This window comes from Muntiacus reevesi, chromosome 7 (genome assembly GCF_963930625.1).
Source record: "Muntiacus reevesi chromosome 7, mMunRee1.1, whole genome shotgun sequence".
Classification (NCBI taxonomy): Eukaryota; Metazoa; Chordata; class Mammalia; order Artiodactyla; family Cervidae; genus Muntiacus; species Muntiacus reevesi.
In genome coordinates this window covers 79,058,938-79,121,146 of record NC_089255.1, presented here as the reverse complement: position 1 = coordinate 79,121,146, position 62,209 = coordinate 79,058,938, and the positions used below count along the sequence as shown (strand labels likewise).

At 44.8% G+C, this 62,209-nt stretch overlaps 1 protein-coding gene across 1 annotated transcript; it reads right to left on the bottom strand.

Annotated features, from left to right (window-relative positions):
* Positions 1 to 15,337: 15,337 nt before the first annotated feature.
* TTC9 (tetratricopeptide repeat domain 9) lies at positions 15,338 to 47,993 on the bottom strand. The gene is made up of 3 exons (XM_065941049.1): positions 47,415 to 47,993; positions 18,963 to 19,145; positions 15,338 to 16,965 (listed from the first exon to the last, which is right to left on the bottom strand). The coding sequence occupies exons 1-3, from the start codon at positions 47,821 to 47,823 to the stop codon at positions 16,886 to 16,888; spliced, it is 672 nt and encodes a 223-aa protein (XP_065797121.1). The 5' UTR covers positions 47,824 to 47,993; the 3' UTR covers positions 15,338 to 16,885.
* Positions 47,994 to 62,209: the final 14,216 nt, after the last annotated feature.

Sequence of the window (62,209 nt, the reverse complement as noted above, 5' to 3'; positions counted from 1 at the left end):
AGCCTGGGAGGCAGGATAGAAGCTGAGCACTTAGGAGGCAAGCTCAAGCTCTCAGACAGTACTTGACAAATTAGAGAAATAACAGAGTCAATAAACGGAGCTCCAGGAGCTGCAGACTTCAAGTGGCTCCAAGGGAGCAGCTACCTCTAATGGATCTGCCTGGAGAAGCCTTTGGCCCACTTTACCGTGGACTTTGCCTGGCTTGATTGCTTATTTGGGGGCAAGTCTGAAAGCCGTTCTGTTCATGGGGGAGTTGGGCCTGAAGGCCTCATGAACAAAGTCACCACTCCAAAGCCTGCCCCCAGGATTCCTTACTGGGCTCCCCCCTCCCCTCACATTAGCCATCTGCTTAGCCAGGTCTAATGGAGGGAAGGAAATAGTTCTACCTGTTCCCCCAAAGACCCAAGACTTGGTAAAAACAACAACCCCAGGATGTCTCCTCCCCACCCATAATATGGTGCTGCTCTTTTCTACTTGCTATGCATTCTCAACATTTATTTATTTGTTGTTATTGTTGTTCAGTGGCTAAGTCGTATCTGACTCTTTGCGACCCCGTGGACTGCGGCACTCCAGGTTTCCCTGTCCTTCACCATCTCCTGGAGTTTATTCAAACTCATGTCCATTGAGTCAGTGATGCCACCCAACCGTCTCGTCCTCTGTCACCCCCTTCACTTGCTTATTTCGGCTATGCGGGGTCTTCATTGAGCTGCCCAGGCTCTGTGCTACTGCATGTGGGCTTTCTCTAGTGTGTGGCGTCTACTCTCTAATTGCGGTGTTCAGGCCTCTAATTGCAGTGGCTTCTCTTGTTGCGAAGCACAGGCTCTAAAACATGTGGGCTCTAGAGCACACAGAATCAGCAGTTGTGGTGCACACGCTTAGTTGCCCTGAGATCTAGTGGGATCTTAATTCCCAGACCAAACCCGTGTCTGTCCCCTGTATTGGTAGGCAGATTCTTAACCACTGGACCACCTGGGAAGTCCACATTCTCATCATTAACTAACTTCTCCATTTGAGTCTGCCCCGGAGTGATCTCAGTTTTCCTTGGGAAAATACGTTGGGTATGAAAGGAGGACAAGGAGACAGTGTGACCTGGTAGGGACTGCTGTATAGCTGCCCTGCCAGCCTCTGCGAGGAGACAAAATCCGAGTGGTTTGGCAGAAATGCATGAGCTTTGGAGGTTCAGCTTCATCCTTCTGGAGTCACGTGCCATTAGGTAAGTTACTTAACTTCTCTGAGTCAAGGCCCCTTGGTTACAAATAATTGAAAACCATTCAGTTTATCATAATCAGAACAGAGCACTTAGTTGGTAGAGTAAGAGAGAGTCTCAGAAAACCTGGGAACCTGGGAAAAGCCACTGTGGACCATGGTGTGACCTCTTTCTTCCTCCTCTTTCTTCCCCACAGTTGTGCTCTGCCCATCTGATTTTCAGCACATCTGATTCTTACTTCTTTCTTGCTTGGACTTCATGGTACCCATGACCACACCTGACGTTCCAGTCCTCCCTTTAGGAAGGGCCTTACAGTAATGCCACTATATCCACATCTTTATTTCTGGGAAAAAGAAACCGACCCTGCCGGAATGGGGTCAAGTTTCTACCCCGGCCTGGGGAGTGCGTGCATGCTTGGTACCAGCATGTCAGCAAGGACCCACCTCTGTGGGTAGATGGCAGGATCTCAGAGATGAGAAAGAGGTGAGAAATCACTCAGTTGGGTGTTCAGGGCAGTCTCTAAGCTTTGGTTTTCCCATATTAAAATGGGAATGATATTACCTGCCTTGTGAGGATGAAATGAAATACTGTTTGTAAAGTGCTTATCATTGTGGCTGACATAGTAAAGGCTGCCCTTTGAACAACTGCTCTTGACCAAGTTGAAATTCACTGGACTTGGCAGGAAGATCTCTGAGTTGGATGGGCCTGAGTAGGAAAGGAGGATCAGGCTGAAGGACGGAGTATGGGGATATGAGGAATGTGTCTTTATTCACCACGTACTGAGAGAGACAGCGTTGTAAACAGTCAGAGATGGGGATGCTCAAATATTGTTATTCCAGGAGGCCTGACTCCTCATTCCCAGTTGGAAGACAGGTCAGAGATGCCATGTCATGGGCACCCAAACCACCCTTTGTTTCATTCATCCACAGAAACTTTGGTCAGAGACCTGGGAAAGAACTAGTCTATTCCTGAAGAGCCAGGTTCAATTTTTTTTAATTAATTTATTTTAATTGGAGGCTAATTACTTTACAATATTGTAGTGATTTTTGCCATACATTGACATGAATCAGACATGGGTGTACATGTGTTCCCCATCCTGAACCCCCCTCCCACTTCCCTCCCCATTCCATCCCCTCAGGGTGCCCTGAGAACCCTGTCTCATGCATCAAACCTGGGCTGGTGATCTATTTCACATAAGGTAATAAACATGTTTCAATGCTATTAGTCATCTCTGGCTATTCAGCGAAGCTGATCATCTAGTTATCAGTCTTCATGTTTCTGTCCCTCATTAGACACAAGGTTTTCAAGAGCAGAGACCATGCATCTTGCTCACTTCACATCCTTGATGATAAGTATACAATAGTGTGGGTGATCCACTAGCCTTTCGGAAATTAACTGATGTTAACTGAATGCCAACTGTGTGCTAAGTACCATTCTGGTTGCTGGAGAAGCAACAGTGAGTCCTCATGGTATTTGTGGAGAGGAAGACCACAAATAAGATAAATTAACCCTGATGGTGCAGTGGTTGGGACTCCATGCTTTCACTGCAGGGGGCACAAGTTCAGTCTGTGGCGAGGGAACTAAGATCCTGCATGCCATAAGCAAAAAAATTTTTAATAAAAATTGATCAAAGAAAGATAAGTAAAATATGTAATATGTCACTGGCAGGTGCAAAAGAGAAGAAGTAAAATGGGGGAAGAGATATAGGAAATATCGCCTTCTGGGACGAGTGTTAAGATTTTAGAAAAGGATAGTCAGGAAGGGCCTTATTAAGAACGTGTCTTTTGAGTAAAGACCTTGAAAGAAGTAATAGAGCTAGTCATGTTATTGGAGTGAGGGCAGGGAAGCAGGGTGCAGAGAGAATTCTGGAGAGAGGAAACAGTCCATGTAAAAGCCCTGAGGTGGGAACCAGGGATGAGGCATAGGGAGACCCGTGTCGCTGGAGATGCAGACAGGTGATGAAGTCAGAGGCTATACATCCAGATCCTGTCAGATCCTGTTGTTTGTAGTAAGTGGTTCATAGTTCAGCTTTTACTCTGAGTGAGAGGGAAGCCATGGAAGATTTTGAGCAGAGGAGTTACATGATTGGAGTCGAGTTTTAACAGAATCACTCTGGAACACACTGAGGAAGTCAAGCACAGAGGTAATGGATCTAGTTAGTGCTGCTAAGAGGGTAGAGATCATGTCTCAGACCAGAGTGTTACTAGTAGGAGTGGAAAGAGGCAGTCAGATTCTAGATATATTTTGAAAATGAACTGATGGGATTTGTTCAGCTTAAGTACTACTGTGCTCTGTTAGCAGTGACATAAATTCTAATTCCAAGTCAACTGTCACTTGGTGTATGGCTTTTCCTGCCATTCAATCCTTCCCATGCCTGTCTCCATCAAATGCCCAGGGGTCACCCCATTTCCATGGCGACCTAAGACATAGAGAACTGCTAAGACCTCTAAGGTCACAGCCATGGCTCCTGGGGTTGGGAAGCTCTGAAGCTGAGCCCCCTGACGAGGAGGCTTGAGGGATTTTTATTATAGTGGCAGCTCTCTTTCAACTCAGTGGCCTGACAGTGAATCCCCAAAGTCACTTCTTCCCTCTTTTCTTAGGTTTGAGGTACAAATTGAGGGGTTCCAGGATGGAATTCCTACCCTAGGAAACAAGTTGCCAACCTAGAAGTGCATGGAAGGCCCAGGGTCACTAAAAAGTATGGATCTTGGACTCTGAAAGAAATGAATTTGAGTCCCAGTCCTGTCACCATGAGCCTCCCTCTCTTTATAAAGGGTTCAATTAGATGAGCTCCTTTTAAGCTCTAGAGGCCTGTGAAGTTTATGCAATAAAAGCATTTTCTTATCTGAGATAGTTACTTCTCTGCCTATGGCTTCTTCAGAGTCCTCATTCTTTTAAGATTTAGCCTCCTACAAATCAGAACTCAGTGAATTACATTTTTCCAAAATGGCCTGATGACAGAGAGGATGCCCTCAAGCTAGATTGCCAGGCTAAGGCTTGGAAAGCTCATTGTCCTGTCAACGGACCTCGCTCAGCATCCTGAGTGGAAGATGCTCATCTTTCAGACAAGAAAGAGTAAGTCAGCAGAAAGGAGGGATGAGAGAAGGTGACGCTTTCAGAGTTTTGATGTCTTGTTGCCAGTTGTCTTTATCCTCATGTTTCATATGAGTTGTCTTTCAGAAAGCAAATGAAATTCCTCTGTCAGCTCCAGGGCTATAGCAATGACTGGTTTGCTGGTGACTCTGTATGGAGTTATTGGAGGAGGAGTCACAGACCATAGAGTTGGTTTTTCCCAAATGAGATTAAGTGACTCAACTAGTTAATCAAGGCCTTTTGCTTTGGGGGGCAAAGGCTGTAAGACTAGGCAACAACGACGTGGGTGAAATATAACATGAGAGCAGGAGAGGCTGAGGGAAGACCACCTTTCCATTAGAGCAAATTTAGGGCCTAGGTTTTCCTTTGTCTTTTTTTTTTTTTTAAGTTATGTACTATCTCATATTTTAATTAATTAATTAGGCTGTGTAGGGTCTTAGTTGTGGTAGGCAAGATCTTTGTTCCGTCATGTGGAATCTTTCATTGAGGGGCACGGACTCTCTAGTTATAGTCCCCGGGCTCAGTAGTTGTAGCACCTGGGGTTAGTTGCTCCAAGGCATGTGGGATCTTATTTCTTTGACCAGGGATCAAACCTACATCTCCTGCATTTCAAGGCAGATTCTTAACCACTGAATCACCAGGGAAGTCCTTTCCCTTGCCTTAAGTTTTGTGCAGGAGTAGGTGGTGCAGAAGTATTTCTAGCTATTCAACTTTTTTGCTGCCCTTGGTCTTTATTATGAACCCTTTCCCCTGACGAAGGCCAGTGGATCACCCACACTATTATATGCCTATCATCAAGGATGCAAAAGCGAGCAAGACGTGTGGTCTCCTCCCTTGAAGACCTTGTGTCTAATGGGGACAGAAACCTGGAGACTGACAACTAGATGATCAGCTTCACTGAATAACCAGAAATGACTTAAAAAATTCAACCTGGCTGTTTATGGGATAAACTAGTTCTTTTCCAGGTTGTTGCCCAAGTATTCTGTGGATGAGAGTCTTTCTTGGTTTTACTAGTAAGATGTTCTACTGGTTAACATCTCTTATCCCACACTTCACAATATAAAAGCTCAGAATTTTTCTTCTAAATGTCTGTGCCATTCAGCTTGCTCTGTGTTCTTATAAGTAGGCCCTTATCAGCCAAATGTCCCTGGCTCTCAACCCAAGAAACAATCCCCATTGTTTCAGCAGATGAGAAGAAACTGACTGTTTGGATTCTTGTTCCCTGACTCGTATATATGATCCCTTCTTATCCCCAAGTGCCCATTCCTCACACTTCTATCTTCCATTCTGCTGCTGCTAAGTCGCATCAGTCATGTCCGACTCTGTTTGACCCCATGGATGGCAGCCCACCAGGCTCCTCTGTCCCTGGGATTCTCCAGGCAAGAATACTGGAGTGGGTTGCCATTTCCTTCTCTAATGCGCGAAAGTGAAAAGGAAAAGTGAAGTCGCTCAGTTGTGTCCAACTCTTTGTGACCCCATGGACTGTAGTCTACCAGGCTCCTCTGTCCATGGGATTTTCCAGGCAAGAGTACTGGAGTGGGTTGCCATTGTCTTCGCCAATCTTCCATTCTAGTCTGGTCTAATACACTTCCATTCACTGGTGTATGAATCAGCATCAACCAATTGCAGAACCCCCCAGCTGCTTGAAATTTATCCCAAAGCTGCTTTTGCTACTGTCTTCTTGCTTGCTTCTCTCTTAGAAGAGCAGGCACAGGTCTCCATAACTCAGGCAAGCCAAGGGGTTGGAGAGTGAGGGTCAGAGAAATGAACCACACGAAGAGAATGGGCAGAGCTGCCCAATCATGCCCTGGGTTGAACTGTGTTCCTCCCAGCAAAGATCTAGGTTCTGGTTCACCCTGACAAGACTCCAAAGGTCAGAAGCCAGATTCCAAAGGATTTTACCATGCTTCTACAAGGAGAAATTATGGAGAGGCCTGAATAACTAAGGGAGCTAGTGAGAGAGAAAAAAGCAGGCAACTCCAACCTGTTCCATTATAACAAATACCTTTGGTTGAAAGGAAGAGATTTCCTCTTGTTTAAGTGGTACCTGGTGGAATGGTTATTTTTAGTTTAAAAATACTAAATTAAAGGAAAAATCAACCTACCTGGCCAATAGAGAGGGGAAAACAATATGTACGAAGCATATTTTGTCCAACTATCTTGTCTTAGAGTTGGATAAAGGTTCAGGAAAGAAGGCTAGATTTTTTTCGGAGAGATCCCTCTCTGGTCCCAGTGGACTAAACACACCCTTTTCTTCTTTAGCACTTTGTGAACAAACATTTATTGAGTGACTAGGCTATGCAAGCATAGGTCCTCCTGCCTAGAATGCCCTTTCTTCCCCCACTTTCCTCTCCAGCTTGAGCCTAATCAACTGCCATTTATCCTTGAGACCTAAGCTCTCCTAAACTTTTCCCTCTTGATTAAATGGTAAGGCTTAAAATGCAAACTTCCTCAAAAAACTCATACAGGTGGAGACTCTGAGAAATATTTTCAGATCTTCCTCTAAAAGCCACCTTTGATGTGGAGAGAGCAGAGAACAAAGGAATACAGAGGCTCTTGAAGTGAGAGGGAGGAGGGGGCTGTAAGATGGTCCTGTGGCGGCCAGCAGAGAGGGTCAGGAAGAAGAGGCTAGGGATCTCGGACATCAATCTGGCCAACTTCTCTAGTGTTGAAGATGCTCAAAGGTTAAGCCAGACTTTTAACCATCATTGTGATTTTGACTTGCATTTCTCTGATGATTAGCGATGCTGAGTGTCTTTTCATGTGCATGTTGGCCATCTGCATGTCTTTTGTGAAAAAAAAAAAAAAAATCTATCCAAGTCTTCTGCCCATTGAAAAAATTGTTCTTTGTTTTCTTTCTGATATTGAGTTGTATAAGCTACTTATAAATTTTAGATACTACCCCCTTGTCAGTCATACCATTTGCAGCTACTTTCTCCCATTCAGTAGTTTGTCTGTATTTTAACAATATCTCCAGGTGATTCTTGGGCACAGAAAAGCTTGAGAAGTACTGCTGTTTACCTATTTGGTCCCCGACTCTCCACAGGGGATGTGTGAATTGCTGGGATTTTTAAACTCTATGCCAGGATACAATGCCATCAGCTGATGCTAAGAAATATATTACATTCTACATTAAAATTAACTTTATACTTTAGTGGACTCATCTTCGAATAAAGTTCTTGTATAGAGAGATGAGCAGTGAAAGGGAACCACATCACTAATATGCCTTTGCCATATCAAACATTCCTGGCTTTGGCATATAGACACAGTTTAACATCAGTGATATTTAGTATGAGTTTTTAAAAAAAAAAAAAAAAAACCAGACATAATTCTACTATCAGTGGATTCACTAGACATTTCTTAAAGCATACCTTCTATTCATAGTCTTATTCAAAATTTTCTTATTGGTACCTGCCAACAGATGCAGGAAACCAATTGAAACAACTTCCAGCAGTCCTAAAGAGAGATTCTGAGGTCTCTGTGCAGTGAATCCCAGAAAGACTGAAGACCAGGCCAGCAATGTTCTTGCTTTTATCAGAGCTCTGTGCCTCAGTCTCCCAACTGCAAAGTGAGCAACCTGATTGACAAAAAGAGTTTTAGTTTCTCTCAGCTCCCTTTCCTTTTCTGTTTTACAGTTTGTTTTTCTGGATCTTAGAACACGCTTCAATTAAGACCTTGGTTTCTTTTAAATAGAAGCTGGTGCAAACCTGGGCAGGTCTAACATTAGACCTGGGCTAGGAAAAGTAGGGCTTAGTGGCTTAAAGGTAGCTGTGGCTGCAAGTATAAGGAGAATGGAAGAAGTAAAAGAATTCAGCTCTTCTACAAGTTCAGTGATGACTCTGATGGTACCTAAGAGGCCTAAGTAACCTCATGCGTGCTCAAGGTTTCAGTTGGATCTACTGGGGATGAAATGTCAGTACCTTGCTTATACTAAATTATGTTTCCCCAACCAGAGATTGAACCTGGGCCATAGCAATGAAACCCAGAATTCTAACCACTGGGCCACTAGGGAACTCCCCTGGCATACCTTTTTAATCTCTTCATTTCCTTATCATAGAAGTTTCCATCAATTATCAGTCTACCATGAACTTGTAACCATGCCTGATGGTCAGACACTCCATCCCCACTGTCTTTATGTCTATCCCTCCATCTTCTCTAGAGCTCTGAAAAAAAGAGAGCTTTCTCACCTTTGACCAATATGCATATTTATTTACTTATGGCTGTGCTGGGTCTTCATTGCTGCGCGGGTTTTTCCCTAGTTAAGGCAAGCAGGAGCTACTCTCTGGTTGTGGTGTGATGGCTTCTCATTGGGGTAGCTGCTCTTGTTGCAGAGCATGAACCCTAGAGTGCGTGGGCTTCAGTAGTTGCAGCACGCAGGCTCAGTAGAAGTGGCGCACGGGCTTAGCTGCCCTGTGGCATGTGGGATCTTCCCAGACCAGGGATCAAACCGGTGTCTCCTGCATTGGCAGACGAATTCTTTACCACTGAGCTACCAAGGAAGTCCCCAATATGTATCTTGATTCATGCAAATAAATGAAACAAATGCATGGAGCAGAAAGGATTGATTCTGTTCGTGTTAGCTGGCTTTCCTACTACATATTTATAGACTATTAGAACTGTCAGAAACCTTTCAGGGAAGCCCTTTCAATAGGTCAGCAATTCCCAAATATAACTCTATGAACCACTACCAGAATTTTCTTGTTTTTGCTCACTCAGATGTGTCTGACTCTTTGTGACCCCATAGACTGCAGCAAGCCAGGCTCCCCTGTCCTTCATCATCTCCTGGAGTTTGCTCAAACTCATGTCCATTGAGTCAGTGATGCCATCAACCATCTTGTCCTCTGTCATCCCCTTCTCTTGCCAGAATTTCAGCTTCTTAAAAATGCTGTTTCCAGGACCGCACCATCTGTATTTTCTAAATGCTAACTGGGTGATTACAATATCCAGACAGGATTCAGACTTACCTTTATTAACCCATTTATAAATGAAGATAAAGTCATTTTCTCTGTTTATTTTTACTTTTTTAAGGCTGTTAGAAAATTTAAAATTATGCAGGTGGCCCACATTCTATTTCTTATGGACAATGCTGTTTTAGAACAAAGAGGCTGAGATCAGAGGGAAAAAAAAACTATGGAATATATCAAAGGTCTGCATGACACGATGCCTCTGGGACTACATTCATGAAACCTAGTGTAGAATTTTCACCTACTGTGGAAATCACAAGTCTTGAAGAGCTTCTGATTGCGTTCAGAGATAACAGGTGTACCTGTCCCTACTCTGCACAGAGGGGGTTTAATCAGATAAGAGTCTGCAGAGTTTTCTGTGGCTTCTCGGCCTCTGAGCCTATACAGGCAGTAAAGTGACATTACCTGAACTGAGTCATGAAACCCAGAGAAAGGGTAAGGAAAGACAGCTCATAAAGACAGCCCCAAATCTTTTCATATTGTATCCAGCAAAAGGAGTAACAGAGCTTTGCCATTAACCCTGGTCTGAAGTTGACTCCTCTCTCACCACTTCTGCCCCTCCAAGTGGCACTCCCTCGGGAAAATATTCCTTGATCCTCCAGGATTGCTATAAGATGCTTCTTCTCCATGTGCCCTTGGTGTTTCCATAACATTTATTACATCGTTTTGAAGTTGCCTTTTTACTTTTCCCTCTTCCCTATAGACTGTGAGTTTCACAAGTGGAGACAATACTGAGTTACCCACCTATACTAGAGTGATGGCAATGATAAGTACTGAGTGAGGGGATGAATGCATGAGTATTATTTTCCTTCTTTCTTTAGAAGAGAGTAACATCACAGCATTACATTCAAAGAAGAAAGATGCTTTGTATGTTGGTTCAGTGGACAGAATATAAAATTTGTTGTTAGAAAACTGATGTGAGTTCTAGTTCTGGCTTTGTTACTTACTAGCCATGTGACCGTGAAGAAGTCACTTATCATCTCTGGACTTGATCCCTCATCTATAAGATGAGAGGTTGAATTATCGAGCTTTAACATTCTTTCCAGCCCCAAGATTCTGTGAGATGCTGAAGACAGGGCAAATCTGGCTTTCAATTGTTGGCTTTTTTCCAGACAAGCAATTCAACAGAACAGCTGAGATTCCCAACCTTTTGCAGGGGCCTCTACCTTCTCCCCCTCCTCTGTGTCTTAGCAAATATTAATAGCCAAGGGCCTCGCTGAATGTGGTTTTTAATAGAATCCAATTTCAGTCCATTTAGAGGGAGACTTTTCATGCTGACTTGGTAATTTGAACTCTGTCATGCCTGATGGACTGAATGCATTTTCCCGGTCTGTGCTGCCTGCCCTGGGCTGGTGGGGAGAGAAAGTGTAGGCAGTGGGAGTGGGCAGCAGGGGCATCTTAATCTAAGCAGCTGCGAATCAGCTATTTTGGCCTCGCGGCCAGCTTTGTCTTTCCTGTTCTGAGGCATGTGATGTAGATACCAGGCACTGGAAGGAGAGTGGGCAGCGGTTATCCTCCTTCCTGACACTAGCCTTCTCCTTGCAGCCTAGAAGCTGCCAGCCTCTGGGAGCAACGGCAGCAAGAAAACTATGTTGATCTTTGGATGTGACTAGGAAACACTGGATTCTGAAAGCCATCAGAATTACTCCAGCCGATTGCTGTGGAGTCTGATCTGCTCGGAGAAGGCGTGCGATGGAGGATGGGGCTTCCTCTGCTCCCCTAACCCCCAAGTAGCTGTTCTATTTGATCAGAGAGTAACCCAGGGGACTGTTGAAAGTCTCCTTTCTTCTAGAGTGCAGTCTGGGAAAATACCCAAGCTTAACATACAGGTATTAGTAGTCACACTGTAAATGAGGAGGACTTCCCTGGTGGCTCAGACATTGAAGAATCTGCCTACAATGCAGGAGACTTGGGTTTGATCCCTGGGTGGCAAAGATGCCCTGGAGAAGAGTAGCAACCACTCCAGTATTCCTGCCTGGAGAATTTCATGGACATAGGAGTCTGGCGGGCTACTGTCTATGGGATTGCAAAGAGTCAGACAGGACTGGGCATAAAGCTAGGAAGAAAATATAAATGAGGAAGCTGAGGCTGGGGGAGGGGAGGAAATTACTGTTTATTTCATGCTTACTCTGTGCCAAGTACTGACCTAGAAGACAGGTATTTCTTAATCCTCCCAACAGCCTTTCAAAGGATATGACAGTACCCCATGTATAGGTCAGGAAAATGAGGATCAGAAAAGTCAAGCAACAGCCTCAAAGTCACACAGCTAGTAGACACCAAACTGGTACTGAAGCAAAGCTCCATATATCCCTGCCAAAAGACATCCATGCTGAAAGATCACAGGATTTGAAATAGTGGAGCTGGGTGTTCTGATTTTCTGCCGGTCTACTTTGCTCTTGGCTCCTTTACCTGGCTGGTCAGCAGAAACTCTTCAGGATGTTAAAAAAAACTTTTGTATCTTGAGCCATCATCTCCATGATTCAATGGATCTAAGACTGAGATTGAGATGATGTATTTTTAAAAAAGCTGCTTCAAGTGATTCTGATGTTTTGGAAAGCACTGGAACATGTAGTTTCTCTTTTGAACCAAGTCTCTTAAGATTTCTTCAGTTCTCAGAAAGACAGATCCAGTCCAACTCTACACTTACTTCAAGTGATATTTGCCACTGAATCCATCATTTATCCCAAGTTCAATGCCCATTTGTTTACTGATCATTTACTATGTTCCAGGCATTGTACTAGGCATTCTAGCTGTGAAGATGAATAAACCACAGTACCTGCCTTGAGGAACATCCAGGTAGTGGACCAGAGAAACAGAAATAGGAAGTTCTAATTCCTATTTGTAGCAAATGCTGGGCAGAGGTAGGCTCATGTTGTTTTATGAATGCAGACTAAGCAGTCATGGAAGACTTTCAAGCAGTGAGCCCTGACCAGTCCTATAGGAGGTAGTGAGGCAAAGAGTGGGTTGGAGGGGCGAGTCACAGCCAGCCAGGTGGAGGGAAGAGCATGGGAAGACCAACAGACCCTAGAACAACAGGCTCAGGGAATCACAAGAAGCTATGTAGCTATGTAGGAATACAGGGGGTTTGGGGAAGAGGATCAGGAGGTGAGTCTGTGTGAGAAGTCATTTGAAAGACCGTGTGTTTTATGCTGAGTCTGGCCTTTGTCCTAAAAGTGATGAGGAGTCAATAAAGATTTTTAAGTTGAAGTGACACAATTGGATTGTGTCTTGGAAGGATTATTCTGATAGAAATGAGAGAGTGAAGAGTAGGCAGAAGAAGCTGGCAACAGAGGAACAAATTAATTGTAGAATTAAGAATTTATGTATGTCAAAAAGCACCATAAACAAAACTTGAAAGCAAAGCACTTGGAAAGCATATAGGCAATGTTTCTTGCCAAAAACAATAGTCTTAATAAAAGTACATATTGATAATAAAGATAAACATACCAATATCAAGTAAATAGAAACATCACAAATAAAGAAGTACAAATGGCCAATAAGCACGTGAAGATGTTATTCACTAATAAAGGAGTGTGAATTCATGTAACATTGATACACTATTATTTTCCCATCAAATTGGTAAAGATTTGATAAGTGATAATACCCACTAGCAGTGAGGGTGCAGGGAGCAGGGCACTCTCAAGCCTGCAAAAGAAGAGTGCTTTGGTACAAACTTTCTGAAGGGCAGTTGGTAACATATATCAAATATCTTAAAGATAGCCAAATAATTTCCTTCTTGGATTTTACCCTAAGGAAATAGTCCTAGATATGTGCAAAATTTAGCTATGAGAATGTCTGTTGCAACATTATTTACAGTAAAGGTTGGGAACAGATGAAATAATCACTATCACAAGATTGGTTACCAAATGAAGGTCCACTCACCCAATGAGGATGCTGTTGAAAACGCTTGGGAGATGCACAAAACATATTATGTTCATGATATTGTGAATGAAGTACCACAAGGTGCGGAAAGTGTCCAATATGCTAGCAATTGTGACAAAATAGATACAGAACTTTGAAAATGCGTTAACTGTCTCTGCAAGGAGATAGAAGTAGTTGAAGAACTAGAGGCTGGCAGACGGGGTGGGAGGGAGATTTACTTCTGATGTTAGAGCTTTTTGTACTTCTTGAACTTTGTACCTGTGTATCTATTACATATTCTAAAATATAAATACACGTTTTGAAAAGTAAGTTATTAAGGGGTATGTACAGTATGATCCAGTTTCTGTTTAAAAAGGATGTGCATGTGTACATTTATACCAAAAAGAAACATTCAAAAGGATAACAATATCTGTCTCCAGTAGTAGGATTATGGGGCAGAATTTGTCTTTTTTCCCTCTAATATTTCTACCATACACTTCCGAGGCTCTCATAATAATTATAACAAAAGTGTAATTTTTTCCTCCAAAGTCTCTATCACCAAAGTCCCAGCAGGAGATGACAAAGCAGGTCAAATCCAGATTGAGCACTCCAAGTTCAGCTCAGTAGTGACATTTGCAAACAAAGCATGTATTAAATGATAGTCCCTGTTTGCGGGCTGGATGAGAAGGAAGCTGAAGGTTTGGTAAGGTGAACAAACCTCATGTTGCTTACCAGCTGTCTGAAGTCTCTGGACAAATGCACAGAAAATTCAGTCCCACCACCTCAAACATGTCCCCAGGCAGCTTCTTCCTTTGGGATCAGTGAACTTGGGTCACAGTGAATGGAGTTCCTAGCATGCGTATCTACATCACTAGACAAGCAGATGGCCTGGTTACTTGCTCTATGAGGTCCCACAAGGTTGTCCTCACCTAGTTCTGGGAAGGATGGCAACAATCTTAACATCACCTGTCCAGCCCTGCCCCAACTCTCGGTGAGGCAAGACCCTCTCTTGCTCCACATTGAGAATAGCTCCTCTGAGTCCTTCCTCACTGCATGAAGACCAAAGAGAGACCCTGCCAATTTGAACTGGTTCTGCAGGCCACCTCTGACCTCATCTTCATCCTGCAGATCCTAACGAGCAGTCTGCCAACTCACAGACTTTCTGGGATGGAGGCTTGGGAAGGGGAGAGGTTTGCGCATTTGCCTGTACTGTGTGTACATGGTTTTGAGTTGGGGTCATGTGAAACCATTTTGGAGGAAGAGAACAGACAGAAGGATATGGTTGAGGTTGGGGAGAATGTGGCAGCAATAACAGTTTTTTCCCCTGTTTCCCTTCTCCAGAGGGTGAGCTACAGGCAAGCAGCTGCTAGCCCCTGGATATTTCTAGCACCTTCTTGCAGACCCCATTGGAAGTCTTTGAGGAACTGTGTGAATATAACCTGTGTTGCTGGCTTCTGGACCCTGAGCAGTGATTGGATCCTGCAGTGCTGAAGCCTCTGATTAAATAAATAACCCATAATTAACGTTGTGTTTCCTTTCATTCTCTACCTATAATTGTGACTCTTTCCCAAAGCTGGGGATGGAGTGAGGAATGCGTGGTGGATTGTTGGGATACACATTGGCCCATCAGCAAGTAGAATGAACAACACACAGAAATAACTGCTAGGTCTCAGCTGCCTTTTCTACCACTAGGGAGTCAAGTGCTAGGGACCATTTTTCAACTAGGGCTAAATAACAAAAGGTGGCCCATGTACCATCATTGGCATCACCAGGGCTTGTCACACACACTGTCCTGCTAAGATCCCCTGGAGAAGGAAATGGCAACTCACTCCAGTATTCTTGCCTGGGAAATGCCATGGACAGGGGAGCCTGGCAGGTTACAACCCACAGGGTCACAAAAGAATCGAACATGACTTAGTGACTAAACAACAACAACTATCCAATATAATATTGAATTGGTCAAAAATTTCATTCCATAACATCTTATGGAAAATCCCAAATGAAACCTTTGGCCAATCCAGTACTTTTTAGGGCAGCAACTAACTACAGAGTAGTTAACAGCTGAAACTCTAGAGTCAGACGGACTCAGTTCAAATCCTAGCTATGCCACTTAAGGCCATGCAACCTTGGACAAGTTTTCTGTTTCTCAGGTTCCTTATCCATCAAATGGGAATAGTAGGGTAATTACATGAAAGAAATGAGATTATACATGTAAAGATCTGAGGAGAATGCATTTAATAAATGCTCACTATTAACATTATTGCATCTGTATATATTTTAATTTGTACAGTATTGTCTCACTGATCACACAAAAAATACATGAAAGTGCTTCGAAAATCTTAAAGCATCATATAAATTAAAGGTGTCATTGGTAATAATCTCCTATGACTATTTCTCAACTCTTCCATCTCCTTAAAGACCGGGACTACATCCTTCGTCCCAGGGCATATTGCACAATGACAGGCAAACAAGAAGCCCTCAGTAAATGTTTCTTATTTGACTGAAGCTACATGGCATCGCAAAAAGAGCATAGGTATCTGGAGCCTAGGCTGGGATAAAATGAGTTTAAGGCAGGAGAACCAGTCTGCAGTCATCATTCACTCAGTCAACAAATATTTGTTGAACGCATTCTACATGCTAGATATTGAGTCCAGATAATTTCATCAAAAAGGGGCTTACAGGTTCCCACCCAGCCAAGTCCCTGGGCGGGCTCCACAATCCCAGCCTACTCTAAGAGCACAAAGGCGCAGCCAGCATTGTACATCACTGGACAAGTGGCCCATTGCTCTGGGGGAAGCCCCATCCTGCCTGGCTGTAGGCAACTCTGACTGAGGGTTGGGGGAGGGAGTAAAAGTGAGGCAGTGGGCTGCTTCCAACAGAAGTGACAGGGACTGCTGCCTGTTCATTTATTTTTATTCACACTTAACTTCGTCCACAGTTCCGTCTCCCAGTCTACACAATGCTCTGTCCCCTAGACGTCATCTCTCCCTCCCCCCAGTCCTATGTGGTCAGTCCTTGGCCCACTCTACCCTGATTTCTGCAGTCACAGCTGCCTGCTGGGCGGGAGTCTGGGGGAATGGTATGTGTGGTCACCAGCGGGCACTGAGAGTGGGTTTCGATGGCATGTGAATCCTGGCGGAGTCTCAGATCCCCAAGGGGGAGAGGAGAAAGCACAGAACGAGACACGAGGGAGGGAGGGAGGGAGGCAGGGGCTGAGGGTTCTCGGGGGTGGGGAGCGGGCATTGTGTGTGTGTGTGTGCAGAAATCCAGTGTACAAATTCTCGGACTCTGTGGGCTTAACCGATGCTTCTGGTGTCTGTCTGGCTCCTGGATTCATCACAGTTGCCGTGAGATGCTCCAGTCTGTGAAGAAGCTGTGGAGGGGTCCAGCCCGTGGGCTCCATGCCTGACGCCTCTGGGAGGGTCCACCTGCCGGGCTCTGCCTCTCGTCAGGAGCGCTGGCCCAAGTCGAAGCTGTAGTGGCACTCCCAACCTGTGACAGTCCTCTCCGGCTGTTCCCGCCAAAGCCGGGTCTCTTTCAGCGGTTGTCCCTCCTGAAAGGAGGCTGTCTTCCACTGTCGGGGCAGCCCACCAGATTCCAAACCCGCAGGTCTCCTTCCGTGCGCAAAGAGAGTAGATAAGAAGATGAGGGGTAATAGGAGGAGGAAGTGAGGAGAAAGGAACAGAAACCAGGGAGGGTCTCTCCACCACGCGGTGCTTAGATGTCCCGGGCCAGGCGCGGCTCTAGAAAGGTGTTCTGGTTACATGGCTTCCTTCTCTCTCTGGGAGCATCTGCTGAGCTTCATCTCCGTCAGCTGGATATATCGAATCACATTGGTGTCTGTGAGGAGAGAAATACACCTTAGGGAACAGCTGGTGAGGGGACTGGTGGGTCTACAGGGGATCAGACCGAAGCTGCATCTGCAGATCAAGGACAGGCCAGGCTCACTCAACCAAGGTCCAGGGTGACCGAGAAGGCAACCGGAGTGCAGTTCCTCTCGTTCCCTGCCTCCATGGGGACAGGTCCCCGTGACCCAGAGGACAGATGGGAAGGAGAGGACAGGAGCGAGAATTTCTTCCCTTATTTCTGTGCAGTAGCAATCCCAGTGGTCCTCAGTCAGCCCAGTGAGTTGAGACTTTTAGTTCAGAGTTAGCTACTGTTTAACCTCAGGCAACCTACCAGTTTCTTTGAGTATCCTGTCTTGTCTTGCAAGAAACAACCTCCATTTTTGAGTGTCTGCTTTGGGTCATGTTTTTAACTTTCACTGTCTCAATGAGCGCTCATTAGAATCCTGTAAGGTATGTCTCATCATCCTGACTGTGATGAAAATTAAAACCGGAGAGATCAAGTCAGATGCCCAAGGAGATAACACATAGTCACTGCACCTGACTCCAAAGGCTGCTTCTCCCAGGGACTGTAAAACCTTCCTCATAAAACTGCTGAGAGGATCAAAATAGATGTCTAAAAGCACTCAATCCAAATGATCAGTAAATACTGACTGATTGTAATTTTTTTTTAATTGGAGAGTTTAAAAGGACTTGTGATTCATTGTCCGATTTTGCTCTTCTAGGCAACCACCTGACCACAAATAGAAGAATTTCCAATTCCAATCCTTAAGTTAGTGAGTGGGAAAGGACAGAGAATAGCTGTTTAGCCCCCCGCCCCCACACCAGAATATAAGAGTTTCAGGGCTGCCTGAGATGTCTACTTCCAGGAGTAGAAAGGAATGCTGTATAATATTCCAAAATGCCAGGCAGGGCATTCAGAACAGTATTGACATATAGCAGGTACTCAAGAAAATTTTGTTGAATGAGTCTTATTCTTAGTCCTCAAGTTGCTTATAGTGTAGTTGGGGGAACACAAATTATATACAGAAAACAAATCAACAACATATAAAGATATTAGTATTCTTAAAAAAAAAAAAGAAAAAAGTATATTGGGTATTTGTAAATTCATTCTAGCAAGATTCCTTGGAGGGAGAATTGCGTTTTTAAAAAATCAGCCATATGAACAACCATGGCAACAGCAAGTCAAAGTCAAGATTTAAAACATGCCTCCTCAGAGAAGGTGTTCCTGACCACCTGGTCTGCAATAGCACCCACATTAGTCTTTATCCTTTGACTCTGCTTTATTTTCTTTATGGCACTTACTACAATTAAACATTACATTATCAATCTATCTGTTTACTGTCCATCTTCGTCCATTATAACACAAACTCCTTGAAGGCATCATCTTTGAGCATCATTCCCTGCTATTTGCCCAGCACTTGGAAGAGTTCTTGGTCCTCATTCAGTATATATCTGTGACATGAATGAATGGTGGGGCTGGTGGCCATGATTTAAGTGAATGGTACAGATAATGCATGCTCTGTTATCTGGGATCTGCCTGGAGGAGCATTCTTCCTGGAAGAATGTTGGGCTTACCCTCCAAATTATCCATTTGTATTCTGTCTCATCAACCAGAAGGTGAACTCCTCACGTATAGGGACTGCATCTTCTTATCTATATCCCTGGCAGCCAGCACAAATCTTGGCACATAGTAAGAATGAAATATGGATTCAATGAATAAGTAAAGAGGGCTGGATTCTGGGTTAGAAAAATGAAGAAATCCATACCCTATCTAAACAGAAGAGGTGCCCAAGCTCCCTGGAGCTCAGATCCCAAAGGCACGGACTCTATGTGCTCTGCTTCTTCCAAGACCTAGCACTCATCTGGCCCCTCACTTGCCATTTATACCCCTGCCTGGCCCTGCCAGCCAGAAAAAGCTGACCTTGGAGGTGAGATGGTCTGGGAGCTGCCCCTGGGGGCTGTTGGTGAAAAGAGCAATTGCCGCCTTACCTGTTGGCTGTCGGGTTCTTGCCTCTTTCAGGTAGTAGAGTGCTTTGTCGTAGTCTCCAAGGTGGTAGAAGGCCACACCGGATCGGTAAAGGGCCTTGAAATTCTCCCCTTCTTTCTTCAGGACTTTGAGGCAGTACTCCTTGACTCGCTCATAGTTCACCAGCTCAGCCTGGAGCAGGCAGGCTGCAGAGGACGGGGGCAAAAAGCAAAGGTGCCATCAACACAACAGCGGCAGACTCTGAATGTCTCTCTTTGGTTCTTCCCCTCGGACCAGTAAAGGTATATATACTACAGGTGCCCGGGCTTTACAGTGGGCTCTATGCCATGGAATTTGTCGTCAAATGATCCTGGGTTCCAGGATGCAGTTTCACCATCAACAAGCTGTGTATCCTTCAATGAGCAAGTTACCTGGCCTTGTATTATGGGTTGAGTTGTGCTTCCCACTGAGGCTGGCCAGTGCCTATGTGGGGCCCCTTCAGTCATCTCTGAGTAAACCGTCTCCCCTGGAAGCTTTCTCTCACCAGCCATCAGTCACAGCGCCAGGCTCAGGGTGAGGAAGCCTGCGCCTGGAGACTGAGTGCCTCCTTATATATCGTGCCCCGGGTGCGGGGGTGCTCATCTGCCTCACCCTAATCCCAGCCCTTCTGAGCTTCCTTGGCCTCCGTTCTACCACTCAAGCATTTAGCAAGCATTGACAGAAGACAAAAAGATGTGTTATACATACTGCAGGAATGTTTCAAAAGGGTGGCGTGGGGAGCAGGGCACCTTCTTCAAAGCAAATAAAAGCAGAGACTTGGGAGGTCAAACCTGCTTCCTGCCAAGACCTGGCTGGTGGGATGGGGGAGGCTGCCGATGCCCTGGTCCTTTGCACTAAGGTTTCTCCCACAGTGGCAGAACCATCCTCTGGATAGAGGCAAGTCACAGATTTTAATCTTTAGGGGGTCTAACTAGAGCTGTTTTGATTCTTGAAATAACTTCCCAGGGATCTGAACTGCTGATTAAGAGGCCAGATCTTTCGTCAAGCAGTTTGGACAAAAAAAAAAAAAAAAAAAAACCCAAATGAGAAACATCCTCTTTTGCAGACTGAGTGGAAGGTGTGAGAACCAGGAAATGGAAGAGAAGCAATCCAGATCTGGAAACTGCCCCACCAGGTTCCACCAGCCACAAGGCAGAAAGTCAGACTTGTTGACGGAAGCAGCAGGCTGCTCATCCCGTGGGCGTGGGTGGGTCCATCGTGCCAAGCTGATGCCACCGGCACACTCCCCTCTCCTTCCTCAGCCGTGGAGTCAAGGCCCCTCTGCCCACTGCCCTGCCACCATGCTGCTGGAGTCTGCCCTGAGCTCACACAGCTCTGCGGATGGAGCTCTGTCAAGGCCCTTGAACCTCACTGGCTGCTTGCTACCTGTGTGGGACTTGGCTCCAAGCACTGCCCCCAGGGCTAAAGGGGTGCCTATCCGAAACGTCTCTGTGTCCCAACTTATGTCCTCTGTTCTCTGCTGAGAGTCTTCTTCCTGTCCAGCCCTCCATTCTCAAACAGACACTTCTGTCTGCTGACCCTAGCAGTCAAGGCAGGGGACCTTTGTTTCTTCTAAAAACAGGTTTTGAATGTCTAAAACTGGGGGGGAAGCAAAAAGGCCTGAAAACGGGAAGTCCTTCCCCTCCCCAACCTTGAGCAAAAGAATGATAGCAATCAATTTCCAGGTCTCATTCGGTGAAAATGTCTGGAATTCCCCTGCTGATCGGGTGTGGGCTGTGAGACCTGGCTGCGGACCAGGGTCCAGGCCGTGTGGGAGGTGGGGCCAGGCAGGTTACAGCGGGTGCAGGCCCTACCAGCACGAGAGGCAGAGCCCAGGACGATGGAGGAAGCCGGGGTGAGCTCTAATTCAAACGGGCTGCTTTTCCAAACGTCTGGATGGAGATGGGGAATGCAGGTAAGAAAGGGTAGCAGGCCAGAGCTCTTAAGAAGACCGAGGGTGGAGGAGGTAAGACAGTCTGGACTGCACTAAGCCCTTCCTACAGGTGATTTTTAGGCACCTCTCTTGTTTGGGTGGGGAGTTATCTGGGGTGCATATAACAAGCCCATGGGATAAGTAAGATGAGATGTTGGTAGGCACATTTTAGAGTTGAAGAAGTTAAGAAAGACAGGTTGACTAGCAGTCTCTTGATGTCCCATCCACATTCCTCTGCCCACTACCCAGGGCCTGGGGGCTACAGGAGACCCTTAGAATAGGTCTAAGGGTCTATTGTCCCACTGCTTTTACTTTCTCTCAATTATTAATCCCTTACCCTATGTCAGAGGTGGTACTCATCTTTTCATCTTCACATCAACTCTAGGAGACAGGTTCTATGTTATGCATCTTTTACTGTTGATGAAATCCAGTTCCAGAGAAATTAAGTAACCTGCTGGAGGTGGCAGAATTGTGATATCCTCCCACTTCCACCTGGCTCCCAAGACCGTGCTCTTGTCTCAGGTATCTGTGGGTCTGCGTGTGAAGCCCTTAGAAACCATGTCACTTGGTAAAAGACAGGGCACCTGTGTAAACTGGCCTCTTCTGTGTCCTAGGGTCAACAAAACAAAAAATGATGCCTAACTTCACAGAGTACCGCATAGGGCGCTGGGATGAGGTGATGAACCTAACACTCCACTCCATCCTGGAGCTGATACACTGCAGTGGCAAGCAGATGGTACATTATCTCAAATACTCCCATGTGCCAAGGGCTACGAAAGAAAAGTGATGAGTAGGAGCCTACTGAGGGGGGAGGGGCCCTAAACTAATATCAAGTGTCATGGAAGGGCTTCTTGGAAGAAGTGGTGTTTAAGCTGGGTTCCAAAGGTTGAGTGTTTCTCAACTTCAGCACTATCAACATTTTATTTTTTGTTAGTGGGGTGAGGGAGGGGAAATGTCCTGTGCATTGCTGGATGTTTAGCTACATCCTTATGTTCTACCAACTAGATGCCAGTTGAAACAAGCAAAAAAATAAATATCTCCAGATATCACCAAATGTCCCCTGGGAGGGGCAGGACCACCCTTGTGTGAGAACCACTGATCTAGGTGGAAATAAGAAGCTTTCTATAGGGAACAGAGCTTCCCTTGTGACTCAGACGGCAAAGAATCTGCCTGCAATACAGGAGACCCAGGTTTGGTTCCTGGGTTGGGAAGATCCCCTGGAGAAGGGAATGGCAACCCACTCCAGCATTACTGCCTGGAAAATTTCATGGATTTTTCATGGAAAAATTCCATATAACCTGGAAAGCTACAGTCCATGGGGCTGCAAAGAGTTGGACACTACTGAGCGATTAACACACACATATGGAAGAGAGAGACAAAGAGAGGGGAAAGGAAAGATAGGAAGGGAAGCAGGGAGAGAGGGAGGGAGGGAGGCAGGAAGAAAGACTGATTACACCTATTTGAGGAGCTTTGAGAAGCCATGCCCAGCTGGAGCAGAGAGACTGAAGGGAAGGGTAAAAGGGAATAAAGCTAGAAAAGCAAGATGATACCAGGACACATGGAACCTTCTGGTTCATGTTGAGGATCTGGGACTTTATTCTTTAGGCAAGAGTGTATTTGAATGATGAAATGATGGTGACTAGGTTGACTCAAATGGAGGCAGAAAGGCAGGAGAAAAGGATTAATGTAAGTGGCATCCAGGAGTTAGAAATGACTAGCATTAGGAACACTCTGAAATATATTTCCTCTGCTGTTACACTCATGTGCCTAGAGCCCTTTATCCCAGGAGATTTTAGACTGCCATTCTGGATTCACTGATGATCCATGAAAAGTTTTCTTCCACATTGTAGCAACTTGATCTCTGTCTGAATTAAGGTTTAAGATAACAAGTCTCTGTGCTCCACTATACAGCAGGGATCAATATGCTAAAGAGTGCTGGGCTGAGAATCATAAGAGTTGGATTCTAGAGTCACTTTTACCACTAGCCAACATTACGCAGATCACTTTCCCTTTCTGGGCCTCAGTTTCCTACCTGTAAAACAAGGACTCCACTTCATTGAGTAATTTCTACCATGCATTTCCATCTAACAGCTTATGAATATAAACACTCGCCACCTAACAGAAGGATGAAACTGTCTCATTGGTTCCTCTTCCAAAGGAATTCTGTTCTGTTACTTTGGGTAGGCATGTTACTTGGGTTGGCAATGATCATCAGAACTGGTGGGAAGTGAAAGAAAGGGCTTGTCTAACACAATTCCGCCACTTCCCTGTGGAGGTTTGTTTGGGCACAGAGATTGGATGATGTTCGGATGTGGTCTTCCCAAGCCAAAACTCTGAATTTTTTCCTGCAGGATTTTTCCCTGCAGGGAGTGAGTGCTGCCACTGCTGGCCAGTCTCTGCAGAGGAGAGGGTGGACCTGGGAAGGCAGGTCTCAGGCTGGATGGAAAGGGGGCTTGTCCTTGCCTGTGACCTTGGTGTATATTTGGATCTGAAGATCCAGTTATTAGGTGGGTAGGGAGACAGGTGGAGACGGGCCTGGGCTCCCAGACCACCTTATCTATTGATAGAAGCCCTTTTGAAATAAGTATTTTGAACTTTCTGACTTGGGGTCTTCTGACAAGTTTGAATAAATGCAGCATCCTGGAATTAGCCAAGCAGGGGAGAATTAAGACAAGCTTCCCCTCATACTTGGAAAGGAGTGCCTTCCCTGAGCCTAAGCTGGTGACAGCAGAGGTGGCTGGTGCAACTTACAAGAGAGAGGTAAAACTGGAGGACAAGAATTGGGGCTGTGAATTCTGTTACGCCCCCCATGTGGAGATTCCTCTTCCACTGCCAACCTTGGGGAGTTAGGGTATGGTTTTATGGAAAGAGCTTGGCAGGCTTTCTTAGCTCCATAGAGGAATCTGCAGTAGGAGCATGTTAGAGAATCAGGAACTTGAAGAACCCTTTTGTACAAGCGCTCACACACTCAGACAGAGGAAATCATAAGTTAGATGTTGCCCAAGGCAACCACACCAAGACCTCTGGCTAAAACATGTCAGGCTCTCTTGGCTCTGACACTTGTTTTGCTTCTGTTTTTCCTGGTGCATGCAGGGCATGGTGACAGCCTGGGCAAAATGCCACTTGTTGGCATGACATGAAGGGAAACTAGATGGGAGGCGGAAGACCAAGTTCATGGAGCCATTGGTTTTCTTCTGACAGTTGATTCACTGCTGTTTGCCCTTACCTGCTGGACAAGAGGGGAGCATGGGCTGGACGGGAGGAAAGGAAAGACCTACCAAGGTCCAGGAGTGAGGAGGAGGAGCCCACTCCCCAAGGCTGCCTTGCCATTAGGAGTTGAATTGTGTCCTCCTCACAAGGTATGTTGCGAGTCCTAACCCTCAACACCTCAGAATGTGATCCCACATGGAGAGAGGGGTCTTTACAGAGGTGCTCAGTTGCTTCAGTCGTGTCCGACTCTTTGCAACCCCATGGAATGCAGTCCACCAGGCTCCTCTGTCCTTGGGATTCTCCAGGCAAGCATACTGGAGTGGGCTGCCATTTCCTTTGGCAACCTTCTTACAGAGATAGTCAAGTCAAAATGAGGTCAGCGGGATGGACCCTAATTCAATATGATTTATAAAAAGGAGAAATCTGGACACAGAGACAGACCCACACAGGAGAGACGATGTGAAGAGATATGGGGAGAAGATGGCCACCTACCAGTCAAGGAATGCTGGGGGACACCAGGAGCTGAAAGAGAGGCCTCGAACAGATTCTCCCTCACAGCTCTTGGAAGGAACCAAGCCTACCAACACCTCAGTCTTGGACAACTAGCCTCCGGAACCGTGAGACAACACATCTCTGTTATTTTAAGCCACACAGTTTGCGGCCTTTTATGATGGCGGCCTTAGGAGGCTAATACACCTTGCTGGTCTCTTCTTTTGGAAGGGGGCCTGAAAAGTGGCTATTACATTCCTCGGGGAAATTTTCCCAAACCAAACGATCTGAGCTATTTTCAAATTGATTTCAAGGGGCGTTGGCATAGCAGTCAAGTGGAAAGAGCTTGGATCTGGGGAGAGGTGACACTCAGGACATTTCACAGCTGGTCTAGGTCACGACCACTCTGAACAGGCTCAGGGGACTGTGCCAGTCCTGGCTGCAGATTAGGGTGGCATCTGGAGGCAGAGTTCTAGGCTGGAGTCCAAGCTCCAACACGGGCTAGCCCAGGCCCTCGGGCAGGTTACTTCATCTCCCTCGACCTCCTTCTCATGCGTTAAATGAAGATAATAATACCTATCTTGCAGGAACTCCTGTGATGATAAAATGAGGTAATTAATGTATGTTATATGCCTCACACAGCGCCGGGCACAAAAACCGATTGTCATAAACGCTCGTTCTTTAGGAAATCACTGGTCAAATGTGGTTTCCCCAGCAACATGTATGTTAATCAGAGAAAATTTCCATTCCGAATCCTGCACAGAGAGTGCAGGAAACTACAGCTTAATTTAAAGCAAATTTTCAAGAATAGGTCAGACACATTTTGGGAGGTAATTTAGAGGGTCTTCTTTAGCATCTTGATTCCTTTTTCAAAAAGAAATTGAGGTGAAGCTGACAAAATATTTTGTTGGTTTTGGGTGTACAACCTGGTGATTTGATACTTATATACACTGCAAAGTGACAGAGGGTCTTTCTATGGCATAGCAATGGAAATTTAGTGTGTGCAGTGAAATGATGGGTATTTTTACTTATTAGACTTCATACCCAGGACTGCTACAACCCACCCAGCTTCACCTTTCCATAAAAGTGCTGATTTTCCTCTCAGTGTACATGAATACTTGAACTCAAGAGTTCTGGAAACAACGCTCTTCTCTTGATTCTCTTTTTTCTTTTTGGACATTTATGTTGCCTCTACATTTTAGATACTGAAGTAGCTTTATGACAAATATACTCATGGAGGTTTTGTTTATGGTAAATATAACCTATAATCCCAGGGTTATAATTACTAGGTCAGGGTGTGTGACTGTGTGGCCTTTGCCACGTAACACACAGATCTTTCCCCTCGACAGTGGCTGTTGAGTTAAAGCTTTGGGTCCTCCCAAACGCCTAGGAATCTTCATTTCAGAAATCATCTATGTTTGACTTGCTTTTATGTCACTGGATTGTGGGGAGGGCAAAGAAGACAGCTGGGAGGAGATGGGCCATCTCCAGTTTGCACAAAAAGATGTCTACTTTCTAAGGGGTACAAAGAATTTAAGAGCAGACCTGAGTTACTAGGGTGGAATCCTGTAATGCACATTTTTTTTTCTTTTTTTTATGCTGACTACTCCTGGCCAGTTGTGTGGCCTTAGAAGGTGACTGGCCCTCTCTGAGACTCAGTTTCCTTCTCTCTGAAATAAAGATAGTGACTCTGTCAACCTCACCGGTCTGTTCTGAGGATGAAGTGAGAAAGTGCACCACACAGCTGGGTGCAATGCTCTGCGTGCTCAGTCGTGTCCGACTCTTTGCAACCCTGTGGACTGCGGCCCGCCAGGCTCCTCTGTCCACGAGATTTTCTAGGCAAAAATACCTGAGCGGGTTGCCATTTCCTACTCCAGGGGATCTTCCCAACCCAGGGGCCGAATCCCTCCTCTCCTGCGTCTCCTGCACTGCAGGCGGATTCTTTACCCACTGAGCCATGAAGGAAGCCTGGGCGCAGGGCCAGACCCATGGCACATGCTCGTGGACATGAGCTGATTCAAAGATCAGCCAAGAATGCTCCACCCACAAACCTGTGCAGCAAGGGCAGAGCCCAACCCCAGTTTCTCATTTTTCGTTTCCTGGTCTCGGATGTAGTAAAGTCACACTTGACTCAAATGTTTCCCATATCTAGGTTTGATGCTGAGTTTTACTTACCGGTTTTCTTTTCGAAAGTGTGTTTGTGGGGGAGGTAGGTGGGTATACGCAGAAAGCATAATAAAAGCAGCTTTGTAGTCAGAAAAGGAGGCTTAGGGAAAGAATGGGAAAGGGTTCTGGGACTATTTTCTTTTCACTTATAGATTAGATAGCCTCTGAATCCACAGTTGGTTGTACGCCCCCACCTCCACCCATCTACCCCCTTAAACTGCAGACAGGAATCCTGCCTCCTGCCTGCTCTCAGCCCTTCTCTCATCACAAGTGGATGATTGGAAACCACCATCTGTATTTCACTGATAGCTTTACGGATGGCGTAGCAGACAGACCCAAAGATGCTGGGCTCCTCTGGAGTGCTGACAATTCGGGAAATCTAGGAGCTCTGAAAGCCAGATGTGGCAGAAAAATGAACAGGTCTGGTTCCTGACTCTATAGAGCATGAGACGGCCTTTGAGGGAGGAGGGAAATATTTTTAGTAGAGAAGTGGCTGGCCAATTTCAGTGCCTCTGAGTTAGCTGATTCAAGACAATGTCCCCAGCACTGGCACTCACCTGGTGTCCTTGGGTTAAAAGAGCTCGCCTCTCAGAGACTCGGTTTTGAATTGGGTAAAAATAAAGATCAAGAGGTAAAGAATCCACCTTTTAATGTGGGAGACCTAGTTTCGATCCCTGGGTTGGGAAGATCCCCTGGAGGAGGGCATGGCAACCTACTCCAGTATTCTTGCCTGGAGAATCCCCATGGGCAGAGGAGCCTGGTGGGCTATAGTCCATAGGGTCACAAAGAGTCGAACTGAAGTGACTGAGCATGCAAGCATATAGGCACACACACACACACACACACACACACACACACACACACACACTAACTTGAAGGCTTTTGTACAGGATGAGAAAAGTCAGGGTTTCTCAAGTGCCAGACCCTGACATCTGACGAGTGTTTCTCATTAAATCATCCATGCTAACTAATCATCATTAGTTAACATGGAGATTCTCAGGCCCCATGTCCAGCAATGTAGCTTCTAAAGGTCTAGGGAAGAACCCTGTAATCCAATTTTTTGCTTTTTTTTTTTTTTGTCACATTGCACTGATGTGGGATCTTAGTTCCCCATGGAGGGATTGAACCTGTGCCCCCTGTATTGAAAGTGCGGCATCTCAACCACTGGACCACCAGGGAAGTCCTTGTAATCCACACGTTTAATAAGTCCCCAGTGGGCCCCTGCAGGTGGGCCACCTCACCTGAGCTAGTGCTTTACATTCAAGCATTTTCAATGTACGTTCCCTAAGGAACATCCACCGTTAAACCATGAGAGTCCAGAATAGCTACTGGGAGCCCCAGGATTATCCCAAGGGCAAACAGGTCCCAGAAGACCTTCAGTTCAGTTCAGTGCACACGTAAGCAAACAATTGTTCTTAGTCAACATGTGACATTCGGGGTTATTTTCTTCTTGGTGATTACAGACTTCTGACTGGTGAACAGAAGCCCAGGTCAAAGAAATGAAGAAACAGGGAGAAGGCTGACATGCTTCATGATCAGCTCTGGAGAATCCAGCCCTGCACCAGGAGGTGGTATTCATCTATCCTCCTAGAAAGGGTAATAAGAGTAAGAGCACATAACCTTGATCAAGCATGAATGGGTCAGGCAGTATTCTGAGCACAAGTGTCAGGGCTGGGATTGGTTCTAAGCCACCCATCACCTGAGACCGTGCTCTTAAGCATTACCCACAGTGCTCTCCTAGAATGTTCGACTGCCTATAAGGAATTTTAATTCAGTTTCTTCATTAGGCAGCTTTGAGGCTTGAGTTCTGCTTCTTGTCAGGTGTAACTGTGGAACCCTGATGGAGACTGTGTTCATTTTATTTGCATACTTTATCTGTATGTATCTCATTTGGAAGCTTCCTATGTAACTCTCCAGGACCCTCTCATCCTCTTATTCCTCTGCATTCAAAGACAAAAACAAACAAGCAAAACCAAGTGTGGAGTTTCCACCAAGGCTTCTCTCTTTTATGTCCTAAAACCACCTGCATCTCCAATTCCATTGAGAGTCGACTGTGATACTAATAGGGTCGATGTGACACGTCTCTGGTTTCTTCCTGAAACAACATCTATCTTAGCTGCTGCTGGCAAGACTAACCCCAATGATACTATTTTTTAATTCAAATTTTTACTGAGATAGTTTTAGATTCACACACAGTTTGTAAGAAATAATACAGAGATCCCTTGAACCGCTTACCCAGTTTCCCCAATGACAATATCTTAATAAAACCACAGTATAATATATTGACTATCATGTTGACACTGATACAATCCACAGATGTTATTTAGATATTCCAACCTTGTTGTTTCTCAGTCACTAAGTCAGGTCTGACTCTTTGCAACCCCATGGACTGTAGCATACCAGGCTCCTCTGTTCACTATCTCCTGGAATTTACTCCAACTCATGTTCATTGATTCAGTGATGCTATCTAACCATCTCATCCTCTGTCCCCACCTTCTCCTTTTGCCATCATGCTTTCCTAGACATCAGGGTATTCTCCAATAAGTCAGTTCTTTGCATCAGGTGGCCAAAGTCCTGCAGCTTCAGTTTCAGCAACAGTTCTTCCAATGAATATGCAGGGTTGATTTCCTTTAGGGCTGACTGGCACACACTGTTGTGTGTATATGTTAGTTCTATACCATTTATCACAAACATAGTTTCCTCTGTCTATCCCCCAAAGTTGTTACAGAATAGTTTCATCAAGCGTCCCTCCTGTATGCCCACCTCCTTTTTCACCCCTGACAAGCAGTAATCTGTTCTCTGTTTCTAAATTTTGTCACTTCAAGGTATTATATAAACAGAATCATATAGTATGATGTTGTTGGAAATTAGCCTTTATTCACTCAGCATAACCCCCCTTGAGATGCATCCAAGCTGTTACAAGCATTGATAGTTCACTCCTTTTCATTGCTGAGTGGTATTCACTGGTATGAGTGTACCAGACTTTGTTAAACTATTAGTTTGTTGAAGGACAGCTGGGTCATTTCCAGTATTGGGTTATTTGAGTGATGCTGCTACGAAGAGTCATGGACAGCACCAAGTCTCTTACCATTTAGTACGATGTTAGCTTTAGTTTCTTCGGTAGATGCTTTTTATCAAGATCAGGTAATTTCCCTCTTTTCAAACTTGCTAAGAAAGAACTATTTTTCTAAAACCTGTAAATTATAAATTACAGCACATCCCTGCCTAAGGGTAACAATTTCACAGAACATGTGTGTGTCTGCTTAGTCGCTCAGTCGTGTCCGACTCTTTGCAACCCCATGAACTGTAGCCCACCAGGCTCCTCTGTCCATGAGGATTCTCCAGGAAAGAACACTGGAGTGGGTTGCCATGCCCTCCTCCAGGGGATCTTGCCAACCCAGGGACTGAACCCAGGTCTCCCGCATTGCAGGAGGATTCTTTACCGTCTGAGCCACCTGGGAGGCCCATGAATACTGGAGTGGGTAGCCTATTCCCTTCTCCAGGGGATTTTCCTGGCCCAGAGATTGAAATGGGGTCTCCTCCATTGCAGGTGGATTCTTTACCAACTGACCTACCAGGGAAGCCCAAAAGTGCAAGTCTACAGAACATGTAGGGAGGTCTTTTTCTAATGAAGCCAGATCTACAGGTATGATCATCAAGTGGACCCTTTCATTTTCCAAAGAATGAAATCATTTTTCACAGCCAGAGACTCAGCTCATGCCCATCACTGTAGCTATTTTGACACCCATCTTCTTTGCCTTCCAGACAAGCATGTGTAGGGCATCTTTAAAACCCCACACAGAAAAACTACATCATACTGGTTTACATACATTGTATTCTCAGTAAGTAGCAATACCAAGCATTTGTATAGTGTTTCACGACTCATTTGACCTTGACAGTGACTCTGGGAAAACAGGTCTTATGGGTCTTACCTCTAAGAGCTGAGGCTGAAAGAAGCTAAGTGATTTACTAGGGCCATTTGATTTTTAGAAAAAGAGCCAGGATTGTCTAAGCCCAAGTCCACATTGGCTCTGGTGGGTAAAGAGACCTAGACTCACAGATCCCCAAAGGTCTTCTCCAAGTCTAAGGCACTGAGAACATATGACAATGGGAAGCTGGCTGACTCAGGGAGCCAGTACCCTTCAAGCGGCAGTATCTTCATTCACACCATAATTGCCCTCCCTGGCACCTAGCTAGAGCTCCCCCACTACTGCTGATGCTGCTCTCACGACCACGAGTCATTTGGCTTTATCTCATGGGATAAATCTCCTAGGATTCCATTCATATTAATTTCTGACCTTGTATTTTTCCAGTTCTAGCACATGCTTGCCCTGGATTCAAATAAACATTGCCAAGTAAGTATTTCTTTCATTTTGTTTTAGCAACATTATTTTTGGAGGTCTCTTCTTTTCACCATTCCCAAGTTGCCCTTTTCCCCTGCCCTTTGTATTCTTCAGATGGATGCCCCCAGTGCTCAAGGGCTGCTGCACACCGCTCATGATTACTGTACAATCCTGGGTACAGACTCTTCGTAAACTTATTTGATGAGAACTCATTCACCACAGGCTGTGCCAGGGCTTCATAAAGAAATGGAGATATTCAAAAGATATTGGTATCTTTAGGGAGTTAACATTCTTTTTCTTTTTTTTTAATTTTTATTTTTCAGTGGGTTTTGTCATACATTGATGTGAATCAGCCATAGAGTTACACGAATTCCCCATCCCAGTCTCCCATCCCACCTCCCTCTCCACCCGATTCCTCTGGATCTTCCCAGCCCAACAGGCCCGAGCACTTGACTCATGCCTCCCACCTGGGCTGGTGGTCTGTTTCACCACAGATAATATACATGCTGTTCTTTCGAAACATCCCACCCTCCCCTTCTCCCACAGAGTTCAAAAGTCTGTTCTGTACTTCTGCGTCTCTTCTTCTGCCCTGCATATAGGGCCATCGTTACCATCTTTCTAAATTCCGTATATATGTGTTAGTATGCTGTAATGTTCTTTATCTTTCTGGCTCACCTCACTCTGTATAATGGGCTCCAGTTTCATCCATCTCATTAGAACTGATTCAAATGAATTCTTTTTAATGGCTGAGTAATATTCCATGGTGTATATGTACCACAGCTTCCTTATCCATTCATCTGCTGATGGGCATCTAGGTTGCTTCCATGTCCTGGCTATTATAAACAGTGCTGCGATGAACATTGGGGTGCACGTGTCTCTTTCAGATCTGGTTTCCTCAGTGTGTATGCCCAGAAGTGGTATTGCTGGGTCATATGGTAGTTCTATTTCCAGTTTTTTAAGAAATCTCCACACTGTTTTCCATAGTGGCTGTACTAGTTTGCATTCCCACCAACAGTGTAAGAGGGTTCCCTTTTCTCCACACCCTCTCCATTTTATTGGAGTTAATATTCTTATTCACCTTTGTTGACCAGTACCTGGCTTACAAAATGGCAAGCAGAAGAGCCACTCTAAAATCTTATAAGCTAAAGGCTATGTTGACAGTCTTGTGTTGACAGTCCATTAAGGTCCCCAACCTCTTTGGCAGCAGGGACCAGATTCACAGAAGACAATTTTTCCTTGGACTTCGCGGGGTGGGGGTTGGGGGTGGTGGGGTGGTTTGGGGATGTTTCAAATGCATTACATTTATTGTGCACTTTATTTCTATTATGATTACATCAGCTCCACCTCAGGTCATCAGGCATTTAGAGGAGGTTGGGAAACCCTGTGATGGGTATTGGAATCTGCTCAAGAGTTGTCATGTCAAAGTCTGAGGTCAATTCAGCCTTCTGTTGTCTGTCACGTGTTCCTGTTCATGAAGGAAGAAGTAGACTCGGGTGCTACGGCACCTTACTTACGAGTTATCCTATTCCTAGCCCCCACCTCTTACATGACTTCATTGTGGTATATACACAGAGAGGAGTGAGCAGGAGGAAGAAGGTAGGACAGGATTGTTGTTTGTCTTCATTCACACCCTGTCTTGGGTTAGAAGTGGACGCTGAAAGAACCAGTTGGGCCATTTGGAATGTGATGATGGGTATATACCCAGATATGTTCAGAAGAAACCCATTGCCTGAGGTTATCTTTATCTTGTCAGCTCTGGCCAAGTAACCATGTCATGTCCATCAGCAGGAATTCTGAATCAGGATGGGGGAAAAGAATCTCAGAAGCCAAAATGCCATCCTGTACTCGTTCTAGACTTTAAAAACACCTCTCCTCTTCGGATCATCTCTCCCGCCATTCTTCCATGGCACCAGATATGTTTGGGGATAAGATAATTAACAGGCACACATGTAGCAGAAAGAACACTTCTGTGGCTTTTCTGTGGCAGCACTGTGCATGTTAGTGAAGTGTTGGAAATAACTTATAGATCCACCCGTAGGAGACTGGTTAATTAAATAACGGGGGCATTGGTATAAGAGCATGACATGGACATTAAAATCATGCTGTAGAAAAACAGATAATGACATTGAAAAATGTTTTTAGTGGAAAACATTGGTGGAAAAACTTGTTAACATTTGTGTAACCCAAACATTGCACAACCAAGTATAACCCAAATCTTGTGAAAATAAATAAATAAATAAATGTGTGTGTGTGTATATCAGGGGGAAGAATTTGTACTAACAGGCATCAGAGTTCCTCTTAGGGGAGAAATGATCTTTTTTTAGAATACCCTCATCAACTGTGATTTTATTTTTTTTAAGAAATCACTTCTGCCCATTATGTCTTCAAAGAGAGCAGGGGGAGACCCTGGGAGGAGAGATGCAGTGAAGGTTGCTGAAGGGTTTCCTGAGCAGAAAACACTGCCTGTTTGAGAAGTGCCCATCTGGAGAGACCCAGGATCATAAGAGGACCCGAGGCATCATGGCAGAGGAGTGCCTGTAAGCTGGGATTAAAGGGAGGCTCCAAGAAACAGGGCTTCCCAGGTGGCACTAGTGGTAAAGAACCCACCTGCAGTGCAGGAGACTTAAGAGACGTGGGTTTGAGCCCTGGGTCAGGAAGATCCCCTGGAGGAGGGCATGGCAATCCACTCCAGTATTCTTGCCTGGAGAATCCCATGGACGGAGGAGCCTGGTGGGTACAGTCCATGGGGTCGCAAAGAGTCAGACATGGCTGAAGCGACTTAGCACGCGTGCCAAGAAACACGCCTGCAAGGGCTTTTATTCCCAGGACCCCTGATCAAGCCCAGGGGCTTTCCTCCTCTGGCAGAGGAAGGCAGCTCAGTAAGCTGGCTCCAACACAGGGCATCAGAGAACAGGCAGAGCGGGCACAGGTTGCTGGCTTAGCACCCTCTCCCTCTCCCTCTCCCTCTCCCTCTCCCAGGGGCCTCGACTTCCTCCACAGCCTCCTCTCCCCGGCCCATCAGTCCCGCTTTCTTGCTTGAGAAGCTCCCCAGGGAACCCAGCAGATCACAGCACGAATCTTCTCTTCCTGTCACATCCTTGTTCTCTGCTCTCAGATTCTCAACTGGTCTGACTTGTGAGAGAGTCCGAAGTTCTTTCCCTGCTAGTTCAGTTCAAAGAACGGGTCAGAGAATCCTGGGGCGGAGGATGGACAGGGCGGAGAACAGACATCGTCCATCTGAGGCTTATTTGCCCGCACAATCTCAGGCCAGAGACATATCTGCCTAGAACCCAGCAGTTTGTAAATGTTACAAGTCAATGGCTTGACTTAAACCCTGAGAAAATGGAAGCAGGCACAAACCTTAGGGGCCTCATGGCCCTTGGTCCTGCAGGAGATTAGCTGCCTTTCAGAGGAAGCCTGGTGGATTATTGTTCACCCAGCCTCGCGGGCCCAGATAGGAAACACCCACACCAAAGGCTGTCGGTTCACATCTTGCTCACCTCCTCAGCCCTGCAGACACTTAAGAGCTGAAACTTGCCCTGACTCCTCTTTTGCTCACTTGCTTCCCAAATTCCTCCAGTCTTCTTTGCTGAGTCCTTTGTCCTCCCCTCTTGCACACTTTCTTGCCATAGTACTTACTGGAGTAGGAGTTAGATTTACACAGAAAGTGAAAGTGAAGTCACTCAGTCGTGTCAGACTCTTTGTGACCCTATAGACTGTAGCCTACCAGGCTCCTCCATCCATGGGATTTTCCAGGCAAGAGTACTGGAGTGAGTTGCCATTTCCTTCTCCAGGAGATCTTCCTGACCCAGGGATTGAACCCAGGTTTCCCGCATTGTTGGCAGACGCTTTACCTCCTGAGCCACCAGAGAAACTAGATTTACACATAACCACCATCTATTAAGCATCAATTACGTGCCAGGTACTGTAGTGGACATGCATGCATGTATCCTTTAATTTCAATCATCACAGTCCGACCTGGTGCATATTATTGCTCGCATGCTATAATGGGAACAGAAGCTTGTCAAGATCGGGACTGTACCAAGGTTAATGGAGGAGTAGATGGGAAGTCAGGGGTCAAAGCCAGACCCTCTTGCTAAGTAAAGTTCCTCTCCATTAGGCCTCCTTGCTCTTAGGTTTTCTGGGGTCTAAGTCTGCTGCCTGCCTGTTCCTCTGTGCTCCTTTCTTCCTCTCTTCCCCCCTCCCCCATTTTCACTGGCACACACAGGGACACAGTCTTTCTCTCCCTCGAGGTGTCAGAGACACAAGTTCCAATGACCAAGTGGCATCTGTAACCTGAGGTTCAGGTCCATTTGAGAAAGGAGCTAAGTTCTGACTCCGCACAAGCAATATGCCCAGAAGCACATCCTGGTCCAGATGTGCTCAGGACCTGGCCGAGACTCCAGAGCTCTCCAGTCTTAAGTCAAGGGTAGCAACTCTCTGAGATGCTACAGCTTAGCTAGCAACTGTTCCCTGAAACGCTTGGCCTTGCCACTGCCAGCTCATTTCTTAAAAGCCTTTTACCTGTTTCATCAGAACTTCCTAGTCTAATGTAGCTAGTTTTGCCAGATTTCATAGGGTGAATGATGGCCTGCTAAGAATCAAAGTCTGAATTTTTGAATAATCTGAGAAGATTTAGCAGCAATAGGTAATATCTGGTGCCATCACTTTAGATTCCAGGGCCCAGGTAATATTTTACAGAGGCTTCCAACCCCGCTCTGGTTTCTCTCGGAGACCCTCTGTCTGATTCTATCACTCTGTGAGACTGTGGGTTCCTTTATTTTGGTTTACCTTCAGATGTGCAAGGCTACCTTGGAAATCTTGGTTGAGATCTTTCATGCCTATTTGGCAGCACGTATCAGTAAACTAGAACAAAAGAGAGCTTGTTTCCTGTTTCCTTTCTAAATCTGCTTGCTTCCAGAAGAGAGAGAGGCTAGAAGGGGGTGGGGTGGGGGGTACTAGACAGTTTTCAAAATCCTAGATGGCTCAACATTTCTGAAAGGGGACTTGGAGGGCATCTGACCCAACACCTTGCTGTTTACATATGAGGAAACTGAGGCTTGGAGTGATGTGACCTTTCCCAAGTTACAGTGCAAGTGAGCAGCACAGTCTAAATGAGAACCCTGCTCCCACAACCCCGTGCCATGTTTTGAGGAGAACACGGTGGATTTGAGATTTGGGCTATGAACAGCCATGGCAAGCATCCAATAAGGATCTGATGAGTGAGTGAGCTTCCTTCCGGGTGCTGTGTCTGAGCTACTGACGGGGCAGGATTTCCTAGACTCAGGGGCTGAAAAGAATCTTGGTCATAGACCAGCCATACGGTCCCTTCCTCCACACCAGAGGCACATCACGAATGCTCAGGACCAGTCTGTATCACAAGCTCTGACTCAACTTTGTTCCCCTTCTCACCAGCAGAGTCACACCACCACTCATGTGTTACTGAGTGCAGAAGGGCATCCATCCCCCTGCTGTGGGGGTACCACGCTGCCAGGACCTAGCCCTGTGTGTGCTCGGGGGTGGTGGGCACTGCAGAAAGGATAAGTCATAAGGTGGGATAATAAGAGAAAGTTTGGGGCTTGGGATAATTTTGCTTGACATCTTATGTGTCACATTCTGACATGATTAGACAAGACTCGTAATATCCAGAACAGCATTAAAAATCGCGTGTACAAGGTGGGCTTTTTTTAGGGGGAAAATAAAAGAAGCAAAACTATGCATAATCTTTCCACACAGATAATCCTGTCATCATTTTTCGTTAAAAATAAATATAATAATGCATATACTTAGAAAAGTCATACACTATAGAAAGATTTAGAAGAAAAAGTTAAAAAAGGAACACAGAGGAACCTTAAATGCATATGACTAAGTGAAAGAAATTAGACTGAAAAGGCTACACACTGTATGATTCCAACTATAGGACATTCTGGAAAAAGCAAACGATGGAGACAGTAAAAAGGTCAGTGGATGCCAGGAGTTGGGGTGGTTAAGAGATGAAGAGAAAGCACACAGAGGATGTTAAGGGCAGGGAGGGCACTCTGTATGGTACCACAGTGACAGCGACATGTCATCATACATTTGTCTAAATCCACAGAATGTACAACAGGAGAGAGAACCTCGAAGTAAACCATGGACTTTTGGTGATCATGCTGGGTCAACACAGATTCTGTAACAAATTCTACCACTCCGGGGCAGGCTAGGCATCTATGGGAGCAGACAGTATATGAGAAATCTCTGTTCTTTACCTTCAGTTTTGCTATAAATCTTTAGGGTTAGTTGCTCAGTCAGGTCCGACTCTTTGCGACCCCATGGACTGCAGCCTGTCGGGCTCCTCTGTCCATGGGATTCACCAGGCAAGAATACTGGAGTGGGTTGCCATTCCCTTCTCCAGGTCTATAAACCTTTAATTGCTCTAAAAACAATGAAGTCGTAATCATCAAAAAGAAAAGGAAAAATGTCCAGTTCTGTATTCAAATGAACAGCTTCACTTGCATAATTTCAGATAATCTTCTTGAAAGCAAATACTGTACTAGTGTATATGCTGATGCTAGTTTATACTTTTTAAACACTGATCTGCGTTCTGCCTTTTTTTAAAAAAGATTTTTATTTAATATTTATTTTTGGCTGAGCTCGGTCTTCGTTGCTGCATGCAGGCTTTCGCTAGTTGTGGCGAGCGGGGGCCACTCTCTGGTTGCGGCGCGGTGGCTTCTCTTTGCGGTGGCTTCTCTGGTGACAGAGCACAGGCTCTAGGCCTGCAGGCTTCAATAGCTGCAGCAGGTGGGCTCACTAGTTCCGCGTATGGGCTCAGTAGTTGCAGCTCGTGGGCTCTAGAGCACTGGCTCCGTAGTTGTGGTCCACGGGCTTAGTTGCTCCGTGGGATGTGGAATCATCTCGGGCCATCTCGACCCGTGTCCCCTGCATTGGATATGGATTCTTAACCACTAGACCACCAGGGAAACCCCTGCCTTTTCACATAATGATAGATTTTGGAGACTGGTTCCTATCCATCCACACAGAACTCTCCCATTCTGGGTAATGGCCACCCAGTTCAGAAAGAATGGAGAATTATTCTTGGCAGAGCTGGAAAGGACCTCCAAGATTCTGGACTCCAACCCTCGGACGTCAGAAAACTTGAGGCAAGATTCTTTGATTCCAGGCAGCTGACCAGTGAAAGACAGAACTTGCTGTCTGTATCACTCCATCAAGTCACACTTCTGCTGTGTTCTCGATGGGTCTGAAGACAAGTGGGGGAACTTGGCCTGCAAAGAACGGCGGTCACATTCTTCTCATCAGAAACACTTTTGTTTTACTGGCAAGTGCTTTTCTTTTTGTGGATGACCTGCATTCGGGGAATCGTTTGAATGTGTGTGTTTGAAACAAAATGGGATAGATACTGAATGTAGAAACCATGCATCAAGAGAGTTTTCCTAGTATCTACTAGGGATACTATTCAAGGATCCCTTTTAAAATTGTAAGAATTAGTGGGAATTTCCTTCACTGGGCAGTTCCCACTTCTTATTTCTTTCTATTTTATTTCTATATATTATTTACTTGACTGCACCAGGTCTTCACTGTGGCATGTGGGATCCGGCTCCCTGACCAGGGATCAAACCTGGGTCCCCTGGCATTGGGAGCATAGAGTCTTAGACACTGAACCACCATGGTATTGCCCTCACTTCTTTTTTTAAAAAATAATTTTATTTATTTTTGACTGTATGGGGTCTTCAATCCTGCGTGGCTTTTCTCTAGGTGCAGAGAGCAGGGGATCCTCTCCATTTGTGGTGCACAGGTTTCTCACTGTGGTGGAGGCCTCTCTTGGTGCAAAACATGGGTTCTAGGGCACTTGAGTTTCAGCAGTTGTGGCACATGGGCTCATTAATTGCAGCTCCCAGGCTCTTGAACACAGGCTCAAGAGTTGTGGTGCATGGGCCCAGTTGCTCCGTGGTGCGTGGGATCATCCCGGACCAGGGATCGAACCCGTGTCTCCCATATTAGCAGGCGGACTCTCCACCACTGAGCCACCGGGGAAGCCCCCCAGTTCTTTTTCCTATTCTTTTGTCTTTCTTCTAAACACCCCCATTCACTTCAAAGGAAAACTTATACTTCAATACTTTATAGTTTATAAAGTACATTCATACATTATCTTCTTGCTTCTCACCCTTACCCTGTGAGTTAAGCTGGCATGTTTATACCCATTTAGCAAGTGAGGAAACTCAAGACTAGAGGTCTTGTGACCAGATTAAGTTCACGTATGTAGTGAATGTGCCACCAGCTGTCACATGAGTCTCCTTCAATTCCCGCCCCACTAGACACAGGGCCAACTGGATTGCTTACTGCTGGGTTTGGGGGAGGGGTTGTTTTTGTTTCCTGGGACACGAGGTTTTGGCTCCCAAACTTAGGCCTTATCAGTCAGTCACAAAAACACAAACTTAAAAATAAATACTACTTTAGAGGATGTTAGGAGAGCAAATGTTCCATGCCACACAGAAATATATTGTGTCCAATCTCATTTAGCACTTAAACCGGAACATATTTTTAAATGATGGAATCATTACTCTCATGACATTAAAACTGACCAGGTCTGCAGTAATGCATTTGGACAAGTCCAGATGTTCCTCTTCTAGTGGATCACAAAACTGATGACTGAAAAAGTAATGGCTGAAATTAATTCCTACTCTTAACAGATCCACTTGAATTTCTCAAGACCTCTTAACTAGAATTTACACACTCTGGATAGAGGAGCATAACAGGGTTCATTAGAAATTGTGACTCATCAAATTCTCATTCCTCTCTGTCCATATAAATTCAAGTCTCCTTCCTCGTGACATAAAACCTGGTACAGAGTATATATAGGACACTCTCCCCTTAACCACCCAGGATGGTCATGAAATGGGAATCCTAAACATACAAGGCACATCACGGTAATAAAAAAAAAAATTAGTGACTTTTTTCCCATTAAAATAAAAAAAGGAATAACTTAACAGAAGACAAGACTGGGGGATGGGCAAGTGAGTTGCCCTAAAAATGTCAAGGCTTTTCCTTGGTACACTGATGAGATGTATTCTGTGTTGCTTCAAAAGGTAGATAGAATACAAATGGATTGATAGAAATTTCAAGGAGGCAAATTTTTGTACCTAAGAAAGAAACTTCTAAAGATGGAGGCTGTGGGGTGAGTGTTTAGAATTATAGGCTTTCAAATTAGAGACCTGGCAGATGAGAAATTCCAGCTTGCCATATACTACTATGTGACCATGGGCAAGGGACTTAACTGTTCTAAGCTTGGATTTTCTGTCTCAGAGATAGATAGGCATATGTGTAAGTTCATGAAAGGCAGTGACCTTGTCTGTGTGCCCAGCTCTCAACCCCAGTGTCTAGTGCCTGTTAGTTGCTCAATTAATATTAATGAAATGTTTGAATTTCTTGGGTCCTTAATATGAGACAAATGCTAGGATAAGCATTTTCATTCCTTTCAAATACATTCATGGAAAATCTACTGGATGCCAGAAACTGGGCCCATCACGGGAGTCTTTACTGCCGTTGTTGTGACTGTTATTATCACTGTAGCTGCTGTTTTGTGGTGGTGGTTGCTAAATAAGTCACTTTAGGTAGTGGTAAGTATCCCTATTTTTGGAAGTGTCCAAGCTCATGTTGATGACAAGGTGATGATGTTGACAAGGAAATTCACACACCACTGTAAGGGTCATATCCAAATCCAAAATCATAATTCTGATTTTACATTAACTCTCAAGCTAGCTAGTTAGCACTTCCTTAGCACTTTCATTTTTTACACACAGACAGACTGTGAAAGGGAAACCTTTGCTCCACAGTCTTCCTCTGTGTAATGCTGTCTGTAATTTGCGTGCTGTTTTAAACTCCTTTTGGCTGAACAAGAAGAGAAGGTCCACTTGGATACATTTCAACCCAGGACTCTTCAGGTTCAAGTCAACTCTCCTTGGCACTACACATCACACTCTGCTTCCTTTTTTTTCTTTAATTGAAGTATAGTTGATTTACAAATGTGTTAGTTTCAGTTGTTTGACAAAGTGATTCATATATATATATTATAATTTTTCAGTATAGTTTATTATAAAATTTGGGAACTGTTGGTTTTGAGTCCTATCAGACATGGCATCATTTCGTTGCTGATATGAAAATGTGTATGTATGCATAAAAGGAAGATGATGAGCTTTACCCTGCTAATAATTTTAAGGCCATATGAAATCCATGAGGAAGACCATATGTGCCTGCTAAGTGGCATCAGTCATGTCCTACTCTTTGCGACCGTATGGCCTGTAGTCTGCCAGAGCTCCTCTGTCCACGGGATTCTCCAGGCAAGAAAACTGGAGTGAGTTGCCATGCCCTCCTCCAGGGGATCCTCCCGACACAGGGGTCAAACCCACGTCTCTTTTGTCTCCTGCATTGGCAGGCATATTTTCTGCCACTAGCATCACATGGGAAGCCCATAAACTCTTTTAATCTTATGCAGTATTATCTTTGGTCTCTCTCTTTTTTTTTAAGTACCTTCCCCGCTGACACACACATCTCATACTGCATGGCTCGCAGAATCTCTTTCCCAACCAGGGATAGATCGCTGGTCCCTGGCAGTGAGAGCACCACACACTAACCACTGGACAGCCAGCAAATTCCCTTATCTTTGGCTTTTTTAATGTCTGGTACATTGTCCATGCTAGAGCTGTGGCTGCTGCTATGTGATTGAGAATGGACCGCAGTATTGTCTTAGTGACAATCTGGTCCCAGCAGAGACATCTGATTTTCCAAAGCCAAATATCTGGAAATTAGGAAATTGCTGGTTGGTTGGTTGAAACACTGGATTTTCATCCTAGTTGTATGAAGGAGGCACAACCTGGTGATGAAAGAAAACAGTTGGTAGGAAAGAATGTTCCATCTCACAGGTCACTCCCAACCTGTGAAGCTCTGGGGACAGTTTCTGACTGCTTCACATCTTGGCCTTCCTGTCCACCCTGCAGTGAGCCCCCATGCCTTGGATGGGGCACTCCCTTGCATTTTGGCTGTACGGACTCTTATTTCAAGATGTCCTAGAGAGTTGCTGGCTACGAGCCATCCAACTCATTACTTTTGTAGGTAAACTAAGAAACTTCAGAATCCACTTTAGAAACTCAGCCTGAAGTCCACATTTGGCATATTCTTTTCTTGAAAGCATTCTACAAGTTTAAATTCTCATATTCTTTCTTGGAAGATGAACTTTGAAGCCATGTTTACAGGCTTAAGATTTATTGGTCAAGGGGCTGCCTGAGGACCAGCCTCGGGTCAACAATGGCTTGGTGGGTCAAGCTCTCCCATCCATACGGCAAGATCTTGGTTGAGCATCTTACCATGAAACTCCTCTCTTCTTTTCCCTTCCTTTGCCAGTTCTTATCCCAACAACTCATCTTCTGGTTACCAGGTTAACTGCTTGTCTCTAGCTCTTGACTTCTTCTTTTAACAACTGAGTTCTTGCATTCGTAATTTATCCATCTTCATGCTCAGTCCTTTGGTTCCCACACCGATTTCTGTCAGGTATCTTTTGTCTTAGACTCTGCCTCAGAGTCTGTATCTAATTTTGTCCACCTTAGATGCATGCACTCAGTCATCTACTGGTGTCCCATTGTGGGGTGGCTTCAAGGGTACAGTCACATAGGACCCATGTTCAGAAGGTCCTTGTATCTGATTTAATGCTCTGCTGTTGACTTCTTGAAATTCTTATTTTATCTTTGAAACTATGTCTTGGAAGACTTCCCTGGTGGCTCAGAGAGTAAAGTGTCTGCCTGCAATGCCGGAGACCTGGGTTCGATCCCTGGGTCGGGAAGATCCCCGGAGAAGGAAATAGCAATCCACTCCGGTACTCTTGCCTGGAAAATCCCATGGACGGAGAAGCCTGGTGGGCTACAGTCCATGGGGTCACAAAGAGTCGGACACAACTGAGCAACTTCACTTTCTTTCTTTTGTAAGTGAAGCCCCATGGGATAATGGAGCATGAACATGATCAGAAGAGAGGCACACACACTCTTTGAAGCCCCACGTAGTACCCAGCATTCACAATGCCCCACAAGCATACAGCGGTTTCACAATGAAGGGGAGTTCAACAAGCATAAGGTAAGGGTGCTTGGTCTATAACTAAGTAAGCACATACACTGACAGCCCAAAGAGGCCAGGCTTTCCATTCAACCCAGAAATTGCTTCAAATGCAGAAAGGAAGCAACAGTGCTCTAAGAAACACAAATAACCTAAAACCCCAGCTTATCCTTTCTTGCTTAAGTTACTTCCCTGTGCTAGCCAACCACTTAGGTTGAAAATGATGACAGAGAAGGAAAGATTTGGGTGGGAGTAAGGAATAGCTCCCTTTCCTTTCCTTACTCATCAGAAAGGCAAGATTGGTAAAGAGTGCACAAAAAAAAGTATGCATATAAAAAGTGAAATAAAAGCAGTTGAGTTCATTTTGTCAGCATTTCCACAGTTCCAGTAGGAATAAACTACATATGCATGTACAAACTGCAAAACGTGAATTGTGGAACTTATGTGATTTCACATACCAGTTAAGTGCTCTTGTATTTCCACTTAAAACAGGCACTGCACACTATAAAGATGAAGGGTAAATTCATGCCAATCCTTTAAAACTATAACTTTCTCATAATGACATTAAATAGCAGATAAAAACACCATGTTGAGAGAGAGAGACCATGAAAGAAAGGGGAAAAGCTTTATCTTTTAAGACCTTTAAGGACAATTTTCTCCTGCTTTTTTGAAGAAGGAGCCCCACATTTTCATTTTCCATTGGGCCCCACAAATTATGTAGCTGGCTCCAGTTCTAAGGCTTGAAGATGAAAAAGTACTGATAAAACTGACTCTCATCCAGGCCTTTTTCAGGTGTGACTTATTTAGGCCGTGTCATTCCCCTGTCCTGGGACTTTTAATTCAATAGAAATTACCTGCCCCCTTGGTAAAACAAATACCCGCCCCCCAAAACATAGCTCTAAATAGACAGGAAGATGGGCATAAAATGATGTGGAAGGGACTTATACAAAGTCACAGGGTGTGCCAGGAATAGGGGCCTAAGCTGACTCTCATATAGCCTTCAGATTCAATGCCATGGCCTGTCAGCACTCATCTCTACTGTGGGCATTTGAGTCTTGAACATCATTTGAAAATACCCACAAAGTCAGGCATTACAATCTTTTGATCACATCCCAGCTGGGGCCCTCACAATCCCACAGGAACAGATGTAAAGCAAAAGGCTCTGTCCTTCAAGAGGTTTTGCACAGAACATTCCAAGGCCTCAGGGGAGTCCTGTGTCTTGTTCGAGGTCAATGGGAGTCCATCAGTTGGCCAGTATATGCCTCTTTTGTAGCCTTGGTAAGAATTACATGTCTACATCTCCCCTGGCAGGATAGAATATCTTTTCTAATCATTGTATCAATATCATTAGAAATTCTGAAGGAAGAAGATGCTGCCCATCTTTTCCCTTGAATTTCTTAGAGAATAAGACATGCACAATCAAATCGAGAAGTTTTCCACCATTGGCCAGTTCCCTACTAATCAGAAGGAAACTTTAACCCAAAACAGACCACAACCACAAGCACCTTGCAAATTGCCTGCATACCCTTCAAACGGTCACCTCAAGTCATCTAAATGGATTTTTAGGCAAATATCTCCTAGCAGATTCTAACTGCCCACTTGCTGTTCTCTTGGGGCCTTCAATGCAGAGTGCAAGGACCCCCTGAACCTAGATTTCCTCCAGAAGCCTCACAACAGTTTTTGTTTGGTGCTGAAATGCCCTTAGCAACATGGCCTAATCCTCCAGGTATTTCTGAGCTAGTCCATGTTGCTTCTAAACCCCACAGCTCGTTCTCTATGCACAGCTGTGTAGAAGGACAGATCCTTGAGAGGACCAAAATCTTCAGACTGTTCCTACCTGGAGCCCACTGGGTTGCTCAGCCAGCGCTGCAGCCTGGATGGAAGGGCCAGTTGCCTTTTTGCCAGAACAAACTTGCAGTTGCTATCTCTTCCCTTCAATCAGGCGCAGTGGGAAAGATTATCTTACAGGCCACACTGCATTGCTCTGGTCCTAACAACAATAATAGGGACCATACTTCTTCCTCCTTCCATCAAATGATCATTGTAAACATGTATTTAAAAATTTTAGGTTGCCCTTGAAAATAATCTTCACAAAAAGATTTTAGTGAAATGTAAAAAATGCCCTGATACAATGGCAACTGGGCATAAAAACAGGATGCAGGAGGTCCTTCACTTTGTAAACAGTTTACATTTAAGTAAAGAAAAAGATACAGGAAGGAAATATATCACAATGGATTTCTTTAGGTTGCTGTGACCATAGGTAATTTTGCATTTTCTAAAAGAAAATACATTTGATAGGCATGCATTACTTTTGCAATCCATAAATTATGAATATTAATAAGTGGTGAGCACTGGAACAAGCAGCAGAGGGGGAAATCTGCCCTTGCTACTTTCCATTCTCTCACCACTAAAGTTTTCCAGAGTGTGTGTGTGGGGGGTGGGGGGGGTGGGCGTGGAGGTGGAGGAACTGTTCAGATCTCAGCCCCGCCCACTGGGCTGGCCTGACCAAGGAAGACACGGCTTTAGTTTCACCATGGAAATGTAACCCCTCCTGGGGTAGACGGTAGGCTGTGCTAGCCATAGGCTGGCAGCCAAAAGCATGGGGTGAGGGGCAACCCTAGAATGCCCATGGAAAATACTAAATAGAAGACTCTACTGCCACTCTGAAATCACTGCATTAGTGATTTCTCCACCCATGGCCACTCTGCCCTTTACATTCATCAAACAGTAGTGAGTATGCCAGAGACTTGTGGGAAAGGATGGGACTCACTATATACCTTGTGAGTGACTGAAATACATCTATGCCATATTACTACTACTTTACCTGCTGCAGTTACCAGTAGGACTGCTATCACAGCACCATCCCCACCGTTGCTACTACTATTATTATTAATCCTTCATGTTTGTAAACTACTTAACAAATTTCAAAGTGCCAGGCTCTGCCTGATTAAAGATGACACTGGATATGGCCTTATGGAAGCAGAGGTAGGCTGGCACTAGAGGCATTCAAGGGAACAGAGCTGACTGGCACTCCGAAATAGAGCACAATTATCCACATATATTTTTCATCCCTCAACTGTCTGGGCTCCAGACAAATCCACCACCCCCAGCCACACCCATTCTCCTCACCTAACTCTGCTCCAACTGTCCAGAGCTAAAGAGTTTGGGCAACTTCAAGGGTTAGGGACCAGGAGTGATGGCCTTTAATTTGATCAGAGGAGGTGGATCATTCCCAAATCCCACCAGATGGGGTGGGAGAAGACCAAAGAGTGCTTTTCGAATATAAGGCCTCTGGCAACCTCTTCCACCTTCTTTCAGGAAAGCCCTGGAATGACCCAGACTCCTCCGTTTTTACAGACTTTAAAATTTCCTGTGCGAAGCTAATTTTTAAAAATGCCCGACTTTGACCTTAATCTCCAAAATGTACTCGGGAATTTCTTTTCCCAATAAAAGGACTCCCTTTTCCTCCAAGCCTAGCAGTCAGCTGGTGTGAGAATCAGTGCTACACGGAGTGGGAGGCGGGGGGGCGAGAATGTAGCACAGCTCAAGCCCAACCTTGAACTAGTTTCCCTTTGAGATTGCTCTCTTCACCTGGCAACCAAGGCCCCAGCAGAGCTCGGAGAGAAGAAAGTGCATTTTGGAATCCATTTTGCTTGAGATGCTGAAAGCATCGTAGCAAACTGCCCTTTGCCACTGGGGCCAAAGGGACTCGGGCAAGGACTTGACTCAGAGATGCGGTCAGCTGGGGGGAAGGTGAGGGCCAGCTCTGGTGCCAACGATCCCCGGGACCAGCAGCCACTGGGCATGCGGTGGGTGCGGGTGGCCCACCCCGGGTGCTGCTTCCCGCATTTGAACCCGGGTCCACTGGTGAGCAGTAGTAGCAGCACTCGCCGCCAGGCCGGCTGGGTCCCCCATCTGTCTGTCCAGCTATTTATAGGCGAGATTTACGAGGATGCGGGGGAGGAATGCGGGATGGCCACGAGTTTCAGAAGGTTTAATCCTAAAAGTCACACTTTTCCCAAAGCGCCCCCCCCCCCCCCGGGTTCTCCTTCCCGGAGCCGCACGGTCCCCGCGAGGGAGTGCGGGGCGCGGCGGGGTGACCGGAGGACCGGGACCGGAGCATAGGAACCAGCTCCGGGCTGGAGACGGGGAGGGCAGAGGAAGGAGGGGCCGGGAGCGCGGCGCGGCGCGGTGCAGCTCACCTGCCAGGCTGTTGTAGCAGTCGATCTCGATGGCTTCCACCGTTTTGCTCTGCTCCTCCGAGAGGCGGCCGGGGTTGGGAGCCCCGGCCGGGGAGGCCCCGCGCGAGTCCCGTTCCCGTTCCCCGGCGGCCGGCAGCAGCCCCTTCAGCTCCAGCAACGCCCGGTGGTATTTGCCGATGGCTTCGCGGAATTTCTTATCCTTGTAGCACTGCGCCCCTTGGCTCTTGAACTCGTGCGCGCGCCGGATGAACTCGGCGGGCTCGGCCGCCGCCCCAGCCTGGCCCCGCGCCGGGGTCCCTCCGCCGCCGCCGCCCGGGACGCACAGCGGCGGCTGGGGCCGCTGCGCCTCGCCGGCCGCGGGCGGACTCGGGTTCCCCTTGGCTCCGGCCGCCGAGCCCTTCCTCTCCATTCGGCCGCCGCCCGGCGCCGCCGCGCCCTCCCGGGTTTAAACGCGGCGGGCGCCGGCCCCGCGCCTGGAGAGCTCGGTCGCGGCCGTGACACCCCGCGGCGGTCTGTCGTCCCGCACTCCCATTCTCCTCGCCAGCTGCGGGAGGCTGCGCTCTCCTCCTCCTCCTCGGATTGCCTTCCCCTCCTTCCCTCCGCCCTCCCTCCCCCACTCCCGCGCCGCCCGCCCTCCGCCTCGCCCTCCTCCCCGCCCGCAACCTGCGGGCGGCGGCGACCTGGCCCCGGCGCGCTCCGGGGCTAGCGGGGCCGGGGGCCGGGGGCCCGAGGGGCTCGGCGGGGATTGTCGCTGACCCGGAAGAAGCTTGGCTCGCCTGAAGGAGGGGAGGATTAGTGACAAAGACGAGCCCTTTCTTTCCCATTCAATCCAGCCCTCCGAGGCGCGCCTAGTCTGAAAGAGACGCATGGGGGAGGGTGTGTGTGTGTGTCTGTGTGTGTTTGTAGGGATGTATTGTGAGTGAATGTGTGTGTGTGTGTGTAGGGATGTATTGTGAGTGAATGTGAGTGTGTGTGTGTGTGTAGGGATGCATTGTGAGTGTGTGTGTGTGTGTAGGGATGTATTGTGAGTGAGTGTGTGTGTGTGTGTGTGTGTGTGTGTGTGTAGGGATGTATTGTGTGAATGTGTGTGTGTGTGTGTAGGGATGCATTGTGAGTGAGTGTGTGTGTGTGTGTAGGGATGTATTGTGAGTGAATGTGTGTGTGTGTAGGGATGTATTGTGAGTGAGTGTGTGTGTGTGTAGGGATGTATTGTGAGTGAATGTGTGTGTGTGTAGGGATGTATTGTGAGTGAATGTGAGTGTGTGTGTGTGTAGGGATGCATTGTGAGTGAATGTGTGTGTGTGTGTAGGGATGTATTGTGAGTGAGTGTGTGTGTGTGTAGGGATGTATTGTGAGTGAATGTGTGTGTGTGTAGGGATGTATTGTGAGTGAGTGTGTGTGTGTGTAGGGATGTATTGTGAGTGAATGTGTGTGTGTGTAGGGATGTATTGTGAGTGAGTGTGTGTGTGTGTGTGTGTAGGGATGTATTGTGAGTGAATGTGAGTGTGTGTGTGTGTAGGGATGCATTGTGAGTGAATGTGTGTGTGTGTGTAGGGATGTATTGTGAGTGAATGTGTGTGTGTGTAGGGATGTATTGTGAGTGAGTGTGTGTGTGTGTAGGGATGTATTGTGAGTGAATGTGTGTGTGTGTGTGTGTAGGGATGTATTGTGAGTGAATGTGTGTGTGTGTGTGTGTAGGGATGTATTGTGAGTGAATGTGTGTGTGTAGGGATGTATTGTGAGTGAATGTGTGTGTGTAGGGATGTATTGTGAGTGAATGTGAGTGTGTGTGTGTGTAGGGATGTATTGTGAGTGAATGTGTGTGTGTGTAGGGATGTATTGTGAGTGAGTGTGTGTGTGTGTAGGGATATATTGTGAGTGAATGTGTGTGTGTGTGTAGGGATGTATTATGAGTGAATGTGTGTGTGTGTGCAGGGATGTATTGTGAGTGAATGTGTGTATGTGTAGGGAATTATTGTGAGTGAGTGAGTGTGTGTGTGTAGGGATGTACTGTGAGAGTGTGTGGGGGGATATATTGTGTGTGTCAGTGTGTAAGGATGTATTGTCAGTGTGTGTGTGGGTGTGTAGGGGTGTATTGTGAGTGTGTGTGTGGGGGATGTATTGTGTTTGTGTGCATGTGTAGAGATGTATTGTGAATGTGTGTGTGTGTGTGTAGGGATGTACTGTGAGTGTGTGTGGGGTATATTGTGAGAGTGTGTGTGTGTAGAGATGTATTGTGAGTGTGTGTGTGTGTGTGTGTGTGTGTGTGTAGGGATGTATTGTCAGTGTGTGTGTGTGTTTGTAGGGATGGGGGACCCCAGGCTGTGAAGCACATGCAGACTCACCTTCAATAGATTTCTTAAAAACTAAAAGGACAGGTGTGGCGGGAAGCAAGGGACATAGGCACAAGCTGCAGCTCCTGTTTCTTTGCAGTAAGAACCAGGAGCTGTGTTAATATTTTTGCGTTAATAACTTTAAGGTGGCAAGGCCTCTTTTTTTGTGGGTGCAGGTTGTCACTGAGATATGTCCCTGTATGTGGCCACCCAGGTGCCCAGAACACAGTGGGCACTCTACCCTGTAGGGCGTGTGTATTCTGAGAGCCGCCGTGTGCTGACGCCTGGGTGTGCAGGCAGTTGTGCAGAATGAATCACAGACATCAGAGATGGAAAACACCTGTTACTGTTGGTCATCAAGGCTGGGCATGTGTCCTAGTTTCCATTTACAGAACAGTTCTGCCCTGTCTCAGAAGGTTCCATCCCTTACTTCATTCATTCTTTCAGACTGCCCTGGCTGTCTGCTGGGGATTTGCTGAGGTCAAGGGGCAAAGATAATCCAGGAAGGGACTGTCCTGCTCTCTAACAAACTCCCAGTCTACTGGAGGAGATAAACCACCCACCCGTATACTCACTCTGCCTGGTAGAAATTGGTAAATGTCGCCAGAAGGAAAAGAAAGTCCTGTGGAGCCCCAAGAAAGGGAAACTGTGCAGGAAACGTTTGAGGCCTTGAAGAAGATGGGTAAGATCTGATCCTGAGGAAATACAAGAAAATGACATCTCAACCAGAGTGAGGAAATAGCAGAGGTCCTCCTGATGTTCGGAATCTTAGGTATGTTTACGGCATTAGTGGTTTGAGTTTAATGGTCTAAACAGAAGTAACTGAAAATGATTGGGTTAGATTATGGAAGCATTTGAAAGGGTTGCATCTGATTTTGTAAACAGAGGAGAAGGGTGGCCTGTTTTTTTTAGTGCTCCTGCCTCCTTTATGATGCTGAGAAAAAGATGTTTGTATTTTACATCATTGGTTTTTTTTTCTTTTTTCAGTGGGTTTTGTCATACATTGATATGAATCAGCCATAGAGTTACACGTATTCCCCATGCCGATCCCCCCTCCCACCTCCCTCTCCACCCGATTCCTCTGGGTCTTCCCAGCCCACCAGGCCCGAGCACTTGACTCATGCATCCAACCTGGGCTGGTGATCTGTTTCACCATAGATAATATACATGCTGTTCTTTCGAAACTTCCCACCCTCACCTTCTCCCACAGAGTTCAAAAGTCTGTTCTGTACTTCTGTGTCTCTTTTTCTGTTTTGCATATAGGGTTATCGTTACCATCTTTCTAAATTCCATATATATGTGTTAGTATACTGTAATGTTCTTTATCTTTCTGGCTTACTTCACTCTGTATAATGGGTTCCAGTTTCCTTCATCTCATTAGAACTGATTCAAATGAATTCTTTTTAATGGCTGAGTAATATTCCATGGTGTATATGTACCACAGCTTCCTTATCCATTCGTCTGCTGATGGACATCTAGGTTGCTTCCATGTCCTGGCTATTATAAACAGTGCTGCGATGAACATTGGGGTGCACGTGTCTCTTTCAGATCTGGATTCCTCAGTGTGTATTCGGTTTTTGAAGCACGGTTTCCAGACCTGCAGCATCAGTGTCACCTGGAAAATAGAGATGCTGTTTCTAGGGTCCCACTCCAGACCTACTAAAATCAGAAACTCTAGGCATGGGGATCCGGCAACCTGTATTTTGACCCCCCACTCCCACCTTGATTCAGATGCACAGTCAAGTTGGAAGACTCCAGCTCCAAAACCTAACTACTCAAAGTGGAGGCCTTGGGCCAGTAGCATCCGCATCACTTTGGAGCCTGTTAGAGATGAAGAAAATGCAAAATCCCAGATCTGCTGACCCAGATCTATTCTCAAGATCACCAGGTGATTCATATGCTTATGAAGAGTGTGAAAAGCCCTGCTCTGGAGGATTTGCAAAGTACAGAAATGTACAAAGAACCGCCCCCCCCCCCAATACTGTCACCACGTATATTCTTTGTTAATATTTTGATATAATTCCTCTGTTTTTTTCTAAGCATCTATATTTGTACAAAGCGCTCTTTTAACAAACATGAGTGGTATGAGTTGATATATACATTTTCCTGCTTTTTTTACTTTATATTATATGTAATTAAATAGCTTTTTAAAGTCTTGTTTTTAATGGTTTCATAATATTCCTTTTGTCTTTGTAGCATAGTGTATTCAGTCATTTTTCTGTGGTCAGATAGATTGATTCCAAGTGTTTGCTATTATAAAGAACACTGAGATAATAAAAATAACGGATACCACTTATAACAATCCAGTGGAATAGGTGTTGTTATTATCCCCATTGACACCAGGTCACAGAGACTTGCCCAAGATCACACTGCTGATAAATAGAACTGGGGACTTCCCTGGTGGTGCAGTGGCTAAGACTCCTCGCTTCCAAAGTGAGAGGCTGGGGTTGGGTCCCTGGTCAGGGAACTAGATGCCCAATGCTGCAACTAAGGCCCAGCACAGACAAATAAATAAATAAAAAGTTTAAAAAAAGAAGTCGAGCTGGCATTTAAATCCAAGCAATCTGGCTTTAGTATCTATGCTCTTAACTAACTCTATTCATACTTAGTTTTTGTCCTGATTTGTATTTCTTCACAAGAAATTATGTTAATATCTAAAAATGTCTTGAAACATACTTTGAATTTGCTTTTTAGAAAGATTGTAGTACTTGACCTCTCACCAGCAACATGCTAGTTTCCCAACATCCTTGCCAACATGAAGGATTACACTTTAAAAAATATTTTCTAATTTGATACATAAGAGCTGTGTATTGAATGAACTGGGTTATCACTAATTTCAAGGGTGAACATTTATCACATGTTAGTTGCCATTTATATAGTACTGAGGGCTTTTATCTGGACACAACTTTAATGTACTAAATTGTACCTTATATATTACAGCACCTTACTTTTCTAAGTGCTTGAACATCTTTAATCTTATCTAATCCTCCTTGCAGCCCCAGAGAAGGAAAATGATTCTCTACTCACATCCTGAGTTTGTAGTAGTTTCTGATCAGTGAAAGATCATACTAGTTTAGTGGTTAAGGTTTGGACTTAGACAGGTATAGGTTGGAATTCTATCTTTCCTGCTTCCTGGGCAAGTTATTTAACTTCTGAAAACTTCAAATATCCTTATTCATTAAATAGGGATTCTGTTTACTTCATAGGATTGTGGTGAAGTACATTGTAAGTACTCAACAGATTATAACTTTAGTTATGACTCATTAAATTCCATCATGATTAGATTCCATAATAAATGTTATGGCAGACTCAGTCCATATTTGCTGACCCCTGGCCCTTTTTACTTTACAGTATTGTGTCAGGTAGAGCAAAGAGAAGAAATTGGGAGTTGTGTACTTGAGTTATTGTTTTTTTTAGTTTTTTAAAATTGAAAAAGTGAAAGTGTTAGTCACTTAGTCGTGTCCAACTCTTTGCAACCCCATGGACTGTAGCCCACCAGGCTCCTCTGTCCATGGGATTCTCCAGGCAAGAGTACTGGAGGGGGTTGCTATTCTGTTTTCCAGATCTTCCCAACCTAGGGATTGAACCTGGGTCTCCTGCATCGCAGGCATATTCTTTACTACCAGGGAAGCCCCTTTTAAATTGAAGTACAGTTGATTTACAATGTTATGCCAATCTCTACTGTATAGCAGAGTGACTGTACACATATATGCATTCTTTTCTTGGTATTCTTTCCCGTGATGATTTATCACAGGATATTGAATAAGTTCCATGTGCTATATACATTTTAAACTTCCTACTTAGGTAGGAAGAACTCCTGAGGCAAATATTAGATGGAGATCCAGGCCTGGGGTTTGGTTACTGTCAGCAATAAGGTGTGAATTTGATCATGATAATCACAGTATTTAAATGTGAGAAGTATGTGCCCAATTGTTGTCTGTTTTTACTGTGTCCTGGCTTAATGGTCCAACACCTCATTCTTTAGTGTTAGGTTTGAGACAGAGCTGCAAGAGACATGTAATACACATGGTAACTATTCTGTGTAGGAAACAGCTCAACATAAGAGCTTCAGACTAGATTGGATGAAGGAGAGCTTGAGTGAGGAAGGGAGGGAATATTATGGGCAGGGGGATGGAGTGAGAGGAAACTTACTATGCCCATCTGTCCCGCTCTGCAGAGCTGTGTGTGTATGTCTAGAACTGTTTTGTTTGCTTGTATTTAGTATGCTTCTGTCTCTGTCTAAACTACTCCCTGATAAGTGTGTGGTGGTTTCTCAGAAATGGCCTCCTCCCTTCAAATGGAATTAAATAGGTGCCAGAGAGAATTTCTCAAACACTCTTTTCGTTAACTATTGACTATACACAGAGCACTGTCTTAGGAAGTGAGTGAAGATCCAAATGATAGACAATTTGGGCATGGATTTAGGATTCACAAACTCAGTGCTTCTCAAACTTTAACATGCATGTGACTCCACACAGATCTTTTTGAAAAGCAATTCCCTGATTCTACTGTTTAGGGTGGGACCCAAAAGTGTATTTCTAACAAACCGCCTGGGGAAGATGATACTGCTGGTCTGTGGCCCACATTTTGAGGAGCAAGTATTTAAAAGAAAGGACGTTCCATCTCTCCCCTTCTCTCCTGGACTTTGCTTTCTCCCAGAGAAGACATAGTCACTATTTTGGGCAGATTCCAGAAAATTAATTAGTCCACACTTCACAAGGGCAGGATTCTGAAACTCCATGCAGTTTTCTCTTCTATTTCATGCACTGGGAATGGGTAAGCTGAGTCAGAGCCTCCTCTTGGGGGTCAGGCCATCTTGTTTTCTCTTCCTCAGATGCATAGCCAAGCATACTTTTTATTGCTTCCATTTCTGGTCCAGTATGGCGGGGCAAGCGAGTTCCAGAAAAGCATCTATTTCTGCTTTATTAGCTATGCCAAAGCCTTTGACTGTGTGGATCACAACAAACTGTGGAAAATTCTTCAAGAGATGGGAATACCAGACCACTTGATTTGCCTCCTGAGAAATCTGTATACAGGTCGAGAAGCAACAGTTAGAACTGGACATGGAACAACAGACTGGTTCCAAATCTGGAAAGGAGTATGTCAAGGCTGTATATTGTCACCCTGCTTATTTGACTTATATGCAGAGTACATTATGAGAAAGGCTAGGCTGGATGAAGCACAAGCTGGAATCAAGATTGCCGGGAGAAATATCAATAACCTCAGATATGCAGATGACACCACTCTTATGGCAGAAAGTGAAGAAGAACTAAAGAGCCTCTTGATGAAAGTGAAAGAGAAGAGTGAAAATGTTGGCTTAAAGCTCAACATTCAGAAAACTAAGATCATGGCATACAGTCCCATCACTTCATGGCAAATAGATGGGGAAACAGTGGAAACAGTGGCTGCCTTTATTTTTCTGGGCTCCAAAAATCACTGCAGATGGTGATTGCAGCCATGAAATTAAAAAACACTTACTCCTTGGAAGAAACGCTATGACCAAACTAGACAGCATATTAAAAAGCAGAGACATTACCTTGCTGACAAATGTTTGTCTAGTCAAAGCTATGGTTTTTCCAGTAGTCATGTATGGATGTGAGAGTTGGACTATAAAGAAAGCTGAGCACTGAAGAAATGATGCTTTTAAACTGTGGTGTTGGAGAAGACTCTTGAGAGTCCCTTGGACTGCAAGGAGATCCAACCAGTCCATCCTACAGGAATTCAGTCCTGAATATTCACTGGAGGGACTGATGCTGAAGCTGAAACTCCAATACTTTGGCCACCTGATGCAGAGAACTGACTCAATGAAAAAGACCTGATGCTGAGAAAGATTGAAGGTGGGAGGAGAAGGGGATGACAGAGGATGAGATGGTTGGATGGCATCACCGACACAATGGACATGAGTTTGAAGTAAACTCCTGGAGTTGGTGATGGACAGGAAGGCCTGATGTGCTGCAGTCCATGGAGTCACAAAGAGTCGGACACTGAGCAACTAAACTGAACTGATGGCAGGACAGAGAGTGAGAAGATTTGGGTATGTGATGGAGAGGCCAAGGCTCATCTGACCTTTACTATTGGCTTTTACTTTGCTCCAGTCTTGTTTTTGCGAGAGAACTCTGCACTAAGAAATTGAGCACCTATTCAGGTGAAAATAATATTTTGACTGCTCATCTGTAGGTGGTCCTTGAATGTGTTGCTTGCTCATGGATTTCACAGGGGAAAAGGAAGACTGAGTCACAGTGTGTTTCTGCTACACAGATGGCTTCATTGGTCCTTTGGCCCAGGGTCATCAAAACCACTCCCTTCATTCCTAACAGGCCAGCACTGGACACAGGACCGTGAATCCTATGGGTGATCTTTTCACTAATGTAATAGCTCATTACTACTGAGATGCATTGCAAGATTTCTTAGAGATATTCATGGATTATTTTGATGGGAAGAATTTGGTGTGATCCACAGCAGAAGGAAGGCACAGTGCTCCTGCTGACTTTATGGGCCTTGGGCTCTGTATCTGCCCTTGGTCCTGACCTTGTTTCTATTTCTTTGCGTCTCTGCCTTTCTCACTGCCTCCTGGTCTTAGAAGACTGAAGCTTCCCTTTCTTTCCAAACTCTCTCTGGAGCTCTCATACCTCCTAAACAGATGGCATGTGCTGCTTTTTTCCCTTCCTTCAGCTCAGTTTCTTAAGCATCTGTGAAAGACATATATTTGAATCTTCTTTATACTAATCTAAGCTGTTCAGGGTTTGGTCCCATGCCAACAAAGCCAACGCTATTTGGGGGGATGTTTTTCTAATTGCATTCAACTTCACAATTTACCTGAGAAAATGACAACATTTTCATTACCAGCTTTTAATCCATATTCAACCTTCAAAAAATCCCTCTATGGGAAAGTGGGGGATTTTTAACTATTTCATGCCCAGATGTAGTATTAACCATATGAGGCTAATGTGAGCTTCATATTTCCATCCCCCACTGCCACCCCAACAAGAAATTCCTCTATCACAGTCTAGTTCAGTCTGGTCTTATTTAGAAAAACAAACCCTCTCTGCCTATCCTTACCCTTTCCTATTACTTAATCCAGTCTGCACCCCTCAATCTTCCCATCTCAACTATCAATTGTGGCCCTCCACAGGGGCTATGATATCAGTTATTTGGATCTGTCAGCATGTCTTCCTTAGGGGATTCTTCCTTCCTCTATTCCATGGGGTCCTGGTAGAACTGTCAATCACGGTGTCTGTGATATTATGATGTATAATAAGAAATATACAGTTGATCTTTATCTCTGTTTCTGACACAGAGTTCCTAGGACCCTTGAAATTTCCTGAATGAAGAGAGCAATGAAGGTGTCTTTTTTATGTTAATGAGATGACTTTTTGGAACTCACTTAAGCACAGAAGAATTGATGCTTTTGAACTGTGGTGTTGGAGAGGACTCTTGAGAGTTCCTTGAATGAATATTCAGGACTGATTTCCTTTGAATATTCAGGACTGATTTCCTTTAGAATTGACTGGTTTGATCTCCTTGCAGTCCAAGGGACTCTCAAGCCCAACTCTCACATCCATACATGACTACTGGAAAAACCATAGCTTTGACTAGATGGACCTTTGTCAGCAAGGTAATGTCTCTACTCTTTAATATGCTGTCTAGGTTGGTCATAGCTTTTCTTCCAAGGAGCAAGCATCTTTTAATTTCATGGCTGCAGTCACCATCTGCAATGATTTTGGAGCCCAAGAAAATAAAGTCTGTCACTCCGTCCATTGTTTCCTCATCTATTTGCCATGAAGTGATGGGACCGGATGCCATGATCTTCATTTTTTGAATGTTGAGTTTTAAGCCAGCTTTTTCACTCCCCTCTTTCACTTTCATCAAGAGGCTCTTTAGTTCCTTTTCACTTTCTGCCATAAGGATGATGTCATCTGCGTATCTAAGGTTATTGATATTTCTCCCGGCAATTGCCTCCTGAGAAATCTGTATGCAAGTCAAGAAGCAACAGTTAGAACTGCACATGGAACAACAGACTGGTTCCAAATAGGGAAAGAAGTACATCAAGGCTGTAAATTGTCACCTTGCTTATTTAACTTATATGTAGAGTACATCATGCAAAATGCCAGGCTGGATGAAGCATAAACTAGAATCAAGATTGCCAGGAGAAATATCAACCATGTGATTAGGGGGTTGGAATTTTCAGTCCTCAGATCTCCAACCTCTGGGGAAAGGGAGAGGAGTTGGAGCTGGAGTCCAATCACTGATGTTAATCACTTAGTTCATCATTTCTGGGTAATGAGGCCTCCATAAAAAAAAACAGGGTTCAGGGTTCAGAGAGCTTCTGGGTTGCTGAACATAGAGAGATTTGGGGAGAATAGGATGCCTGAAGAGAGCATGGAAGCTCCCTGCTTCTTTCCACACATCTTGCCGTACGCATCTCTACCATTTGACTGTTCCTGAGTTGTGTCCTTTCATAATAAAACAGTAATCTAAGGAGTAAGTGGATTTTCTGAGTTCTGTGAACCTCTCTGGCAAGTTAATCAAACGGGAGGGAGAGGTGAGGAGGGGGATCACAGTAACCTTTGATTTATAGCCAGTTAATCAGAAGCACAGGTAACAACCTGGAATTGTGAGTGGCATCTGAAATGGGGCGGGGCGGGGGGAGGTGGTGTGTGTGTGGCAGTCTTGTAGAACCTGTAGAATCCGATGCTATCTCTGGGTAGACAGTGTCAGAATGGAGCTGGTGTCTCAAGAATTGCTTGTTGGTGTAGGGGGAACTCCCGGTCCCTCATACTGGAACTGGGTGCTCAGTACACCAAAAAGAGTGTCTGAGCCTCCGTCCTCTCCAGCTAGTGCCTATTCCTCGTTGGCCAGTCGTATTATTCCATCTCCCTACCCCATAGTGATTGGTTAGGGAGGAGCACGTGACCCAAGCAGAGAATTAGAATTTTCCCTGAGAGTTATACAGACATTGGTAGACAGTGGCTCTTTAAGTTGGGAGGATTTGAGGTGGGGGCAATTGACAGCTCTCTTTCTTACCATCTAGGGAAATTCTGTCTGAAAACTGAATTGGAACAGAAGCAAAAAGGTTTTAAGGGAGAAAAGCTCTAGTGTTAGCCATGAAGTTCTTAGATCTAGCAGTTATTCTTTTCTTTTCTTTTTTTTTCATTTAAGAAATTTTTACTGGAGTATAGTTACTTTACAATGTTGCTTAGATTCTTGCTGTACACAAAGTGAATCAGTCATACGTATACATATATCCACTTGTTTTTAGATTTCTCTCCCATTTATGTCACCACAGAGCATTGAGGAGAGTTCCCTGTGCTATAGATCCAGCAGTTTTTAATGCCCAGATACTTCCCTGGACTTCCTAGTGTGTGAACCAGTAAAAATTCCCTTTCACACTTAATCTTGAGTTGTCATTTACAATTGAAAAACTATGGACTTATGTGTTCCTTCTAAGGTATTTACCTTTTTCACCTGCCACTTACTGCCACCCTAGTTTGGCTGCTCTTACTTGTGGCTGGTAACCATAGACATGTTCCCTTGCCTAGAGAAGCATTTTTATACTCCTCAAAACTCCCTAGAAAACATTTTAATACGTTCCTAAAGTAGTTTGCTTGTTCATTTATTCTTTTTTTCTTTTACAAAGGTTTATTTTTAAAAAAAACTTTTTATTTATTTATTTATTTTGACTGCAACATGTAGCAGGCAGGCTTTTTGCAGGATCTGAATTCCCCAACCACGGACCAGGAGCATGGAGTCTTAACCCCTGGACCACCAGAGAAGCCCCTTATTCATTTATTCTTATCTTTGTATTGTGAAAAAAAATTAAACATACATAGAAGAAAGAACACTGTAACAAGTCTTCAAGAAACCATTGCCTCACCAGCATAAACAGTTAACAGGAACACATACTTGTTGGCATACGCTCAGTTTTCTCTACTGCCATTCCTTCATATCTTTATAGCTTTGGAATTCCATTTCCCTGTATGGCTCATCTTTCTATATTTCTCAGGACTTGCTCTTTGAACATTGGATCTTTCAGCCAGTGTCACTCAGGTTTCCTTCAAGACTTAGGACAAATGTCTCTTCTTCTATGAAGCCTTACTGACCTCGTATACATTTGATGTTCCTCTGCTGTGTTCCGATAGCTTCTTTTTTGTGCTTTTATATTACATAACGTTTATTCATTCAACATTAGTTCAACAAACATCCACTGAAAATTTTTGCCATTTTAGGCATCGGAGATGTATCAGGGGACAAGACAGGCAAAAATTTTCACCTTCATGGGATAGGAGAAAACTGACAAGAAATATCATAGATAAATAAATATATAGGATGTTAGAATGTGATACGTGCAATAAAAAAGGAGTTTAAAGGGTGATTGGTGACTGTCTTCAAGTTTTGAATAAGGAAAATCAGATAGGCCATATATTACATAGCATAATGGTTCTCTACTTGCTTTTTTGTCACCTAGGCTAGAACTTCTCAAAAGTAGGGATAGTATCTTTTTTTTTATATTCCCAACACCTAGGATTGTTGTTGTTGTTGTTCAGTAACTCAGTGATATCTGATTCTTTGTGACCTCATGGACTGCAGCATACCAGGCTTCACTGTTCTTCACTGTCTCCTGGAATTTGCTCAAACTCATGTCCATTCAATCAATGATACCATCCAACCATCTTATCCTCTGTCACCCTCTTCTCCTCTTGCCCTTAATCTTTCCTAGCATCGGGATCTTTTCCAATGAGTTGGTTTTTCACATCAGGTGGCTAAAATATTGTAGCTTCAGCTTCAGCATCAGTCCTTCCAGTGAATATTCAGAGTTGATTTCCTTTAGGATTGACTGGTTTTATCTCCTTGTTGTGTACCTACTAAGCATTTTGTAATGGTTGTGGGAAAACAGAATAAACAGAAGAATATAAGATACCAACTCAAAATACTTTTAGTATCAAGATTACATAATAAAAATTAAAATTTCCTTTTATCTCTGTACTCAGTCTTCCCAAATCCTTCCCAGTGGTATCCAGTGCTATTTGCCCTTGTGAATTGCTCCAGAGATAATCTATCAACCTATCTACCTATTTCCCTATCTATCTTAAATTATAAGTATTATCTGGAAATCATTGTATTTCAGATACAATGTATGTATAGAACTACCACATTTTAAAATATACTTATACAGTATTTGTTTGTACAGATGTATCAGAATGTTTTTTTTACCAGGCATCAGTTAATGGGTGTTTAAGTAGAAACAAAGACGTTTTGATGAACCACTCAACCAATTGGGAAGTCAGGTAGCACTGTGAATCTGGTGACCAAACTGTCCATGCTTAACTAGGCCAACAGCTCCCTGTCAGGGAGGGGCCCAGTCTCCTCACCTCTGTATTTATTTTTTAATTTCACCACAACCTCATGAGGCTGTTATTATGATGCTTGCTTTACAAAGAAGAAACCTGTTTTCAGAAGTTAGGTAATTTGCCCAAGGTCACACAACTTGGAAGTAGGGAACAGGCCTGCCTGACTCCAGAGGCCATGCTTTTTGCTGCCTTTGGAGGTTTTGGTACATCAGTGAGAAAAGTAAAGAGGATTTACACAGACTTCCTGGTGGACTGTCTTAGATGACCTTAAAGATTATTTAAGAATCTAGAAATTCTCTAATACTGTGCCATGCCTCACCATCCATTTGCTGTGCTTTTCTGTCTAGATTTGCTCTGGGAGACTGACCTCTTCACTGACTGGACTCCTTTGCCCTCTTGCTTCTGGTCAGTTTTGCACAGAGGAGAGCCCCAACATGAGACTGGAGGATGGAGGAAGAGAAAGGAATACATTTCTTTCCCACTTTCTCCCTCCCTGAGGCACCATGGTTTGGGGGGTGGCTGTGTCCTGACAATGTGGTAGTTATGATTCTGTGGCCCCTTTTCTTTGGGTCTACCTGTCAATGGACTCTGGCAGAGGAGAGTGAAAAAGCTGACTTAAACTCAACATTCAAAAAACTAAGATCATGGCATCTTGTCCCATCACTTCATGGCAAATAGAAGGGGGAAAAGTGGAAGCAGGGATGAATTTTCTTTTCTTGGGCTCCAAAATCACTGCAGACAGTGACTGCAGCCATGAAATTAAAAGACACTTGCTCTTTAGAAGGAAAGCTATGAGAAGCCTAGACAGTGTATTAAAAAGCAGAGACATCACTTTGCTGACAAAGGTCTTTATAGTCAAAGCTATGGTTTTTCCAGTAGTCATGTATGGATGTGAGAGTTGGACCATAAAGAAGGCTGTGCACCAAAGAAATGATGCTCTTGAATTGTACTGCTGGAGAAGACTCTCAAGAGTCGCTTGGACTGCAAGGAGATCAAGCTAGCCAATCTTCAAGGACATCAATCCTGAATATTCATTGAAAGGGCTGATGCTGAAGCTGAAGTTCCAATACTTTGGCCATCTGATACGAAGAACTGACTCACTTAGAAAAGACTC

What these genes read in the sequence shown, in the direction of transcription:
- TTC9 (XM_065941049.1), bottom strand. Translation starts at nt 47,823, where the DNA reads ATGGAGAGGAAGGGCTCGGCGGCCGGAGCCAAGGGGAACCCGAGTCCG. An exon ending in CTGCTACAACAGCCTGGCAG is followed by an intron (nt 19,146 to 47,414) that starts GTGAGCTGCACC and finishes CGTCCTCTGCAG; the next exon opens with CCTGCCTGCTCCAGGCTGAG. An exon ending in AAGAACCCGACAGCCAACAG is followed by an intron (nt 16,966 to 18,962) that starts GTAAGGCGGCAA and finishes CTCTCCTCACAG; the next exon opens with ACACCAATGTGATTCGATAT.